Genomic DNA, 67,094 nt, shown 5'->3' with positions numbered 1-67,094 from the left:
AGACCAAGGCGAGTTTCATTTAACTTGGTAAAAAAGTCGAGCTATTTATGACTTGGACAAACTCAGTCTGAGTTTGATCATTTTTAAGACTTGACGAGTCTACAAGACTTTTGACCAAATTTTTTTATTTTTTTTTACTGAACTCGGTCAACTTGGCCGAGTCAAAGTCTAGTTTCCTAACTATGCTTTTGAGTGTTAATGCACGTGAATAATCTATTTCACTTTGTAGAGGTTTTTTTCGTATAGTTAATATCAATTTTGTTAGGTAATACTATAGTTGGAAAACCAGGTTTTCTGACTAGACTCATCTTCTAGAAAAAACTGGTGACTCAGTCTTGTCAAACCCGTTCAAAGTGAGTCACGTTTTTTTCTTATTTTTAAAGCAATAAATATGCATAAATTAATAAAAAGTCATTTATTAATATAGAAAAAAATATAGGAAAATCAGAAGAAAAAAAATAAGCAATTTCGTATCAATGCATTTGGAGTTTATACTATTGAACAATAGAAGAGAGTCGAGCAGTTGGAGGTTGGTTTCTTACTGTTTTAAACTCTAGAATTACTATTTTACAATTTTACTCAACTCAGTTTCTAAGTGAATCAGTTTTATGGTTTTTTGAAAAAATGACTAAACTTGCATAGTTTATCATGACTAGGGTAAAAATACTGAGTCTTATTTTACTCAAACCATTAAACTTGCCTAGTTTATCATGACTAGGGTAAAAATACTGAGTCTTATTTTACTCAAACCATTTATGATAGAATCTCGTCATTTTTTACCCTGGCTAAGTCTACATGACTCTTGACCAGATTTTCCAAATTTTTAACTTGACTCAAGCAACTTGCCCCAGTCAAAACATGATTTTGCAACTTTCGGCAATACACAAAAAACTGGAATAAAAAATAAAACCAGCAAACTCCCACAAGAAAGCCTTCAACCAGAATGAATCCACTGAACTTGAATATCCCGTTTCCTGAACAAATAGAGGTTCCAACCAGAATCGTTTCCTTTAAGCAAGATGCCCTTACAACGATCTCGAACAGCTTCCGAGACAATGCTGAGGTCAAAGCGATGAGAGGGGGAACAAAGCCTCCTAATATCTCTCCAAATATGACAGGTGAAACTACATTAAGAAAGAGGTGATCACGTGACTCAATTCCCCCCCACTAGAAGCTGCAAAATTGAAAAACTTGGATTCTATACCAATGTGTTGATCTGCCGTTGGGAGAACATCCACAATATTGCATCTCCAAAAAAATGAATGATTAGCACAGGATATTCCAACTGAACCACAACAATAACGTCCAGCCAACTCTGGGAAAACTCTACGAACCAAGTCCCAAGCAGACTTGGTTCAGTGGGATATTCCCATTGAAGCCCTCTTTGTAGGGGGTTGGTGATGAACTGAACAAGAGTGAGCATAGAACTCTCTCTCTCTCATCCATACCTGCAATCTCCACTTTTCTCTTTCTTCTTGCAAATATGGTAACAACAAAATAGAGAATAGCCCATGAAAAAAATTCAGATCTTAATAAATAGCTGGTAATTGGACCCTCAATTGCATTGTTTCCTATTTGTTGCAGTGGAAAAACTGCAATGGTGAATGTATGATTTGCGGAAGTCAGCAGACCTGCAAGATTTAAAGAGAAGACACCAGAGATGGTCGTAGACAGGCTTTCGGGGGGGGGGGGGGGAGGACTCTCCGATGCCTAAGTCAATTTTTCGACAACAGTATAGAATTGCAAAGTGAAATCACATAGGTTAGAGTTCGATCCATTCCTGCTCAAGTGAGGCTCTATTTATAGTGAAATACCTTGTGTTGTATGGCAGTGGTGACATTGGTGAGAGTCCCTCCTTGATTCATCGTCTTGCCCTAAGTTAATAGTTTCCTTTTTGTGAGATGGAATGGATATAGAGAATCCTCCATGCGCTAAGCTTCTATTCTCGGAGGTCGTCGGTTGATTCCATTTCCTATTCTGAGTAGGATATAATTGGGAAGTACCAGTCTTGGCGTTGGTTTCTATTTCAGGGGCTTATGACCTGGCACAAATGATCTACACGTCACTTTGTGAGTGGCTGGTTCACTTCACCCATATCAGAGGCGCTCCACTCCCTCATCTTAGATATGAGTTGTGGGAGTCTCTTCTTCAAGTCATCAACTGTAAGACACATATGTGCCATCCCAGTTCAAGTCTGTCCCGTGCACTATGTCCTGCCACGAGGCAGGAGCCGAAGGGACGATGGTTGTCTTGGGAACTCACGAAGCTTCTAAATGAAGCTGTTGGAACCTTTTGAATTTTTGGCCTTTGATATCAGTTTCTGTCACTTCCGCACGCTTTCACTGCTTCTTAGAGAGGCGAAGGGATATTAACACATAGTTACAATCCCGCAAAACCCGGGATTATCTTATCTAGGCCGTTGGCGAGAATGAATCTAAGTCATTGAATTGCCTATATGTCGAAACCTTAGGCTTTACTTTCGAGCCTTTTATTCATGCATTTCGTCTTGGTGGTTTTTCCATCCTGGTTCTCTTCTTCCCCGGAGGTCATAGTGAGAGGGTATCTAGCTCTAGTTTTAGCATTCTCCTTGAGTCGGGTTAACCAGTATGTGCTTCTCTTCCTTCCCTTTTCTAGGATGTCTGGCTTCGTAGATTCTATCTCCAATAGAGCATTGGCTAAGGATGACCCTAATTGTGTCTGGGGCAAGAGTTCGAAGAGTTCTAACTCTAATCCTAAGAAAAAAACTCTCTCCCTTTGTTTCTTCTGCTAGCAACCCCGAGGTCCAGGCAGTGAAGCTAAACCCAAACAAGTTAAGAGACGAAGTTGAAGAGGAAAAGCAAGGCGAAGAAGCAAGCTCCGCCTTCTGAGGTTATGATAGTTTCTAAGGAGTCTATTGATGGGGACTAAAATAAGAAGAGGAAGTATGTTCCAACACCAAGCTCTGGTTCTTCGTTTGCCTTGCTTAACAAGGGCAAAGGGCTTGCTGCGATGTAGGCAAAAAGCCTTCTACTGCCAATCCTCCCCTTCCTCAGAAGCTGAAGGGGATGTCAATAAAGGATGGGGCAAGGCCCAAGGCGCAAGCATTCCTGATTTTATGTCATGTCCACTCGATCTTGGTTGCCGCCATAATGTAGCTCCCTGGGTCGAGGTGATGATTCAGGACAGGCCATGGTAACCTCCACTGGGAGAGCTCTCTATCGGAATTTCTTTGTCCCTTCATGGGACATTCATGTTGATCAATCCACTCTTGAAACTGTCGAGGTTGCCTAGGAACTCTTTTTCAGGGGTTGTCTATAGAGAGATGTAGTGAATGTCTGGGAGCTTGACGACAAGCATCTCATCTCGAGGTATTTTTAGAGGACGGCTTCGGTGAGTTTTGTTTTGCTTTTGGTTCACTCGCCTTTTCTCTGCATTGGGCATTTCCTGAATTTTTGCTCTCTTAGGCCCTGGTCCGTAGCGCCGAAGCCTTGGACCAACTCGACTTTGTTACAAGCCGGTGCAGTGGGCTAGTAGTTGAAAAAAAGGAGATTTCAAGCTCAACTTGACGAGATGATGAATGCGGGAAAGGCTAAGATGACCGAGCTGCAGAAGGCTGGGGATGTGTTGCCGAAGGCAAATCGTCAATTAGAGGCTGAGATAAAAGGCTTAGATGAGGCCAAGGAAAGTACTGAGAGGAGAGTGTCTGAGGTGGAGGATCAACTATGAGCATTCCAAGCCAAGCTGAACAATTTTGAAACTGCTAAGGCTTTGGCGGTATCTAAAGTGGAAGCAAAAGCTAAGGAGGAGAGGGAAGCTGCGATCATACGGGTGATTTTCAACTTTAAGGCATCTCCCGAGTAAGAGGACAAGATGGAGGAAGCCGGCGAGGGTGCTTATATCGGTGGTCTGAAGAATGTAGTCCTCTATGTACTCGAGGTGGACCCTCACTTTAATTTCAAAGGCTTGGAGGGGTTTCCTTCCGACCTTAATGCTCTTCTGTCATTCTTCTTTCTTAAGATGCTTGTTGTTTTTGTTCTAGTGGTTCTAGGTCCTAACTCTCTCCTGTGGGGTCAGTTCCTTTGTTGTAGGTAGGGGTGCCTTTGGTTTGTAAATGTTTTTGTTTTTTTCTCTTCTCTTCCAATAAATTTGATGTACCGATAATAAATAAATAAATCTAATCCTCTTACCCTCTCCAATTTTCTTGTAGGATATGGATTCTTACCCCTACCCTTCAACCTAAAGATGGTAAATCCATTGTCACCCTAATTACAATCTCGGTTTTGTTAAAATAATTCAAATTGATATTGGTTATTTAAAAAAAAAAAATAACATTACTTATTAGACTATAATTATTCAAAGTTATTGGATAATATTGAGATCTTCTCAAACTAGGAAACCTGTTTCATATTTTATGTTTCATAACTTCTGTAATCCCTTGTAATCCTCTCCTATTAGGAAACTCCATCACATGTATATGTGATATAACTTTAATTTTCTATTCTATTTGTAATTCCTTAGCTAGGGCTGTACATGTATATATTCACTCTCACATTGAGAGATACAATCAATGATATTTCACTATTCCTAACATGGTACAGAGCCACAAGCTCCCCTTCTCCTTCTTCTGAATTTTTTTTCGGCCCTAGCCTTCCCTTCCTTCATCGGTTCTTCTTTGTGCCATGGCAACTGGTGAGGGCACCATAACCGCTACCTCCCCCTCTCTCTCTTCTTCCTCCACCACCTCTCTTTTCCACGCCCATCACTTTGTTTCTCTTAAATTAACTCCTAAGAATTATCTCTTTTGGAGGAAATAGATCACAACCTATTTGACAGGGCAACGACTGTTCTCCTACGTCGACAGCTCCAGCCCTTGCCCCTCTGATCCAGATGCGGCTTCCAATTGGATTGCGCAAGATGCCACCATCACTAGCCTTCTCCTTGCCTCTCTCTCTGATGAGGTTCACCCGATCGTTCTCAAATAGGATACGTCTCTTGATATTTGGACTGCTTTGCAAAGTGCATTTGGATCTGCCTCTTCAACATGCCTTATGGCCCTCAATATGAATCTCCAAAATCTCCAACAGGGGGCCGAAGAAAGTGTCACTACATATCTCCAACGTGCCAAGATTATTGTTGATGAACTTGCTGCGGCAGGGAAACCCCTTGCACCTGCAGACTTTAATGTTTATGTTCTATGCTCCCTGCGCTCTGATCTGCAAGATGTTGTATCGCCCATTCTTAATCGCTTGGAGCTGCCTTCTTTTTCTGAATTAAGTGGACTGCTGTTGAGTCATGAATGTATTCGAGCATTTCAGAAGCTACGCCTCACGGAGGTGCCTGTGTCTAGCCCACCCTCTGCCAACACTGTGAACAGATTTGACTCGGCTGCGGTCCCTTCTGGCCGTGGCAGTGGCCAGGGTGGCCGTGGAGGTCGCGGTGGCCGTGGAACCCATGGCCGTGGAGGGCGTTTTCCTTATCAGCCAAGGGGGAACATGTACTGTACCTATTGTCATCGTACAAATCACACTGCACCCTTTTGCTTCTACTATAACCCCACACCTTCCCCCTACCCCCAACCCACCATCCAATACTTTCCCACATAACCCTCCCCCACACTGGCAGCACATTACACCAGTCCGCCTCTCCTCCCTACCCCATCTTACCCTCCCATACCCCATCTTACCCTCCCACATACCACCCGTCCATTGCCCTGACCTGGTACCCTGATACCGATGCCACCCATCATGTGACCCCGGATCTACTGTCATTGTCTTCTTACGACCAGTACAATGGTTCAGATCAACTCCATGTCGGCAATGGTAAGGGCCTTTCCATATCACATATTGGTCATTACACATTACCCTACTTTTCTTCTTCCCGTTCCTTTCATCTAAATAATATTTTGCATGTTCCTGATATTTCTAAATCTCTTCTTTCTGTTCAACAGTTTACACATGATAATAACGTATTTTTTGAATTTCACCCTGGTTATTTTCTTGTCAAGGATCACATCTCCAAGACAACTCTACTCTCCGGACCGAGTAATGGTGGGCTATATACTTTGTCGTCACATTCTGCTTCCTCTCCTCAAGTTCTTGTTGCTGAACGAACTTCTATAGATGGATGGCATCATCGACTTGGTCATCCCCATGAGTCCCTTCTTCATTTTATTTTGAAAGAAAATAATCTCCTGTGTCAGTCTACATGGTTGCAGTCTGTCTGTCCTGCTTGTCAGTTAGGAAAGTCTAGTTGTTTTTCACTGCATGAAACTCATTCCCGTAGTATTTTTCCATTGGATTTAATTCATAGTGATGTATGGGGGCCTTCTCCTACAGTGTGGTTTCAAGGTCACAAGTATTTTGTAATCTTTGTTGATGATAGTACTAATTTCATTTGGTTTTATCCTCTATTGAATAAGTCTGATGTGTTTAATGCTTTTCAAAATTTCCTATCTCTAGTGGAAAGACAATTCTCCCGTAAAATAAAGGCTATTCAAACAGATTGGGGTGGGGAATACCGTTCTCTCCCTCAATATTTTCAACGCCTTGGTATTGCACATGGATCTCATGTCCACACACCCATGAACAGTAGGGGTTTGTTAAGAGGCGCCATCGTCACATTGTTGAAACTGGCCTCTCTCTTCTTGCTCACTCTTCGGTTCCCATGCACTATTGGAGTTTTCTTTTGATCCTGCAGTGTTCTTAATTAACCGCATGCCTTCCAAAACATCCAACAGGGTTACTTCATATCAAGTTCTTCACCATCAATCTCCTGATTATTCTTTTCTACGCATTTTTGGTTGTCTCTGTTTTCCATATCTCCGTCCATACAATCGTCACAAGATGGACTTTCGTTCCACTCCTTGTGTCTTTCTTGGCTACAGTCCTTCTCAGGTGGGTTATCGGTGTATAGACATCTCTTGTGATCGCCTATATATAGCACGCCACGTTTGGTTTGATGAGAGCTCCTTTCCATTTGCGATGGCTTTTGCAAAACCCTCACTCACCCCTACTTTGGTACCTCCTCCTTCCCCATGGGATTCAATGTCACACCCTAAACCACCCCCTAGGAGGATTGGGTAGGTGACCCGAATTGCGTAACGACAATCCGCCAAATCCCATGGATCTAGAAGCAGTGCTTACGATCATGGAACCATATCCACATCTTAACCATAAGTAAGATCAAAGTAATGCAGGACGTCTACAATTCAAAAGTAAATGGAAGCATAGCAATACGGGAAATGATGATAATATATACATATAAAATTTTGTTTGATACATCCCCCGGGCACACACAACCCACAACAAAGAAACAAAAGCTGATAAGCACATACAAAAATATATACAGGCCCAGCATTCTCAGCCCCAAAAAGAAAAACAAAGGTAAAAGCTTCACAACCAAGTCAGAACGGGGATAACTCTAGAAAAACCCAAAAGGAGTCCCCAAGTCAAAAAGCTATCATGAACACTCTTAAATGGTCTTCATCAATAACAACCGAATACGTGTGCAGGATCGGTATGACCTCCATCGGGGTCGACACCAACATCGTCATAACAACCAAAACTCTCCTCCTCGAGATAGCCCGCCATACCACAGCAGCATCCACCTGTAGGATCATCTAAGAAGAGCACTGCATAACAGAGTGTGAGCCCCACTGAGCTCGTGAGCAAATAACATCAATCATGCATGCATATGCAATCACAATTCATAAGTTATATGATTCTACATGATATGTAAGTCCAGATTTTTATTGTTAGCCACCTATCATTGCAACTAAGTCGGGTCTATGCCACTACAATCCCCAATACATGTATCCCTGGTGCGGGCTTCTAACCCCTTCTCGCGATACACCCATTGAGTTGTCGGAGAAGACTGGTCAGCCCCCGCATTCATTCACCAAGGTCGGCCCGACCAGCCCTCTGTGATTAACCTGAGGAGACAACCGTTCTTCCCTCATTTTCTTTTCTGGCTTATAGCCCATATGCACCATTCTGGTGTTCTTTTATTCTTTTTTTTTTTCACTCCCTGATAATTGCCCCACAGGTATCCAACACCTTAACCCCTGTTGGCAAGGGTTCATGGCACGGGTGATGAAACTCTAGCCCCATGTCTACATGGCATCGTATGAGTCAAGTGGTGTCAACCGTATCCCATAATACGGGCTACCACAGGCCCCATTTCCAAGCCGAGTATGACATCTAATCTAACAATCACAATCATCATATAGAATTCATAGTGTTGATCAACAACAGATACTATGAAGTGATTTGAGTAACTTGAATTATAAGTATATAACAAAACAACCATGATTCAATTATTAATAGCCGGCATTAGATCATGATTACATTTGCACATACGATAGTATCATTCACTCACCAGTACTTGGCTCTAGGTACTCAGTCACAAATTCAGTTCCAGCAGTTATCTGATTGTTGTCCCCGAGCACAGGATCAAGTCCTAGATGTAAATCAAAAGTTGCCATGTTAAGTTATCAGTCTGTCATTAGAAGTCCTAGGGTTACCCTAATCTTACTGGGTTGACCCGGGGTTCAATTGGCTCACTCTTGGAATCACTGAGCCTTACATCGAGCATTAGGTCATGTTCCAGTGCATGGGCCAGTGTTAGGGCACAGGGGCAAATTGGTCATTTGTCAATGTTAGCATCTGCCACTAGGTCAGAACATGGTCATAGTGCTGTCCATAGCATGTCTGTGCTGTAGGACCAAGCACAACAGTGATACAATCACCTGCGGGACCCATAAGGGTTTTGAATCATTTCCAAATAAGGACAGATATGAGGAAGGGCTTTTTGGTAATTTCCAACCTTCCCACAGTGTCCAGGGGGTATGTGGGTGAAATCCCCCAGGTCTGTCCATCATTCCAGCCAAATTCCCTTCACTAGGGGTTGGCTCAAACATCGCCCAGTGCATTGCCCAATGCCTATAGACTTGATCCTCTACATGTTTAGGGCTTTAGGTAGCCCCAATGATGGTCTACATCATGGTCCAATTGGTTTCTCCATCAGGGTTCCAGTCAGGCTAACTATGGTTGCCCAAGTAACCCAGATGAATAGTGTTTAGGGTTTTGGTTAGGCTTGGATTTCAGTTCCAGCCTTGTATATGGCTGAAAATACATGAATCAAGAGGGCTCAAGGCTGCCTCCATCTAGGGTTAGGGCTGTGCAGCCTTGGCCAGCACCCAGGGTTCCAAACCACAGATCAATAGGGCCATCTGGCAGTGCAGGTGGGCATAGCCAGATTTCGGCCATAGAAACAACACATCTAAATGCTAAAAATGTATAAAGATCTCAGATCTTCCATACACAAGGTCTGCATGGTAGATCTGGACCAACACTGGGCAAACCCTAGATATTCTAGGCTGCCCAGGGAGCAAAACATAGTAAAAACAAGAGAGGGATAGGGAGTAGCAGCATATATGAGTATTTTATACCTGCACAAGGCTGGGAGAACTAGGATCCAAGCTGGTTGCAGGGCTGCAGCAGGTCGTCCTCCCTTCTTCTTCCTTCTTCCCTCTTCTTCTCCTTTTTCCTCTCTTTCTCTCCTTCGGATTCAGCAGAGAACAAGAGCTCTAAATGAGCTCAGGTCATGCCTATTTATAGGCCCAAGACCACTACGGTCTATTTGGCCAAAAGTCCCCTTTTTAAAAATCAATTTTTAACTTGATTTTGATTGATTCTGGGCTTACTGGTGGGGTCCACAGTGAACTGAGGTCATGAGGTGGCCCCTCAGACTCCCCTCTATCAGTGGAGGGTGCCCATGGTCATGTTGGGTGGTCCCCACAATTAAAATAGTCATAAATAATCAAAATCAGCCACTGGGCGATGTCATTGGGCCTTGCTACATCTCCCAGTGCCATCGTCCAGAGAATTCCAGCAAGCTGAAATTCAATGGGGCTTGCACAGGGGTTTAACCCTTGGTCAGGGTATTGTCTCCACATACCACCTAGGGACTTTTACATGATTTTTCAGAGGTAGGTCCCACCATTATAAGGAGGACAGAGATTACCTGGGATCCAAACCATATATCAAGCTGTGAGCTGCACAGTTGCAGGGGTCTGCTATCCATCTTCTGACAGGTATATAGGGAAACCTGTTCAAAGTATTCCCATTGATCTCATTGAGTGGTGTGATGTTCCACAGTGATCCTGGTTTCCTGGATAGGGGTTCCTGCCCTTAAATCAAGAATCCAACCAGTTAGGAGCAAGGTTTGACATTCAATCCCTACACGGGTTACCCCTATATGGGCTACCCCAGCCCCTCCCTTACCATTGCCAAACCCATCTCCCCCTCCATCCCCACCCCTTGATAACTCACCTACACCCGTGGCTTCCCTACTAGTCCGGTCCCCAACACCTAATCGGTCCCCTTCCTTATCTCCCCCTGGCCCTACCCGGCCTCTAAGTGATTTTTACACGCATTTACCTATAGTAAACCCTCCTTCCCCACCCTCCCCTTATCCCCCTCCTCACTGTACCCACACCATGGTCCTTCGAAATCGCCTAAATACTAGATCCCAACCTTAAGCCTTGATCGCTACCACCCCTCCCACCGAAGAACCCACCTGCTTTTCCCAAGCTAGAAAATTTCCTGAGTGGCGACATGCCATATCAGAGGAATTTAATGCCCTTCTCAAAAATGGTACATGGTCACTTGTTCCCCCCTCCCCTCATATAAATCTTGTTGGTTGCAAATGGGTTTACAGGATAAAGCGCAAAGCAGACGGGAGTCTAGAATGTTATAAGGCCCGATTGGTTGCGAAGGGCTTTCATCCAAAACCTTCAGCCCTGTTGTGAAGCCCGCAACCATTCGGTCTACCCTTGCTCTTGCTGTATCACAGGGTTGGCCCCTCCTCCAACTGGATGTGCAAAATGCATTCCTACATGGAATGCTCTCCGAGGATGTTTACATGGCTCAACCCCCAAGTTTTAAAGACCCTTCTCACCCAAACTATGTCTGCAAGCTTCACCGTTCACTATATGGCCTCAAGCAGGCCCAATGGGCGTGGTTCTAGTGCCTTTCACAGTATCTGATTCATCTGGGCTTTGTCGCTTCCAAGACCAATCCATTATTGTTCCTATATCGGTCAGGTTCGGTGATTATTTATTTGCTTATTTATGTGGATGATATTATTGTTATCAGTAACACTGCATCTCAGGTCACAGCACTGTTACAGCAACTGGCGAATGAGTTTTCTATTAAGGACCTGGGTCCTCTTCATTTTTTTCTTGGCATTGAGACAGTCCAGCATTCCAAGGGCCTTCTCTTATCTCAATCATGTTATATTCATGACTTGCTTCAATGTGCTGGTATGACTGAGTGCAAACCAATTCTCACTCCTATGGCAGTCTCTTCCTTTTCTTCAGATTCAAGGGGTGCACTATTTGATGATCCCAAACGCTATCGCTCAATAGTTGGGGCACTGCAGTACATTACACTCACACACCTTGATGTGGCCTTTGCCGTTAACTGGGTGTGTCAGTTTATGCACTCTCCTACAGTGCATCATTGGTCCTTGGTCAAATACATTTTGCATTATCTTAAACACACCAGCACTCATGGTTTGCTACTTGAGCGATCTCTGAATCTCACACTTTAGGCCTTCTCAGATGCCGATTGGGCAGGTAACGACTCGGATCGCCGGTCGACTGGTGGTTATGCAATTTTTCTTGGGCCCAACTTGATCTCATGGCAATCTCGGAAACAAAAAAACCATTGCTCGATCCTCTACTGAGTCAGAATACAAGGCTCTCGCAGATGCAATGGCTGAATTAATTTGGTTGGAATCCTTGTTTCGAGAATTGGGCTTCCCGCTCCATAGCTCCCCTATTTTATGGTGTGACAATATTGGAGCTATGTATTTTTCAGTCAATCCTGTGTTCCATGCCCACACTAAACACATAGAGATTGACTTTCACTTTGTGCGGGAACGCGTCGCCAATCGACAACTTCAGGTGCAGTTTATTTCCACCACAGACTAGGTAGCAGATGTTCTTACTAAGGCCCTGTCTACAACTCGGTTTCAATTCTTGCGGGACAAGCTAAAGGTCCGCTCCGCTGGCCCTTCATCTTGAGGGGGTGTATTGGATAATATTGAGATCTTCTCAAACTAGGAAACCTGTTTCATATTTTATGTTCCATATCTTATGTAATCCCTTGATTTTATGTAAGCCCTTGTAATCCTCTCCTATTAGGAAAATCCATCACATGTGATATTACTTTCCTATTCTATTTGTAATTCCTTAGCTAGGGCTGTACATGTATATATTCACTCTCACATTGAGAGATACAATCAATGATATTTCACTATTCCTAACAAAAGGCTACCTCTAGAGAGAGAGAGAACCCCCTAAGCTTTGCACATATATTTTTGGCATCCTTCAAGGTTTCGCCATCAGATACTAAACCCGATTCGGTTCGATTTAACCCGGTTCACCTTTGTATTGAACTTTTATACATTTTAGTTTAATATTGTCACATGCGATATAAACTTTTTGAGCATTATGTGTTCGTAAGTTTTACTTAAAATGGCAGTCACGACTAGAGTTTGGGCTGGGCACCCTTATCATATGGTCGTCGCATTGGGTATGCCTAGACATGTGATGTCAGGGTACGAATGCGAGCGCTCATATGTTTGATGTGTGCATTGACGCAGAATCTACTTTGTCGATTCCCTCATGTATTACGACCAGATGTAGGAAGGGATAGACATGTGTCACCGACACCCTTTGCCTGAGGGAACCCTGTCGCTGCAAAGTGCAACCACATTCTTTGGTTCATCAATGACTGAGACTCAAGCGTGTCAAAGCCGGTGTTCTGGGAATGTGTGAACACTTTGTGAGTGAAAGAGTTATCCAACATGGTCACCATTGCCCGATTAGGGGAACACCAAGATTGAGACTGTTTGTGTATAGTCGAATTAGAATCTGGATCCAGTGCCGTTTTGGAAATGGTTTTGCAAAAATCTATTTTACATAATATGATAGAGTATATATAATTATTTGAACAAAGTGTTTTATCAAGTTTTGTGGGACTCGATCAGATGCACAGACGCTCTTATATGGACATGTACTATGGATTGGGGTTTGACAGTACATGTGTACATGCCCTAGATTCCATAGTGATGGTGTTGATTAGTGGGGGGTTGTATATGATAATTTGTTATCATATAGGGAGTTATTTGGAATTTGCTATTTTAATTGGTTTTTTATTTAATTAATGGATATGGTGCTAATTGTAATTATCCATAAATATTAGATAAAGTAACTAATTAATACTTTCTCTATTAGATTCTACTTCTTCACCTTTTTGAAGCACTTTGAGTTTAAACAGAACTGCCAAACAAAGAGAGAGAGAGAGAGTCTGACTCTCACTAGAGCTTTATTAAATCCATCTAGGATTTAATTAAACCCTATTACTATAAATAGGGGACCAAAACGCAGAGGGGGAACAAGCTCTCCACGTTTTCTGGCTTCCCCCTCTTGGAGTGTTTTGGTCTCTCTCTCCCTCCTGTGGTCTCTCTCCTTCTTCTTCTAGTTTCTCTCATCTGTGTTTGAGAGTTAGGGTTTAAGAAACCCTAGATCTGTGCTGAAGAATTTGAGAGCATCTGGGATTGGCTAGAAGAACCTTGGTAGCACCATTGGAGGTTCAGATCTGTTTACTTGGAGCGCTCACTAGAGGAATAACCATTGTCTATTGGAGAAGCAACACTTATGGCTCATCAGGTTAGAAATTTTTGATTGATTCCTTCAGTTATTAATTATTAAATATTCATGGGATGCGAAAGAAACTCAAATCGATTTATTTCCACTGCGTATTCGAGTATGGGATGGATCCCTCTTGCCATGTGATGGATTAGAGATGTTTTTCTTCGTCCCATTTGTGTTCCATAATTGCATGGGACACATGAGGGAAGGAGAAACCCTAACAGGGATGCACTGGGGTTCCCATAGGCAACCATGGGAAACCTTAAAATTAAAATGGAGTATCCATGGGACACCATGGGCTGACCCAGGGCGTGCAATACCCTAATTGATTTATAATTGGTTTCCCTAGGGAACCATGGTTTGATCCCTGAACCGTAGTTTGATCTACATTGCACGTATATTTTTGGCATCCTTCAAGGTTTTGCCATCAGCTACTAAAGCAGACATTGATCAAATACTTGATAAAAATGGCAATTAACTTAGCAAGAGATCCATCCAAGAAAATGGATGTGTGGAAAGGGTCCTTGAGGATTGAGACCTCCCAACATCCATCACCATTGTAAGGGATAAAAGCAAAGACCCATAAACATTAGATTCCCCCCCCCTCCCCATCCCCTTCACCTTCCCCTTCCCCTTCCCTAATATTTCTTTATTTAATATCATCTAATGTGGATGATAGCCAAAGTCACACAATTGAGTCTCTACTCTCAAGTGTGACTGTTTGAGTGGTAAGGCTAAGAGCCTGTGCATGTGCCTCTCAACAACTCCATAAACACATTACGCGGTTCTGGGCCACCCCCACCACTCCATTTCTTCTATAAATACTCCCCCTCTCTTCTCCTCCCATCTCATGAATGAGCGACTCAAGCCCTTTCATGGCTACTCACAGGGTTCCTAGTGTCCTCTTCTTTGCTTTTGTGGGCTTAAGCATATGCTTTGCTGCTAGGGTCCTCCTCACTTTTGAGGAAGGAGCTGGTTCTGGCTATGGCATTGGCCATGGCATTGGTGGTGGCTCTGGGTAAGGAGGAGGAGTTTCAGGAGGCTACGGTGGTGGTGGTGGTGGTGGAACTGGCTATGGAGAAGTAGGGGACCATGGTGCTATGGGATATGGTGGTGGAGGTGGAAGCGGCATTGGTGGTGGTACTGGCTATGGAGCTGGTGGAGAACATGGAGGTGGCTATGGAGGTGGTGGTGGTAGTGGTGGCGGCAGTGGTGGTGCTGCCTATGGAGCTGGAGGAGAGTATTATAAGGGTATTTATGTAATATCCCTTCATATGTTCTAATATAATCCTACTTGTATTAATGCCCAGGCTATGAAGGGTAATCTAGTAATTAGCCCATCTGACCTAAACCCTAGTTTCCCTATATATACTAGCTGGAGGCAGCAGTCTGGGTATTCCAAACTAGATACCCAGGGTGTAATGCTTTAAGCAACCTTGTGCTTAAACCCTAAACCCTAACAATCTTAAAGCATTAGGATTTTTGTTTCTCTACGATAAAGATCGGCTTTGGATTTCGGATTCACGTTAGGCTTCGTCACAATTCTGGTTTTCTGATTGGCTTTGAAGTTTTACTCGATCGGTTTTTGGTTATTAGATTCATGAAACTGATTTATGGTTACTATTTTCTTTTTCGTCAACAGCACCGATCAAAGCTTCTACTTTACACGGAATCACGCTTCTGTTCAATTCTTATTTGATCGATATTTGGATTATACTATTCTGTGAAAGAGACAAATCATGGTGTTCCTTTTTTGATTTGATTGTTGATTGAAAAAAAAAAAAAATCAAAAGGACAAGTGTTGTAGTATTGGCAGAATCATTATTCAAAGCACTTATTTGATTAGAGAAAGTCAAAAGCAACTTTTGTGAAGGTTTTTGATTCGTTGGATTGAAAAAAAAGAAAAGAAGATCCTCTACGAACTCTCCTTTCACTGTTTTGACTTCAAGTGGCCTGTCCGTGAGTAGTACAGCTTATCTTTTCAATTCCCTTTTCATTCTCTTGGCTTCGGTCAGCTATCCGTGACCAGCAACCATCATCAGTTGCCAACGATCACATCGGCAGCCGTCATCAAACAACAGCCAGTGATCTGTGCCTGCAAGCACTAGGGTGCACATCACGATTGTCGAAACCGCTGCATCGTCGCTATCTTTTCCTCCATCGAATACATCCAGTGTTCTCCATTTCAGGTGTGACTGTTCCTTGAGCATTTATTTTTTATTTGATTTTTTTGCTTGGGTATATAAACAAATCACTTAACAATGGAGAAACACGCTGTTCCAATTGAGATGATCAAATTGGAAAGCTTTAGTGGCTCTGAGTTCAGTTCTTGGAAAAGGAGGACTCAGTTTGGAATGAAGTACCTCAATATTTTCTACACTGTAGTAAATAAATTTTCTGATTGTACGGACCTAACTGAAGCCCAATGGATAACTGATGAGGACTTTTGCAAAGACCACCTATTGAACTGCTTATCAGATAGGCTGGCAGAGACCTATAGTAAATATGACACTACAAAAGAGATTTGGGAAAACCTAGAAGCCCAATTCAAAAACGAGGAGGACCTATAAAAAACTCACTTGGTTGACAAGTTTATGGACTTCAAGTTTGAAGAAGACAAGGAAATACTTCCACAAGTAATAGACTTTGAGAACTTGAGAACAAAACTAAACCAAGAAAGCATCCCTGTTGTTGATGCATTCTTAGTGGGTGTAATTATTTTTAAGTTACCCTCTACCTGGCATTCCTTTAAAACTGAGATGCATAGGAAGAAAACACAAGTGGGGCTTAGATGATCTCAAACGGTTCATTAGAATCGAAGATGAGAACAGAACCAAGAATAACTTGGAGATGGTAAAACAACAACATGCATCTGCCAATTTAGTTTTACAATCCAAGAAAAATCCTAGGTAGTCTAAGCCACCTAAGAAAGAACCCCAATAGTTGGAGGCCAAAAATACTAACTTTAAAAAGAAGGGCAAGTGCCGCAACTGTGAAAAGTGGGGTCACTATGCATCTAAGTGTAGGGGTCCTAAGAAAGGGAACACTGACACACCACTGAAGGAAGTTCACATGCTGGTGGATAAAACTGAGCCTACTAACTTTGTTGCCATGGTTGGCAAGGGTAAGGGGTTGGCCAGTACATCTTTAAATTGGTGGTTAGACTCTAGAGCGACTTGTCATATTTGTAATAGCAAGACCCTGCTCACTGATGTTGTTTAAGTAGCAGAGACTGTCACTGTTGCAAATGGAGACGTCGTGGATGTGATTCAACAAGGGACGGCGAACTTGGTCCTATCATCAGGTAAAATATTAATTTTGAAAAATGTTAAAGTTTTTCCTGGTTTTGAAAAGAATTTAATTTCAATTGCAATCTTACTTGATGCTGGCATGTCTATTACTTTATTAGTGGTAGAGTAACATTATCTGTTAACTCATTTTATTTTGGATGTGCTTATAATTTGAATGGTATGTTTAGGTTGAGTTTAGCTAATGAGACAGTAAACCAGATTAACCATACTTCACTTGATCCCAAAATAATATACTATAGATTAGGACATGTGAATTATAGGAAAATGCTTAAATTAGCTAAAACCCATAATTTACCATTAGACACTTCAATTAGATTTAACAGATGTGAAGTATTGTGCTCAAACCAAAATAACTAGAAAACCTTTCAGACCGGTTTCTAGGAGCACTCAGCTTCTTGAACTTATACATTCTGACATTTGTGACTTTAAAAGCTACACAACTAGAGGAGGTCGAAAGTATTTGATAACTTTTATAGACGGTTTTTTCAAATATTGTCATTTATACCTATTGAAATCTAAAGATGAAGCATTTGAAAATTTTAAAATTTTTAAGAATAGGGTAGAAAATCAGTTGAACTTAAAAATTAAAAGATTTAGAAGTGATAGGGGAGGAGAATACAAATTGACAGAGTTCAAGGAATTTTGTGCCTCTGCAGGCATAATCCTTGAAACTACTGCTCCTTACTCACCTCAATCAAATGGCATAGCTGAAAGAAAGAACAAGACGTTAACAGAGATGTTAAACTCCATGTTATTGATAGCTGGCATGCCCTCTTGCTATTAGGGAGAAGCAGTGTTGACTGCAAATCACATTCTAAATAGACTTCCACATTCAAAACTGATTTCTACACCTTATGAACTATGGCATAACCATCCCTGTAGATATGACACTCTTAAGGTTTGGGGTTGTATAGCTTATGTTAGGATACATGATCCTAGAAGACCTAAGGTGGGGACTAAAACAAACACTTGCGTGTATCTAGGTTGTGCAGAAGACAGTGCTGCAGATCGATTTTTGGATCTATCAACCAATGTGGTGATAGAATCTAGGGATGCCACATTCTTTGAAGATAAATTCCTCAGAGATAAAGGCCTGACCTTGCCTGGTTTGACTGAAATGGTTACATAATCACCTTTAGAATCTAAACCAATTGTCTCTGATACTACTCCCACAATGCTCCCTGATTCAGAACCTAGAAGAGTATCTACTAGAGATAGAGTACCCAAAGATTTTGGTGAGGGTTTTCTGACCTACCATTTAGAGGTTGATTCATCTACCTATAAGGAAGCGATGAGATCTAGGGACTCATTGCTATGGAAAGAAGCCACTGACGAGGAAATTAGTTCTTTAATGCAGAATGAGACCTGGCACCTTGTTGATCTGCCTAAAGGGGCCAAGACAATAGGGTGTAAGTGGGTACTGAAGAAGAAACTTAATCCGGATGGGTCTATAGCCAGGTATAAAGCATGATTAGTAGCTAAGGGCTATAAACAGGTGAGAGGGATAGATTATTTTGACATCTACTCCCCGATCTACCATTTGGCAACGATAAGGATTCTTCTTGCCATAGCATCTATTGAGCACTATGTTGTGCATCAAATGGATGTAAAAACGGCTTTCCTTAATGGAGACCTAACAGAAGAAATCTACATGAACCAACCTGAAGGGTTTGTCATGGAAGGTTCTGAAAAAAGAGTTTGTAAATTAAACAAATCTCTCTATGGTCTTAAACAAACACCTAAATTGTGGCATGAGAAGTTTGACAAGACAGTAAAGAGCCTTGGTTTTCAAACCAGTAACTCGGATAAGTGCCTTTATTTTTTGTCTGAGTCAAACAAGGTTGCGATTATTTGCTTGTATGTAGATGACATGTTAATTCTAGGTTCTGATCTCTCTATAGTGAGAGACATTAAAGAAACCTTGTCCAAAGAATTCGACATGAAAGATCTTGGGGTGGTAGACACCATTCTTGGAATGAGAGTAAGCTTCAATGAGCAAAGGATCACCCTTAGTCAGTCTCATTACATTGAGAGGCTACTTTCTAGTTGGGGATACAGTGATTGTAAACCGATTGAGACACCCTATGACTATAACAAACGGTTGAAACCTAACACAGACGATACCGTGAATCAGTTAGAATATTCTAAACTGATTGGTAGTCTCATGTATGTAATGAGTTGCACTAGGCCAGACATAGCATTTACGGTAGGCATGCTGAGTTGTTTCACTAGTAATCCTGGACAAGAGCATTGGGATGCCCTGACGAGGCTGATGAGATACCTTAAGGGTACTCTTGGTTATGCTCTATGTTATACTGGACATCCTCCAAACTTTGAAAGGATATTCTGATGCATCTTAGTGCTCAGATCTGGGAGACAGCAGATCCACTAGTGCTTATGTATTTACACTAGGAGGAGCAACTGTAGCATGAAAATCCAAGAGACAGACTGGTATTGCTCTGTCTTCTATGGAATCATAACTTTATGTTCTAGCTTCTGCAGGAGATGAAGCAGAGTGGATAAAGGATCTGATCATGGATATTCCATTAAGGAGTTTCAAGTTAAACTCTATATCTATATTCTATGATAATCAAGCAACAAAGACGATAGTGAATAACTCACTCTTTAATGGTAAGAGGAGATATATTAGGCTGAAACAGGCCATGTTGAATTATTGAACAGAACAAGGGATTATCACTTTGATTGATGTGAGATCGAAGGATAATACGACAGATGCCCTTACAAAGGGATTGAACAAAGATCGAACATTCAAACCTACGGGGGAGATGGGGTTAAAGACCATTTAGTCAGGTTTTAACCTAACCCAGTATTATTTTGAATTATTTGATCTCATCTAGCTTTGGTAAGCATTCGGGACAGTTTACATGTTTCAGATAACTTAGTTAGGTTACTAAGTATGGGGGTTTGTGAAACCATTCCAAACTTGATGGTGTAGCAAATTTTCATGTGAAGTCTCCTTTCTTTGTTATTCCACAAAGGAATATGGAAAATGTCTGATATGTTTCAATGATATTGTGCTAGTCTTTATGTCATTCCAAATTTGATGACATGTCTTTCATAGTATGGTGTATCATTCCAAATTTGATGCTACAACATAAATCTATGACTGATATGACGAACACAGTATTCCAAATGAAAACATGGTAAGGTCCTTATGATAGAGACTATATAGGATCGAGTTCTTGTAAAGAAACTTGATGATGATGCTTATTATTTTTTGATTTGCCTTCAGCCATATATGAAATGTACTAAGTTCTTATTGTTGAACTAGATACTATTGTGCAAATGATTGAATTCATATTATCTTCTGAAATTCATATTTGACAAATTACAGAGAATGGTGAAGATGGAGGAGAACGGTTGAACCTGGATCTCGATGAGGATGACTTACTTGATGAGTAAAGTCACATGGATTGCAAAGACTTTTCCTTGGGATTATTTCTTTTGGTTTAGCCACTTGCATGTGGAACCTCAGATTTATTGTTGGGTTTAGCTTTAATCTAAAACCCTAGTTTTATTTCTTGAAGTTTACTTTTTAATTATTTGATTTATTGGATTATTGTTATTCAATTTATTTAATTTATATTAATTCGATTACTGATTGAACAATGGTTTCTATACATGTGTGGTGGATATATGTAGAATATAGGAGGAGATTGTAAGGGTATTTATGTAATATCCCTTCATATGTTCTAATATAATCCTACTTGTATTAATGCCCAGGTTGTGAAGGGTAATCTAGTAATTAGCCCATCTGACATAAACCCTAGTTTTCCTAAATATACTAGCTGGAGGCAGCAGTCTGGGTATTCCAAACTAGACACCCAGGCTGTAATGCTTTAAGCAACCTTGTGCTTAAACCCTAAACCCTAACAAGTATGGTGGTGGCCTTGGAAGCGGCGGCGGTGGTGCTGGTGGTGGTGCAGGAGGAGAACATGGTGGCGGTGGTGGTCATGGTGGTGGAGCTGGATATCGTGCTGGTGGGGAACATGGTGGTGGCTATGGTGGCAGTGAAGGAGCTGGTGGCGGTGCTGGCTATGGTGCTGGAGGTGAACACGGAGGAGGCTATGGTGGTGGTGGTGGTAGCGGAGGAGGAGGTGGTGCGGGCTATGCTGCAGGAGCTGGAGAAGCAGGCTATGGTAGTGGCGGTGGTGAAGGAGGCGGTGCTAGCTATGCAGCTGGTGGAGAACATAGCAGTGGATATGGAGGTGGCAGCCGTGGCGGTGGTGGTGCTGGTACCGGAGGAGGTTACGGTGGCTACAGGCCATGAAAATACCATAAGATCGTCCAAGAAAGTGCTCTCTTTGTGTCATAATATAGAATAACTGAAGTATTATAATTTTTTTTTTTGTTGGTTAGTTATTATAATAATTGTTATCAGGTGAAGTTGAATAAGATGTTCAAGTTTATATTTATTTTCATTTTGCATTAAGTTTATACAGCCTCCAAGCTCTTGCATGGACAGTATAATCGAAGAAGATAATGGCTTTGTGTTGCGTCTCTAATTAAGAAATGGTTTATATAGTTCTGTGTACTTTTAAGTGGTTTGGCAGTGCTTTGGGCCTTTTTATTCCTAACGGTTGTCAGCTATCGATTTCTCAATGAATCAAGAGTTGGGATTCTGTTTCAAGGATTTTTCTCCTCTCAAGTTCCCGATCTTTAAGTTCTTGTAAGTAACTAAGCACCCCCTTAGAATGTCGACAGCTGTCTTTCTCTAATTCAATGGTAAGGCAGAATGAACCACCTTACCCCTACCCGAGAGGAGTGTTAGAGGAGAGAGAAGAGGGTTGAATTTGAACTATGGTTAAGTCTAGGAATCAATTTTTACCGTCGGATTAGAGAAAGACAGCTATCGACATTCTAGGGGGTACTTACAAGAACTTACAGATGGGGGAACCTGAGACGAGAAAAATCCCTGTTTCAAGAATCCGACTCCTCTACTTCCGCGCCTGCACAGTACTGCCATGTGCCCCCACACACAAGTGCAGCAGAAAGTACCATCTTACCCCCACTAGGGCAAGGCGCTCAGGCGGGGGTAAGGTGGTACATTCTGCCTTGCTTGTGTTTGGGGCACACACGACAATAGGGGCAAGCAGAAGTAGAGGAGTCGCATTGTTATTTCAAATGACCAAAAAGGCTCGTAGGACTATGGCTATACATGCATCCTTTATCTACTGGTCACTATGGAAGGCATGGAATGATAAGGTATTTGGTCGCCGAGATTGGTCACCTGAAGAGGTTATACATCTATCCACTCGGCTTTCTACGAATTCCAAAGTGCCAAATCTCAAAAGTGTCACAGCACTAGTCCATCTCCTTAGAATCACCTTCTACTTTGAAGTGATGTACTGGTATGATCAAGATTAATTGTGATGCAAGTATGATCCCAAACTCATCGAATGGTGGTTTAGGTATTAGCTGTCATGACTTTAACAGTAGTCTCCTACATGCTGTCTCAATTCCATCCACTTTTATCGAGGTTACAACTAGGGAGGCCTTTGCTATTCGATCATCTCGGTTGGAGGCTATATTAGAGGTTTTTGAGAAGGTGATTCTGGAGTCTGACAATAGAGAAGTTATCTCCTATTTGCAGAAAGGAATTACTTCTTCACCCCTCAGTTTGAGGGCTGTTTTGGAGGACATTATACACCTCTCAAGTTATTTTATTTCTTGTTGTTTTAATTATGTTCCAAGGGAGATTAACAACGTGGTTGACTCCCTGGCAAGGAAGGCCCTATCGGTGATGGGTACGATGGTTTGGCCTATTTCTGATCCATGGCTTTGTGATCTTTGTAATCTTGAGCCATGAGCTCTAATGTTATCCCTAATAAATTCTTTCTTATAAAAAAAAAATTTGTACTTTTAAGTGTTAATGCACATGAATAATCTATTTCTCCTTATAGGGTCTTTCTTTTCATGTAGTTAATATCAATTTTATTAGGCAATACTATAGTTGGAGAACCAGAGAACCAGGTTTTCTGACTAGATTCATCTTCTAGAAAAACATGGTGACTCAGTCTTGTTAAACCCGTTCAAAGTCAATCACGTTTTTTTCTTATTTTTAATGCAATAAATATGTACAAATTAATAAAAAGTTAGATACTTAATACAAAAAAAAATATATAAAAAAAAAGGTTCTTTTTTTCAAATGCCCCTGTCAAATTGCCCATACGTACAAATGAACCCCTAGTTTCCAAACTTTGTGAAACTCTAGTCCAATCTGTTAGTCTAGGACATTAGACGTTAGTTTCAGGGAATCTAATGATCAAAATGCCCTTATGATAAAAACCCACCAAAATTAAAGAGTAAATTAACCAAATTGTCCTCATCTTCCCCAAATCTTTTAGGGTTTGAAATTGAAAATCAAATAAAACATAAAATCATCCAAAAAAGAGGGGAAAATTGCTCCTAGGGTTTTAAGGTTTAAAACCATCCTTTGTAGAAGAGAGATTTGGTTTCAAATGAGGATATCTCTCTCAGGAAGAGTTCGATGATGGTGAGATTTGAGGGTAAGATTTCCAACCCTCAGACCTCTAGATTCGATTTGACAAACACCCGGCCTAGCAGCCTGAAATCAAGTAGAAATTTTTTGAATCATGGTTTGGCGGAAGAGAGAGATTCAGACCTATTTGCAGACTTTAATCTCACAGCAAGGGTTTAGGTTGCCCTAGAGTAGTGTTCTAACCCCAGAATTTCTAGCCGAGAGGACTGAATATGAAGGAGATTGATATACTCTTTTTCAGCCTAGTGACGTTAACAGTATCGAGAATAGAGGTAAACAAAATAATGAAAGAAAGAAGGAAGAATAAGGAATCAAGAAGAATAAGGAATCAAGAAGAATAAAATGAGAGAAGAAAAATTGCCCCTAAGATGGGGAAAGAGATTAGCAGAAGGCAGATAGTAATAGTCAACCAATTCGGATGAGCGGAATACGCAAGTAACTCACAAGGTGAGGTAAATTCTAAATTTCATTAGATATTCAATTGTGTTCAATCTCCATCAGTGGTTTGAAGAAAGAAGGGTTAAACCTTAAAACCCTAGGAGCAATTTTCCCCTCTTTTTTGGATGATTTTATGTTTTATTCGATTTTTAATTTCAAACTCTAAACAATTTGGAGAAGATGAGGGCAACTTTATGCTTTAATTTTGGTGGGTTTTATCATAAGGGCATTTTGATCATTAGATTCCCTAAAAGTAACGTCTAATGTCCCAGACGAACGGACTGGACTAGAGTATCACAAAAAGTTTGGAAACTAGGGGTGCATTTGTACGTATGAGCAATTTGAACGGGACATTTGAGAAAAAAAACCCTACAAAAAAAATCAAGGAATCACATATCAACGCATTTTGAGTTTATACATACTATTGAATAATAGAAGAGATTCGAGGAGTTGGAGACTTCTTACTGTTTTAAAATATGGATTTACTCTATTACAATATTACTCAACTCAATTTCTAAGTGATTCAATTTTATGGTTTTTTAAAAAACGACTAAACTCACCTAATTTGTCATGACTAGGGTAAAATATTGAGTCTTATTTGACTCGGACGATTTATGATCGAGTCTCGTCATTTTTTACCCTAGCTGAGTCTATACGACTCTTGACAAGTCGGGTCAACCAGTAAGAGCTTCTCTTCTTTCCCTTTTTTCTAGGATGTTTGGATCTTATGTCTCCAATGGAGCATTGGCTAAGGATGACCGTAATCATGTCTGGGGCATGAGTTTGGAGACTTCTGACTTTGATCATAAGAAAACCCCCTCTCCCTCCGTTTCTAATGCTAGTCAAACCTAGTTGTCTAGATCGTGTCAACTTTTATCCAAGCAGTATAACTAAGCAAGCATAGTATCTAGATCCAGTTGGTAAGCCTAATTGACCTAGTAAAATGGTTCACACAGAAAAGATCGATCATTGGTCGACAGTTGTTGGGTGCTTAAAACCTTCCCAACCTGTAAATTTGGCACTTTCCCGAAAACTCTGAAATGACTAATGCAATATCCATTAGAGTCAATTATGGTTCCTAGACGCTAATATAGGTGGTGACTAAAAGATATACAAAGTTTAAATTGTGCATGTTTCTAATTTATGATCTCATAACGGTTCTCGAAATGTGAACCAAGTGAGGGAAGAAATACTTGCTTTAGGTCTTTGCCTGATTATCTCCCTTTCCAACTAGACACTTACAAGTACTCCAAAAGAAACAAGTAAGATAAGGCACAATGGCCCCTAAAGAGGAGAACAGGAGTGAGCAAAGGTTGGATGATCATGTCCCCTCAATTGGGATATGTGTTGTGCCATTGAGTCCAAAATTGCTAGGATATTCGACGAGAGAAGGAAGGAAACATCCCTATACCCCACAAAGTGAATATTTTAGATATCTAGCTTAATCAAAAGTAAAGAAGATGATATTCACAAAGAATTAAAATAGGATGGATGGAATGGAGGGGTGCATCCAGAGTATTGTGTGATCAGTGTATTCCTTTAAAACTAGAAGGAAAATTTGATAGGGCAGTCTAAGACCGGCTATGATGTATGGTATTGAATGATGGGCAGTTAAGAAGCATCATACAGATAAAATTATTGTAGTGGAAATGAGGATGTTGAGATGGATACGAGACAAAATTAGGAAGGATAAAATAAGGAATGATCATAATAGAGCTGATTTGGGAGTAGCTCCAATACATGGTAAGCTAAGAGAATCGTTTGGGGTGGCATGACCATGTTCAATGGAGGCCTTTGGATAATCTAGAATGGAGGATTGATTTAATTAAAATTAAAGAAAATAAAAGAGGCAGGGGTAGACCTAAAATGACCTTAGTAGAAGTGGGGAGGAAAGACATGCATAGCCTAGGCCTTGTATCAAGTATGACCTCGAATACAGTTGATTGGAGGGCAAGGATCCATGTAGCCGACCCCATTTAATTGGGATAAGGCTCAGTTGTTGTCGTTATTTTCACTACTCAAATTTGGGGTGACATTCTCAAGCTCTGTTCTCCTTCAAGAAGTCCAGGATCTAGTTCCATCCTTGAAGCTATTTTTGGGTTGTGAAGACCTTCAAAGGGGATGTTATTGGTGGCATAGGCAAGCTTGCTTCTTTTAGCACCATTCCTTATATTTGGATGGAGTGGAATTTTTGTATCTTTTGAAGCAAGACTAGAACCCATTCATCAATCGTCAAGGTCATTCGTGTTAACGTTGAAGATCACTGCAAGGTGAATCCCAGGGGCCTAGAAGTTCTAAAAATCAATTCCTTATTCAGAACTGGGGGATCACCTGTTACACCCGCTCCCTAAATATATCCTAATACCTCGGATCAAATTAGACTTTTACCAACGGGTAATGCCGCTGTGGCAATGATCAACACCCGTGACCTTGAACTTTAAATTTTATTATAAGTGTACCCTCGAAGTCATGAAAGTACAGGTCAAAGCCCCGCAACTTTCCTTAAGGTTTGGGCTCTGACAGTAGCAATGGAGTCACGAACGGACTCACTAGACTGATTCCATTCGTGGATCAGTCCGTACTGTCTCTTGCCCTTTTGAAGTATTTTCGTGTGGAACCCATGTCCCCATGTCCCGGACACCATAACCAGACCTTTAGACAAGATGGACTCCCACCCTTACCATCAATTGGTTAGTTGGGCCATGAAAGTGGGTCCACAAGACATAATTTAAATAATTAATGGATTCGTCTACTAAGCTTGAGCCAAACAAACCCTAAAACCAATTGCCTTATAGCACTTAGGGCAGACCCAAACATGTCCTAACTAAATAGACTAATTAGGTGGTAACCTTGGCCAAACAGGCCCTAAGGCCCATTTAAACCCAAAGGACTATCTTGTGTCGTAGAGACACTTAGGAAAATAAGCCCTAAGGCCTCTTTTGGTCCTTAGAAGATAAGGCTTAGCCTCATATTCTCCCATCTCTCCCCCTCCAAGCCAAACCGTGGAGGAGAAGAGACAAGGAAGCAGAAGAAGAAGAAGTAGGAAGAGAAATGGGAGGGGAAGGGAAGAAGATGGAAGGCATGCCAAAGGGGTTTGGCTGCCCTACCTCTTCTCCTCCTGTTGTTCGATCAAGGCTTGAAGAAAAGAAGAAAAAGGGAAGAAGGAGGAAGAAGATGGTGGATCTTCAAGGCTAGCTAGGGCTGGGATTGGAGCTCCACTCATCAAGGTAAGCTCTATCTCTTGGTACCTCCCTCTTGTCCATTTACATTCTTGATTTGAAGTAGATTCCTTGAGTTTGAGCTAACCTAAGGTTCCATTTGGGACTCAAGGTGAGGCTTAGCCCTTAAATGGGGCTCTAATGGTGAAGACCAAGCCTTAGTGAAGGCTTTCTATCAATTGCTATGCAGCCATTGTTGCTGATTCCTTGGTTTTAAACCACCAAACCCTACCCTTGGATTTGCCACCGCATGGGCCATGTGCTGAATGATCACATATGGAAGGCATGTCTGCTGACCAGTGTAAAGAGAGTACACCAATGCTGCTGCCATTAAAGGCGGCTGAGTGCTGTGTCCTTTGGAGGGAGCCAAGTTGGTCTTGGCAATAAAGGTGAGAACCAGCTGAGAAGGAGGAAACCTTGTAAGATCTTCATTTTCATCGGACTTGTTATTGGTGAGTGTCTTGAACAACTTTTGACTGTCTGTCGGGGATAAACATCTGTTAGGATTGCGGTCTGGTGCATATTAAAAGACCCTATTCCCTTCTGCAGAGATGTCCAGAAGTGTCTCTAACTCCACCTCATTGAAGGCAATAGTGACCCCCCTTTACAAAAGAGGTCAACCTAACACCTTCTCCATCCTCTTGGACTAGCACCAAATTAGAATAAAACTCCCTAACCAATGTAGGATAGTAAAAACCGGGGTGAGTCAACATGCTACTCCACTTCGGCCTGCCAAATCTGATGCCCACCTTGAAGGCAAGCAATTTCTCCACCACCATATCCCTCTCCACCAAAATCTTTCTGTCATGAAGGTGCGCTTGGAAATTCCCTCGGTCTCCGCCGATATAAACCTCTCTACATTGTAGGCAATAGGGGGAGCTGACACTATGGCTAAATCACTTCGCCTTCGAGAAGCCATAGGTAATTCCTACACACAAGAGATCACCAAGAGGACAACAATAAATAAGCCAAACTGGAATAAATAAGATATGATTGACAAGTACAAATATAAATACAAATGCCTATGTTGTATGGAAATTATTAGATGAGAAGGATTACACAATAAGAAGATAAGACATGATTACCATTGAAATATGATTACATTGGGAAAAGAGACAAGATTTATATATATATATAATCCATATAAAATTCCTAGAGCATAGGCATGAAGGAATGAAATCAATAGGGACAATTTATACTTTTGGCTACCCTACATCCCCAAATCAAATATCAAACAAGTAAATGGAGTTGATGAGAACCCCAACAAGAGACAAAGATTGATTATCATAGAGAAAAAAAAGGGAAGGGGATGAATTTCAAAGATTGTACTAACAACCACACGAACAAGTGAGCATGCTTCAGGATGTGTCAATGGAATGATTTTCTATGAAATTTTAGGGCATATAATGGGTTAGTCATGCCTTTGAGGCTTTTCCCGAAGTAGTGAGGATTTGAGAATTTTATCCCAACCAATACCTAGAAACAACTGAAGAAATTCAACTAGGCATGGTAAACTTGGCAATTAATCTCTAGATTTCCTTGAGAAGAATTTTAAATTCAGTAAAAGACACAATAAGCATACAAAAATCTACTAAAATAGTGCCATTGATCTATTAGGGAAAGAATCAATCAAAAACCCTAGTCTCAATCGATTTTGGCATAATTCCGGTATTATATGGTTATGAGGATGCAATCTAAGGCAACATACACACAAAAATTTGAAATAGTTATCCCTAATCGATGGGAAGAGGAAGAAAATGAAAAGACAACCGAAAAATCCTAGAAATGGAAAGGAAGAGAGAATGGAAGGGAGAAATAGGGAGAGAATCTTACCTTGAGTCCGAGGAGAAAGATCTTAGGGTCTTGGCTCACCAAAATCACCAAAGAAGAGCAAGGAATGCTCGAACGAAAGTCCCTTGGAGAGTTTTTGCCCTACGGTTGTGTTCTTCCCTTTTGGAGCCAAAATGAGTTTGAAAAACTCATGGCTCTATTTTTATAAAATTCTACGAACGGATGCACGAACGGATCCACTATCGTGATTCCATCTGTGAATCCACCTAGCACAAAATTGAAAATTTTTGTTCCTAGAACTGTACGGAACATCGAATGGATCCACCATCATGAGTCCGTCCGTAGTTCCGTTCGTCTCGGTATTTTTACCAAACCAAGCTTTCTGAGAACTGACGAACGAACGGATTCATGCTACATAATTTGTCCGTTATTCCATCCTACCTATTTTGCGATGGAGCCACGAACGGACTCACAGCAATGATTCCGTCCGTTTTCTTTTAGGAATTTGAGCCCAAATTTTTAAGACCTTTTGGCCACACCTATATGTGATGATTATGTGTCTATACCCTAGTTTTACACCCATGTTGTTTGGCCCATTCGTGGTTATTACTTGATCTAATTATAAGTTATGGGGTCTAAATATTAGGGCCTACATCAGTCGGGCTGGCCAGTAGACAATGGTGACAAACAGTATTAGAGCTATGGCTTTTACCCTACTTAAAAGAGGAATGAGTGTCTTGGGGGTGAGAATCCTTATGCTTCATGATTAAATGAAAAAATATTTCGTTAAGAAACCTAGACCTATACGGTGTAGAAACCTTGGATGGGATGTATAGGATCCAGACTCGTTGTCAGACAAGAGGGAAAAGAAATACTAGGCTGGTTTCGAATAGCCTAGTTTAAGTGATCAATAGAGACCTTGTCTAAATGAAGGTCACTCATGACACCTCACAGGTTAGTGACAACTCTACTTGGAATTTTGCTTGGTCCATCCAAATTTTTATTTAGACCCATAGATGGAGTCTCAAGTCATGTTTAGACTTTCCAAGTGACTTAGTATACCATACCTAAGACTTGCCTACCCTTATGAGTTAACCTTGATGACGGATATATTCTTAGGGATATGAATGTAATTATTGAACTCATACTTAAGTATATGTGTGAATTTAAAATAAAATAAATATATCCCTTAAATCTTAAAGTATGTGGCTAGAGTATTCTCTGGCACTACAAATGTAACCTTGCCTCGACCTTACTATGTTAGCTAGTTTGAGCCCCGATCTCGGTCCAGTTGATTGGGGGTTAGTGGGTAATGAACTTGATAATAACTGGGTAGGTTAATTATTAGGACCTGCTTAAAAGAAATAGCTTAGACCGAAACTGGAAAAAAAAGAAGAAAGATTGTTTGGCTCTCGGAAGAGGACCATTGTAGGCTTTCTCTGATGGATTGACCGAGTTGTAAATTATGAGGTGGCGAAGGATGAAACTAAAGGATTTAACAAGACCTTCTCCAACAACAAATATGAATGGGGTAATGGGTCACCAAATGCGTTCCCTCCGTACTGGGAGTGAATAATAGGAGATTCAATCAATACTCCAAGTCATGCTAAAGTTGGGTTAGGTAATGAAAAGATCCGAAGCGAAGGTATTCAAAATATGAACCCTATGTTAGGGACTAGGTAAGGTTAAATCTTGTAACTTAATGATGACCAGAGTGTAATACTGACCTGATCTGGAAGATCAAGGTACCTATTGTTCTATATAACTTAACCTAGTGTTTGAGGCCCTATGTTTCCTGGGATATTGTAATCATCGACTCTTAACCCAATTGAGCCCAGGGGTTACTGTAAACCGCACCCCCCTGCGGTAAGGCGACCCTGCAAGGAAGAGGAATTGTAAGTCTTGACTTACTGTGCCGTGTAGGCACTGCCCCACCTTGACCGGACCCTTGACTTACTCCATGTAGTGGGTGACTAGAGGTGTTGTTATTTAACAGTCCTCACCCATTGAGACCCTTAGGCGCATCAAATTTTGGGGACAAAATTTTTATAAGGTTAGGGGAATGTTACCCCTGCATCTGAAATATATCCTAATACCTCAGGTCAAATTAAACTTTTACCAACGGGTCATGCCATGGTGGCAATGGTCAACACCTATGACCTTGAACTTTAAATTTTATTATAAGTGTCCCCTCGAAGTCCTGAAAGTACAGGTCAAAGCCCCGTAACTTTCCTTGAGGTTTGGGCCCTTAAAGTATTTTCATGTGGGACCCACGTCCCCGTGTCCTAGACACCATAACCAGACCTTCGGACAAGATGGACTCCTACCCTTATCATCAATTGGTTAGTTGGGCAATGAAAGTGGGCCCACAAGACATAATTTAAATAATTAATGGATTCTTCTACTTAGCTTAAGTCAAACAATCCCTAAAACTAATATGTCTTATAGGAATTAGGGCAGACCCAAACATGTCCTAACTAAATAGACTAATTAGGTGGTGACCTTGGCCAAACAGGCCCTAAGGCCCATTTAAACCCAAAGGACCATCTTGTGTCTTAAAGATACTTAGGCAAATAAGCCATAAGGCCTCTTTTGATCCTTAAAATATAAGGCTTAGCCTCATATTCTCCCATCTCTCCCCCTCCAAGCCAGACCGTGGAGGAGAAGAGACAAGGAAGAAGAAGAAGAAGAAGTAGGAAGAGAAATGGGAGGGGAAGGGAAGAAGATGGAAGGCATGACAAAGGGGCTGTCCTACCTCTCCTCCTCCTGTTGTTCGATCAAGGCTTGAAGAAAAGAAGAAAAAGGGAAGAAGGAGGAAGAAGATGGTGGATCTTCAAGGTTGGCTAGGGCTGGGATTGGAGCTCCACTCACCAAGGTAAGCTCTATCTCTTAGTACCTCCCTTTTATCCATTTACATTCTTGATTTGAAGTAGATTCCTTGAGTTTGAGCTAACCTAGGGTTCCATTTGGGACTTAAGGTGAGGCTTAGCCCTTAAATGGGGCTCTAATGGTGAAGACTAAGCCTTAGTGAAGGCTTTCTATCAATTGCTATACAGCCATTGTTGCTAATTCCTTGGTTTTAAACCACCAAACCCTACCCTTGGACCAAATGGAGCCAAACCCTTATGTGACCTTGGATCCATGAGGTAAGCCTAGGTTCTAGTGACCCTAGGGAGACCTAGGACACCCGTCCATGAGCCTGAGTGCCATGTGAGCTCCAAGTTCCAAGCTGGAGGGGAAACCCCTAAGAAATCTCGAAAAAAACTCAGACGGATGCACAAACGGAGTCATCGTCATGGTTTCGTCCATAAGTCCGTCCAGTGTATCCTAGTGAAAGAATTTGAATGGATGCAGGAACGGATTTACTCTGTTGCCTCTTTCCGTGGTTCAGTTCCCTCTTGGGAATGTCTTAGGGATCGAACGGATGCAGGGACGGATGCATAAGGTGCTTCCGTCCATAGTTCCGTTCGCTCTTTGGTATGTCTCAGGATTCGAACGGATGCAGGAATGGATCCAGATGGAAGTTCTATCCGTGGATCCATCCCTCGTGTTTTGACCTTTTGGCCTGAATGGAGTCAAGGACGGACTCACCCTGTTGCTTCCGTCCGTGATTCCATCCGTACTGTCTTGGTTGAAACTTAATTTTAACTTTGGGGGCATAACATGGGACCCCTCTATCCATCTTTTAACGATTGTTCTTGCATTCTTAGGCTACCCAACTCGATGAATAGAAGGTGCACCGGTGAGATTCATGTCTATCACGTCGGGTGACACCCGATTTCGGTGAGTGGGTTTTGGGTGATTTGTTTAGGCTTGGATATATATCATTATCATGCTATTATATGAATTATAAGCATCTTGTGCATTGCATTATTTATCTCGAAGGTGAACTACTATGAATTTGGTGTGATAATGTTCTCACTATTGTAATGGGATACAGTGTCGGGTGTACCGGTATCGAAGCCCCTGAATTAATCATGAAACTTGTTAACTGTCATTCTGATTTGTATGCCCCGTGCCGTGCTGGTGCTCAGGTACTAGATGGAATGGGATGTTGATGCACCCAGAATACCTCTTGGGATGATAGGACTTGTATGTAGTATATCTGCAACTAGGATTCTTATTTCCCTATGCTACGAACCTTACCAACAGGGGTTTATGTGTTGGATAGTCTGAGCACCTGTTGCCTGTAGGGGAGAGAGGCCAGGTCAGGGGTAGTGATGGCGATCGGGTTCTGCCACTAGGTGGTCTGATGGCTTCTACTGGCGTAGGCTCCCTCGTGATAACTATGGTTTCATTGTGGCGATAAGTTAAGTGACCCATAGTGTCTCCCGAGTTATCACAGTAGCATACACTTGACTTAGAATTTGTGTGCTAGGTGGAAAATGAATCTAACATTTACATGCATCATGAATTATTTGAAATTGCGTGTTTGTGTGTATGTGCATTCCCCTTTGCTCTCTCACTAGCTTGTGTAGCTAATCCCGTTGCGCAACCCCTTTTAGTTGATATGCAGGTAATCTCTTCATATGCACTTATGGATGCGAATCAAGTGGAGCCGGTGGATGGGACTTGGATGTCGATGTACAACCAAGAATGGTGCCCTACTGGCATGATTTAACTATTTATTTCTATATTCATTTTCATTCATGTAGAAACTTCATGTATAAGAATATAGAGATAAATGGATGGTTACAGGATATTGTAATTGTATTATGTGTTATCACTAGAGAATCAATGCTTTATATTTGTATGATTTAAATGAATTTCGCTTTCGCTAACTCTGTAATTTGATGACTTATTCTATTGGATACGTCCTTTGGTGTTATCGTGAATTGATAACCGGGTGGACTGTGGCTTGGGACATTGTATCTGTGATCTTGATAGTATTGGGATGACACCTGTCGTCCCAGTCACCCCCTTTATTGTAAAATATCTTTCATCAGGATTGGGGCGTGACATCACCCCTCTTTGATCCACTATTTGGGTTTTTTGTTTTGTGGTTGTTGTGTGTCATGCTTCTTTCTTGAGACAATTGTTATTTTCGTTCTAGTGGTTGTAGTCCCTAGTCGCTCCTTTGGAGTCTATCCCTTTGTTGCAAGTAGGGGTATCTTTGGTTTGTACAAAGTTTTTTTTTTCTTCCCTTCCAATAAATTTCATTTACCGAGAAGAAATAAATAAATCTAATCTCTTACCCTCTCCAATTTTCTTGTAGGATATGAATTCTTACCTCAACATCTTTATCTTTCCACCTCACCATCTTTATCAATCCACCTCAATATTCCTTATGTAAAAATTCCCATTGTTGTATCTTCCATATACGTAGGAGATAACTTAGAAAAGATAATTGTATATATTTCACCATTGAGATTTACAATACAAGGAAATCAATCCATTTTGGACTCTCCAAAACTAACATTGTATCAAAGCCCTGAACCCCCATCGGATGATCCTACACCTCCCAACCCATCACTCCCTTCTCATACCCAATGTACCCATCAATCCCCTCACTACCTCCAAGACTGCCACTGCTTGTCTACTACGTCACTCATGTCTTCCACGACTACAGGTTCATCCACACCCCATTCATTGAGCACCTACCTTGCATATGATAGTTTTACCCCCTCCACCATAAGGCATTTCTCACATCTATCACTATTGAAAATGAAGCTACCACATTTGCCCAAGCTATGCAACACCAGGAATGGAGGGATGCTATGCAAGCAAACAATCAAGCCTTGTCTCATAATCACTCATGGTCCATTGTTCCTCTTCCACTTGGGAAGAAACCCATCAGTTCAAAGTGGGTCTATAAGATTAAGTGTCGCTTGAAAGGCACTATTGAGCGTTATAAGGCATGGCTTGTAGGCAAGGGGTACACCCAAATTGAAGGGATGGATTGTTATGATATTTATGCACCTATGGCCAAACTTGTTACTATCCGCATTCACCTTGCCTTGGCAAGTGCTAAGGGATGGCCCCTTCATCAGATGGATGTCAATAAATCATTTTTACATAGGGATCTCGATGAGGATATCTATATGACCCCTCCACCAGGATATCACAGAAAGAGGACGTTTGTCTGTCGTCTACATAAGTCCTTATATGGCCTTAAATAGGCCTCTCGCTATTCCAAGTTTGCTATAGCTTTATATGCTTATGGTTTTCATCACTCCCATGCGGATCATTCCCTTTTCATATTACACCATGGTCCCGCCATAGTATTCATCCTCTTATATATTGATGATGTAGTTATCACTGGATCCGATACATGATGTTCAAAATATGCTTCACTGTCAATTTCATATCAAGGACCTCAGACAACTGAAATATTTTTTGGGAATCGAGGTTGCTCGGTCCAAACAAGGCTTATACCTTTGTCAACGTAAATATGTTCTCGACATCTGAGATGATTTTGGTTACACTAGGGTGCGACTTACTAATGCGCCCATGGAGCTCAATTTGAAGCTGTCTAATGACTGACATGGGTGATGTTCTCCAGGATCCATCCCCTTATTGGCGCCTTGTGGGACGCTTAATTTATCTCAACATGACCCGCCCTGATATATTTCATGCCGTCAATATTTTGATCCAGTTTATGCACCAACCATGGTAACCCCACATGGATGATGTTCATCAATTGTTACGCTATCTTAAGTCAACTCCGGGCCAGGGACTTTCCTATCCCGTCAATTCTACATTAGACTTTTGTGCCTACTGTGAATCGGATTGGGCTAGTTGTCCGATGACTCGACGCTCCATAACTGGTTATTGTATACTATTGGGTTCTAGCCTTATCTCTTGAAAGACAAAGAAGCAACACCATTTCACGTTCATTAGCCGAGGCTGAATATCGCGCTATGGCGGTTGTTACTTGAGAGCTGGTCTAGTTGATATATCTTTTGCGTGATACTAACTTGCCATTTTGAACCTTGATTCTGTTGTATTGAGATAACCAGGCTGCCCTCCACATTGCTGCCAATCCGGTTTTTTACGAGCGAACAAAACACATCGAGATCGATTGTCATCTCGTTCATGAAAAACACCAATAAGGGCTCATTCAACCCTCCAAGTTCGCATCTCACTTCCAGCTGGGCGATGTCTTCACCAAGGCCTTCAGTCAAAAACAATTTTAGTTTCTGACATTCAAGTTTGGTGTTCGAGATCTCCACGCACCAACTTGAGGGGGAGTCTTATTATCTTTATCTTTCTATCTCACCATCTTTATCAATCTACGTCAACATTCCTTTTGTATACATTCTCATTGTTGTATCTTCCATATACATACGTAGGAGATAACTTAGGAAATATAATTTTATATATTTCACCATTGAGATTTGCAATACAAGAAAATCAATCCATTTTGGATGCTCCAAAACTAACAGGTTATTTAAAAAAAAAAAAAAAAAAGCATTGGTTATTAGACTATAAGTATTCAAAGGCTACGTAGAGAGAGAGAACCCCTAAGCTTTGCACGTATATTTTTGGCTTCCTTCAAGGTTTCCCCATCAGCTACTAAAGCAGACTTTGATCAAATACTTTATAAAAATGGCAATTAACTTACCATGAGATCCATCCAAGTAAATGGCGGTGTGGAAAGGGTCCTTGAGAATTGAGACTTCCCAACAGCCATAACCTTTTTTTTATTTATTTTATAAGCCCAACAGCCATAACCATTGCAAGGGATAAAAGCAAAGGCCCATACACATTAGATTTCATCTCAAGTACCCCACCTCCCCCCGAATTTTACTCCTCTCCATTTCTTAATCTATAATTTCTTGTAATTTCCCCTTTACCTGTGCGACACATGGCATTGTATAATCTAATGGTTTGTATTTAAAGATCGACTAACTTTTAACCCGAGTTGGTGTAACCCAACCTAAACCTAACCCATGGGTTAACCTAACTTAATTAAAATCGACTCTTCAGATTGGGGGGAATTCAGATTTTAAAGTTGCGCCATTGTTCGCCGTTGCCGAGAGGAGACAGGGCATCAACAGTGTTTGGAGACACCAATTGAAGCATCTAGTTCGCGCCTTTGTTCACCATTGCCGGAGAAGAGACAAGGCCGCAGCGGCATTTGGAGACACCAATTGGAGCACCATTGAAGCTTCCGATACCATCTGCGACCAGGGTAGGTTCTCTGTTTCTTCTTATTTCCTCATTTCTTTTAGGGTTCTAGTTCTCAAGTGTCTTCAACCTAAACCTACCCCATGGTTACACCAAACCATTTTGAAAAAAATGATTCTTCAGATTGGGGGATATCAGTTTTTTCTCTTTGCGCCTTTGTTCGCCGTTGCCGGAGAGGAGACAGGGTGTCAGCGACGTACTTCGAGACACCAACCGAAGCACCATTGAAGCAATCGGTAACTTGAGTTTCCCTTACAATATGTCGTGTTGTGAGGGACAAATTTGTGGAGAACATCTAATGCATCAAGTGTATGGTTTGGAATTTGAAATGGAATTGGCTGGTCTTGATCTTGATTCTGGCTGACTCTAGCAACACTCTTTTTTTAAGGTGTTTCCTTCCCTGTGTAAGCCTTGCTGAACTCTTCTTTTACTAAGGTGAATTACTAATTGGGCTAGGTTTGAGACTTTGAGTTGTGCTAATGTGAGTGTAAGCCTTGCTGAACTCTTCTTTTCCTCTGTGTTCTGCATGATGGAACCCTTGATTAGAAGCAACCTACTAGTCAATAAGATTCTTTTTTATAGTTAGGATGATTATGTTTTACTAACAACTTCACTACCAATGACAATGACAAACCAGTCACTTACACTTTATAAACCATGGATTTTGTTGCAGTGATAGCTTCCTTGCGAGCTTGAAAGAACATGAGCAATTCATCTCTGCATGAGCGTTTAGATTTTTTTTTTGGGACGTAGTTTTGGATTTTTTTCAAGTCTTTTATTGGTCAATTAAGTAGCTAGGTTGATTAATGTTGGTTTAGGTATGCTAGGAGTCATATATTGAGAATCTATATTCACAAATGCTAGGAGTTATATGTTGGTTTCCTCAGCATCCATCTTTCTTATTTCAGTTGGGACTTTCAGTCTATATAGAAGATTGTAAATCCCTGAAATTGATACTAATTGCTTAGGACCACCCTTCCTCCCAAATCAGAATCTCCTAAGACTAATCCATTTCTAAAACTAGTTCAACAAACGCTAAAGGTTCGTAATTGATGTTACCCACCAAATGCACACTGAACAACTAGGATTCTTGATCGTGGACAACTAGTCATATTTCTTTCTTTAGTCTTGTATAGAGCAATAAGTACAATCCACGACTGGTCTAGTTCTTTATAAATGCTTCCATCTCTTGTTTAATTGTTTCATTGACATCTTCTTTCATTCATTTCAAGTAGATAGACTCTAACATGTGTTTGTGTAGATTAGTCTTTAGCTCAAAAAGGGAGAGCACTTGGGTAAGTATTACCCAGGAGGTGGTGGTTCGAATCCACCAAGGCTAAATTGAGGGGGGAGGGGGGAGGGGGGAGGGGGGGGGGGGAGTCCCAATCTACTTTATTTGGATTCATGTTTAGATTGCTTCCAATGATGCCCATAATTATAATGACAGCATATTCTTAGTCCCTATAGTACTGCTGTTCTAAACCAGGTAAATTGAAATGGTAAGTACTGGAGCGGAAACCAGCCTCTGCTTGAGCTCCTGGAAGCTCTTTTCACAGCTATCAGACCACTCGAACTTTACTCCCTTTTGGGTCAGTCGTGTCATAGGAGCGGAGAGCCTTGAGAAGTTCTCAATAAATCTCCTGTAATAGCCAGCTAGTCCCAGGAAACTGCGAATGTCTGCTACACTCTTGGGTGTCGCCCAGTCAACTACAGACTTCACCTTGCCAGGGTCAACCTCTATACCCTTGCCAGAAACAAGGTGTCCCAGAAATGCCACCTGTTGTAGCCAAAACTCACACTTACTGAATTTGGCGTACAACTGCTTCTCCCTCAAGCGTTGCAATACTAGGCGAAGATGGTCTGCATGCTCCACCTCGCTCTTGGAATAGACCAAGATGTCATCAATGAAGACAATGACATACTTGTCTAGAACATCGTGGAACACCCGGTTCATCAACTCCATAAAGGCGACCGGGGCATTGGTCAACTCGAAGGACATGACCAAGAACTCATAATGACCATAGCGGGATCTAAATGTTGTCTTGCTGATATCACTATTTCTGATCTTCAACTGATGGTACCCTGACCGGAGATCAATTTTTGAGAACACCCTGGCACCCTGTAATTGATCGAATAGGTCATCGCTCCTAGGTAAAGGATACCGGTTCTTGATTGTCAATTTGTTGAGCTCACGGTAGTCGATGTACAGATGCATACTACCATCCTTCTTTTTCACAAACAACACAGGTGCTCCCCAAGGAGATACACTGGGTCTAATGAAACCCTTCTTCAACAGATCATTCAACTGCTCTTGTAGCTCCTTCAACTCAATTAGGGCCATCCTGTAAGGTGCTTTGGATACTGGGGCTGCACCAGGAATTAGATCTATCATGAACTCTGTCTCGCGATCTGGTGGCAACCGTGTTAGATCCTCAGGAAAGACATCTTGAAAGTCTTTCACCACACACAACTCTTCCAAAGGCCTGACTTTGGCTTCAGTGTCTATCACAGATGCCAGATAACACTGACATCCCTCTGATAAAAGCTTTTGTACTTGGAGGGCAGAAATGATAACTTTCTTGGGTCTCTCCCGCCTAGTACCCATAAACACAAACTCTTCACCTTCAGCTGGTTTGAACAGAACCTTCCTCTCTGAACAGATTAGACTGGCCTTGTGAGTTGATAGCCAATCCATTCCCAAAATCACATCAAAGTCCTTCATATCTAGCAGTACTAAACTTGCTTCGAGTCCACGACCACACACACATACCGAGCAAGGATCATAAACCGAGTCAAGTTCAACCTTGCTACCCGTTGGTGTACTGACTATCAATTTCTGGGCCATTAGCTTTGGTTCAATGGACATCTTCTTAGCAAAACTAGGGGACACAAAAGAATGTGATGCCCGAGTCAAACAAAACATAAGCAGGCTGAGAGCAAACAAGAACCACACCTGACAAGCAACAGACAACCAATCATAGAAACAAAAGCTATAAATATGCACATCTTAAGAGTAGAGTGCATTACCTGTAATAACACTAGGATCGGCCTGGGCCTCTTCATTTGTCACAGAATACACCCGACCTTGAGATCTGTGGCCTGGAGTAGGAAGAAGAGAATGCACCACTGCCTTGGCTTGGGGTGCCTTTTATGTAGCTGCACTTGGAGGACCTATCATCCGAGGATGAGGACAGTCTCAAACCATATGCCCAGACTCCTTGCAATTGTAACATATAAGAGTCTGGGAACCATAGTGAGGAGTTGATGTAGGCCTGGGTGCTTGCACCGCATCTGTCCTCCAGGACTGGACCGAAAAAGCAGTAATGTAGGATCCTCTCTTTTGGAATTTTGTGGATCCCTTAGGTTCATGAGAGGTCATGGGCCTTTTACCAGCCTGAATGGCCCTGTAGTTCTCTCTCTGCTGGTCCTCAATCACCTTAGCGGCCTGGACCATCTCAGCATAAGTAGGGTACTTGTGTAGCACCACAGAAGTACTAATGCTAGGTCTAAGCCCCTTCTCAAACTTCCTAGCCTTCACATCCTCGGCCTTCATGTGCACCGGGGCGAAGTAAAACAGCTCCTCAAAAGTTTGTTGGTACTTAAGGACCAATTTGGATCCTTGAAAGAAGCTCATAAACTTAGACTCCTTCTTGTCACGGAAGTTCTGAGGGAAGAAATTTTTGAAGAAGACTTCTTTGAATTGAGCCCAAGTTGCCTCTGGGTGAGTTGCCCAAAAATGGTCTTTAGAGGAGAGCCACCAAGCATCAGAATCACCCCGGAGCTGGTAGGTAGCACACCGGATCTTGTCCGTGTCATTGCACTGTATCACTTTAAAGATCCTCTCAAGATCCCTTATAAATGTTGCCGAAAAAAGGAATCATGGGCCATCTTGTAGAAGGTTGGAGGGCGATGTTTCTGAAATCTTTCCGATAGCCTAGCAGCATCTACCCAAGCCGGAGCCACTGGAGTGGGAGGTAGAGTAGGTGCTGGCACCTCTTGTGTCAAAGGAATGCCGGCAATAGTTTGAGCCAGAGGAACACTAGGTACGGCAGAACCCACAGGGGCAGGTGGGGGAGGATTGGCTTGCACAGGAGGAGGCACTGGCTGCCTTTCCCTAACAAAGTCTTGGAACATAGCAGTCATATTTTGCATAAATTGGCGCTGCTCTTGTTGCGCCTCCCTATGCTCTCGTTCCATGGATTGCAACCTATTGCTCAACAAAGCGGCGACATCCGCATTATTATTAACTGGCGGTGCTACCGGTAAAACCGTATTCGAAGCCTCACCGGCCTCCTCCCTAGCAGGGGAACGGTTGGCATTTGACCGTGTATTAACCATGGTTCACACTTGGTTACAGTCAACACCCACAGTTATAGGCACAATAGCAATATTAAGCAAACCAACCAAAAATTGATTTACAAGGGTAAACACAGGCTACACGAGGGGTAAGGGAAGCAATAATGAGGGTAATAAGCATTAGAAACAAGTCGGTTAAGCAAAACAGGGTCAAAAACTCTTTCTGGCCGGGGCGGTTTTAGGTGTGGTTTCACTAAGCTGCAACCACAGGTAAATCCGAGCTTCACAAAACCAAAATTTGGTTTCAGGAAAACCACGGATTCACAGTCGGATTCATAATTTTGCAACCGAGTGTAAAACCGCATGGCCCAAAAATTAGAATCTCTAACTCGAAATTTTTTTTTTTTTTTTTTTTTTTTTAAACCCATTTCCTATTTCTAAAACACACCCTACGCTCTGGAGAAACCCAAAACCGCGATCATTCTTGCTCCATTTCCCTTCTTGGTGGATTTTTGGCACTCCAAATCACCCCTCAACAGATCCAATCGAGTTCAGGTATGGTTTCTTCCCCCTCTATCGATCCATCTCTTTCTCCCTTCGACTTCTCTTATGGAGAAACCCCAAAAATCAATTTCAGGTTTACAAGGCTTGGGGTTTTTGTTTTCTCCTTGCTAAATAGATGGGTTATTGTCCATTCTCTATTCGTTTCCCACCATATGCAATCTAGGTGAGGTATTTCCCCCAATTTTGCACCTTCATCATGGGTTTGGGTTGGATTTTGGAGAAATCCTAAAACCCTAACCGAAAATTTTATTTTCTTTTTTTTTTTGCCCAAATCAAGTTCGGTTTTGCTAGGTAGGCTTTATGTATATAAATTTGGGTTGTCTCAAGCCATAACTAATTTACTTCTTGCATTTGGAACTTCAAGAATCACATCTGAAATTTTCTTTTAGAGATTCAAGCATGCCTCATGATCGAATGCATCCCTTGCTTGTTTGTATTTAACATTTCATAAGAGGGCTTAATCCCTACATAACATGGCCATGAATAGTTGTCCCCTATGATTTAAACTCCAAGCACCATATCTGAAATTTCTTTTCTTTGAAGTTCTAAGCATGATTCACTACCAATTAGCTCCATACATTGCTTGAACTAGCTATTTGGTATAAAACCTCATGTTCTAGGTATAATATGGCCATGTATTTATATTGTTTACTATGCCATTCAACTTCCAAACCCAAATCTGAAAATTTCTTCTTTTGATTTCTTAGCATATTTTCTTATCAAATCAGTTCAATTCTTGTTTGAACTAATTGTTTGCATAATATAATGCTCTCCAAGCATAATGTGGCCATGTACATTTATTCTCTATGATTGCATCTACATGGTGGCCATGCATTCCCCTTTTTCCTAACTCCTTAGACCATTCACAACAAAAATTTTCTAGTAAAATTCCCTACTGTAATTTGGTTAATCTGTTGTAGGAATCAAGGTCTAGGTTCTAATTCCTTATCTCTTTTCATTGTATATCTTCTTAGGCCTTAATATCCAAGCATTGACTTGATATGTTTCTATATTCTTGGCCTTTCTTGGTTACAGGTTAGGGCAATCAATGGCTCCTCGAACAAGGCGTACACGGGCCAAACAAGCTACCCCAGCTGTTTTGGATGCACTATGGTTTCAAGACCTAGAGAAACAAGAGATGTACCAAGACTACTTTTGCTTTAAGAGTATTTTGGAGGGAAGGGATGTAGTATTGGAAGACCTCAAGGCCTTCAAAGTAGGGCCGAGATTTGAAGCACTGGGGTGGTCTAACCTCCTCAACCTTCCAGAACCATTTTATCCCAAGCTAATTCGTCACTTCTACTCCAACTTGCACACCGAGAACCTAGGCACACGAGACTACCGAATCATCTCATATGTCAAGGGAGTCACTATTTCCTTCATAGGGGCACAGTTGGCAGGCATCCTCAATGTAGCTATTTGGGGAGAGAAGACCTACTGCGCACCATGGAAGAATCCCTACTCTTTTCTCAGGAGAGAAGCATACAGGGAATTATACAGGGAGCTTACACATGGGACATTCGAGAAGAAGGTGCCTGAGACTTCTTTTGCTAAGTCTCCAAGGATATTGAGCCGAATTGTGCAGCACAACATCGTGCCTATAGTAGGTCACCGCACCATGCCTTCCATCTTTGTAGGCTATGTGGCATATCACCTCTACAAAGGCATTCCAATCTGCCTACCCCTACATTATCATGCGGACCATGGATCATGCGGGGCAAAATCCCAGGAAGAACTTAGATTTACCCTATGGGAGGCTGCTCACCACTATATTCCAGCATTTTGGAGTTGACTTGAGTGAGGAGGATCAAGACTTAACTGAAGATCCACCTCTAGATCGTAATGCAGTGGCGAGGATGCGGATTGTGATGGATGCATATAGTGATAGGAAGCCAATGGCCCCAGCAGAGGGTTACGGGCCTGAGCCTCAGGTACAGGAGCCTCCTCCTTAGCCGGCTAAACATGCGGCCTCTTCATCTGGCACTGCTCCTAGTGGGTCTGACATCGACAGGATTCTTGCAGCTTTAGGCCAGCTGAGCACCAGCATGGCTCAGGGCTTTGAAGGAGTGAACACTAGGCTTGATGCATCAGATAGACGCATGGAGAGCTTCGAGCAGCAGATGCAGGACTTGCACTACTACCTCCATGATGAGGGCACAGAGGATGAGCCCAGCAGTGATGATGAGATGGAGCAGTAGACCTCCTGTCCATTCCCACCATGCTCTCTATTGGACTCTTGGCTATTTGTCTTACCATTTAGCATTTTTAGCTCTTTCTTGGTTGTAAGAAATTGAAGTCTATAGTTCGGCTGAAATTTTGTAATTCCTCCCTTGGCTTATGGAAAAATGTATTAACAGCTGAAACTGAGGAATATATATATATATATATGCCTTTTCCTTATTCTGTTGTGCCTATTATTTGCTATTGTCTTCGGCTTTCTTCCTAAACTAGTCTTCTCCCTAGCATTCACACACATTCCAATTATGCATTGTTGGAAGCTTTTAACTTAGTAACCTATTGTGTAGAGTAAATCACAAATCCGCTAGACTGTGGCTGGTGCAGAGCATCTCGCTCTGATACCACGCTGTCACGCCCCTATTCCAGACAAGAAATATAATATAATATAAAGGGTGACTAGGATGACGCGTGTCATCCTACTAAACCGCCCGGATCACTGACATAGTGTCCCAACGCACAGTCATAACTAATATTAACACAATATAATATTAGAATGCGAAAAAAAGAATATTACATTCCAAAGATCAGTAGTATTGCGAAAGCGTATAAATCAAATAGTTACAAGATGTTCAAAGTCTAGATGATAAATACAGTAGTTAGTTATATTTTCAATGACCATCTAATAACTATCAAAAGGGTATAACAGTAAATATTTCAACATAGGTCTAAGCCCCAAAAGTAAATCAAAAAGGGACCAAATCCCAAATATCCTCACGGCCCGTAGGCACAATCATCACAGGGATACCCGTCGCCATGTTCCTCAAACACGGCTTCCGGCTCCTCCTCACCAATCTCATCGTATCTCGAGGGCTGAACTCCGAGTCCCGCGAGGTATCCGTCACCTGCATCATAATCTAAAAAGTGTGCGCACGAGGGGGTTAGCTCCACTGAGCCAGTAAGGGGATGGGGATGCACAAACACGTAAATCACATAGTCCAATGATGCATGCACATGTTAAGTCCATTTTTCCACCTAACAAACAACTAAGTCAATGGTATATGCTACTGTGACAACTTGGGAGACACTGTGGGTCAGTTAACTTATCGCCACAACGAAACCTCAATTGTCACCTGGGACCTACGCCGATCGAAGCCTCCAAGACCACTCAGTGGCAGACCCCTGATAACCAATACTACCATGACTGGCCTCTCCCACCTCCACAGAATCCGGTGTACTGATTACCCAACACCTAAACCCCTGTTGATAAGGGTCGTAGCATAAGGGTGTGAAATCCTAGCCGCAGATATACTACATGCAAGTCCTATCGTCCCGAGAGATAATCTGGGCGCATCAACTTTTCATCTGGTTTAGTGCCCGATTACCAGCACGGCACGGCACATACAGTTCAACATGACATTCAACATGATGACTTCATAAAATATATATAGTATCCGGGGTTCCGGCACCGAGACCCATCAAAGTAAAGCATTTCCAACCAACATCATAACAATCATATAAAAAATATGCAATATGCACAAGCATGCTTAATAATTATAATGATTACATAATATATAATACAATAATAATATCAAGCCCAAACAACCAAACCCACTCACAATGTATATGCCAAGCACCAAGATTATAAGTTGTCGCCTCGATCAAGCAATAAGCCACAAGATGGATATATTAACCTAAACAAAGAGTAAAATAAGGTTAAACGAACAAAGGGAAAGGATCCCCAAAAGGTCTCCCATAACCACTTAAGTACAAGATTTCAGAAACAGAGTGGTTGCAGGAGTGGTTTCATGCCCAATTCTGCAACCACAGGTAAATCCTAGGAAACCAGGGGCTCAGGACAGTCTCAATCAAGGGCGGTTGTAGGTGTGGTTTCTCAGGAAATGAAACCGCCCATAAATCCGAGCTTTCCAGGGGCCTTCTCAGGGAGGTAATTTCAGGGTGGTTTCTTGTAGGTCTGAAACCACATGTAAATCCTCACACCTGCAGGTCCAAAATCCAAAGGATCACCCTCCAAGGGTTCCATTTTCAAGTGATTTAAAGCATAGGAACATCAAGGAAATTCCATCCTAAGCTCATGAGGGTCCTAAGACCTCTCTAGGTCCATTCAATCACAATAGGTTCAAGAGAAGGAACCGAGAAGAACCTAACCTAAGCATAATAGGGTCCAAACCTTAAATCTCTCAAATGGAATGAGACTACTAACATTAGAGCTCATAATGGAGTGAAATAACTCCACCATAGCCTAGGCTTTAAGGTTCCATCGAATTCTTAGGTTCTAAGAGAGCTCTAGGTCAAATCTCTCCCATTACCCAACCCCTTTTAAAGCCCAAAATAGAAGAAGGAAGAAGCTTCACTGGCTTACCTACCCCCAAGATGAGAGAGCTCCATGATTTATGGCTCCAAGAGATGGGGTCTCAACCTTCCACCAAGCTTCTCCACCTTCCTCCTCCTCTTTCTCTACTCTTTCTCTCCTCCATGATTTAGGTTAGATGGGAGAAGTGATTGAGAATTGAATGCTTTCTCCCCCTTTGGCTTATTTATAGAAAGTGGGTCTTGGGTCTCTTAAGCCAAATGGGTCAAGAGCTAAATGGGTTGACCCATTTGTTCTATATGGGTAAGTGAATGGAATAACCCATCCTTAGGTCAATAGGGCTAAATGGGCCTTTAGTGAAATGGGCCATACAAGTTAAATGGCTTCTTTAGTTAAATGGGCCTGCCCACAACTTTAATTAGGAAAAAGCCCACTTTAAGATGGGTTCATATGAGATGGGTATAAGTCCCCAATGTACTCCCAAAGGTAAGTGGGACCCGAACTTAAAATGTTTCCTTCTGTCATGAAATAGCTCGAGCTGTTCAAGCCTTGACCCGTACTTCGAGGTCACCAAGAAAAGAATAAATAACAAAACTTGAGGGCTAGAACTTACTTTTCCCCCTGTCATGGTTTATCACCCATGACCCCGAATAGCTTCGCCACGGCAATGCCAAGCTCATCACTGAACGAATTATCCAACTGAGGCAACGGTCCAGGATGCTCTCTCCTAAACTCCTCGCTTCCCGGGCTGGTACTTGGAGGATAGTCAATGAAGTCGCCGTCAACAAACTTTCCCCACTGGCGGTTGAGGAATCTTTCCTCCACAGGCAAACCCGTACTGTGGTCAACGATTTTGTAACTAGGTTTGACCATCATGGAGAACAGGTCACCAGCATACATGGCAGCGGTATCTACATGTCACGAGAAGAAATAATATTTAATTACATCCCGGGGTACGGGTATAACATAGAGGATTTATGGTGACATTTGGCGGCTGCTTCTTCTGAAGTTCAATTTTGCCCTCATCAATCAAGTCCTGGATTGCATGCTTAAGAGCTAGGCATCTATCTGTATGATGGCCTTGTTGGTCGTGGTAATGACAGTACAGATTGGGCTTATACCAGGTAGGTGGATTGTTCAAATCCATAGGCCTAGGAGGAACTGAATTGATCATTCCCTGCTTCTTGAGCTTGGTGAATAACAACGAGGGTGTCATTCCTTCAAAGTTGAAATTCCTCCTGGATGCTTCAGATTTAGTTTGGATCACAAGAGGGGTAGATCCTGCGGCTACCACCTGGACTTCTGCCGCCTGGCTGCTTGTTCCTACAGTATTTCCTCCTTTGGCTCTTGGGCTTTTCCTTGCCGAATAGCTTCCTGATGCTTCACAGGTCATACCCTGATTCTGCCTTTCTTTAAAGATCTTATCTTCAATCTTCTTCCCAATTGTCATAAGAGCATCAAATGTCTTGATGTGCTGGTAGTATATCTTCTCACGGTACTCCCCGTATAGATTTTCTAACAATATCTCGACCTGCTCCTCCTCAGTAGGGTGGTTCCACATTTTTACGGCTTCTCCTTGAACCGCATGATGTAGTTTGAGAACTCTTCACTTGGTTCTTGCCTCAAGGTTTCCAATTCTCTTTGAATAATATCCATCTCGGTGTTGTATGAATATTGCTTAGTGAAGGCTTTAACCACAGAGGCCCCTGACTGGGTTTGAGTGTGATCAAGCTGGGTTAACCACCTCAAAGTAGATCCGGCCAAAGAATACAAGAACGCCCGTCCCATTTGGTTTTCAGAAAGTCCCCATGATCTAGCAATGGTGGAAAAAATCTTGAGATGAGCCCTAGGATCTCCCGATCCGTCGAACTTATCCAATTTCCATTTGAAATCTTCGGGGATTTTCCCTTCGGGAAAGAACACCAGGTCTTCTTCATCTTTTTCTTTGACTTTGCCCTTGACAACCACTTCCAACTCGGCTACTTTTTCTCTCATTTTCTTCTCCCTTTTAGTCTTAGGAGGGTCCATAGGGTGGCTATCTTCCCCTTCTTCTATTGGTATGATGATTGGAATCTTGAGGGTTGCGGGGTTAGTTTTTCGGACTTCGTGCTCTGCTGGTCCAGCTATGGATCCACCCTTAGATAGTTCATTGACCGATTGAACTAGTTGTGCCATGAGTTGCCGCATTTCGGCCATGTCTACTTGCAGCCTATCCACTCGATCTACGACATGAATTTCAGACAAGTGATCCTCCGGAGGATTCATGTTACTCACAAGTGATATCTCAGAAGATGAACTAGAAGAATGAGAAGGAATCAGGGATCTTGAGGAGAATGGTGGGCTGGCTCGAGTCAAACTTCCATCGCGTCGGACCCAGATGGATAAAGACGGAATCGTGCTTCTACGAAAGAGAGAAGAATACCTAGTTTAGACCCTAAGAAGGCTAAAGAAGAATTTTATTTTATTTATTTATTTATTTTTATTTTTTCCTTTTGAGTTTTTTATGATTTTTTTTTTGGTATTTTATAACATTTGTTTCATATTATTTTATTATTTTATTCGACTCAAGTAATCGGAGTGGTCATCAGAGTTTCAGCAGACTCCTTCTGAGACCAGACTTCGAATGCCGTCGTTGCCCAAGCATTTTCGAACACAACAACAAAAAACAAACAAAAGAAAGATCCTAGTTACCGGGTTATTGATGATTATGTCTGGAGTCAAGATGAGATGCCTTCTTTTTTTCTCGAGGGACATGTAAGGTTCCATTATATGGAAGTGGACTTCCATTTTTATTTGAGGGACCATCGTGGGACTATGGAATTCCTTATCTTTGGTGGCATCTCATATCAAAACCAGGTTAATCATCAAATGACCCTAAACTCGGTCTTTCTTACAGCTAACAAAGGTTAGTATGTGTCATACCCTAATCATATGTGGTCTATTTTCCTACATGATGTATGTAATGGGTAGGCTTCCATAGGACAGAACAAGGCCACCCTTAACAGAACCGATATACCTATCGCCCGTGGTCGCGAATTGTAGGCACGTGGTTCTTTTGATATACCTAGAGAATAGGTCACACAAACTCAGAGTAATCGAGCTAGTGCCTTTTTTGAGTGGCAAAGCCCTCCACAGCACACTAGTGAATACCCTCGCTGGTGATTCTAAACTCGTACAGTAAATATCAAGGGCTGTAGCTTCGCCGCGAATTACCCATGACTACTCATGGGGTCCAACGACTAACTACGGGGGTAAGAGGAGTTCCCATGCAGTGTGTGTGTGCAAGAAAGTGGTACAAGAAGCGGCTATCATCCGATCTCAGAGTACTTAGTATGACGTGCCTCACCTCCCCGGGGGTGAAGGCACGATAGGGAGTACCCTCGCCGTTTGATTTCACTTCGAGCACTATGCATGATGCGGTTAGTACACACAAGGGTTAGCCAGACAAACATATTATGGTATTTATTTATTCATTTATTTATTTTTTTGTATTTTGTTTTGTATTTTTTTTTATTATATTCTTTTATTATTATTTTTTTTTCTTTTTTTTCTTTTATAAAATTTTAGAGAGAACATTCTGTCATTTATTGATAGCACCTATTTAGAGAGTTTGACCTCGGGTGGACATTTGTCCACCACATCCCTAGTGAAGTCGCCACTGTAAGTACCGCGGTCCCTCGGGACGAGGGTTTCCTCCTCGGCCCTTTGTGGTATATTGGCGACATAGGGTTTTGGGAGATACATGTGTGTGTGTGTGTGTATGGATGTGGATAACATTGTCAATGTATAATATCGATAAATAGGGGATTGGGATCATGCATTAAAATATGTTAACATAATGAGAAGTCGCCACCTAGGGTTAGGGCTTAGGACCCATTAAGTGTAGCCCTACCCGTGGTGAGCGGAATCGGGCTACGTGACTCCATATGGTCCGACCAAAGGTTCGGGTAAGGGGTCAGGTTATGAGTGTGGGAAGGTGTTAGGCACCCACCTCGCCCGGCCGAAGCCGGTCTCTCTATGTTAGATGCTACATAAGGACGAATGTTCTCTCTCTCTTATTACGGGGATGGGGGATATTATGAACTACATTCAGATGCTATGAATTGAACTAAAAGCATAATAAACTACATTATATATATGAAAAATGCGGGCTAAAACGGTAAAATATGAAAGGACTACATTGGATCAACAAAAATACAATAATTATACCTCTATGGTTGTATGCCCCTGGCTCAGGGGAGATAAACGAATGGATCGACGCTGCTTCTTTCTCGACAGAGTAACGGCTCTTTCGAGTGATTTGGAAAAGAGTAAACAGACAGAATAACGTCTGTAACAAAGGAGTTTTGATGGTTATCCGTGCACAGACGGGATACCAACGCCAAGGAGCCAAAGTGCTCTATACCCAGAGGGACAATCGAAGGATCTGTCCGCCACAAGAAAACTTCAAGCACTCACACACTCATGAGAGAAGGAGGAGAAATGAGGGTGAAAAGGGAGAAAAAGAGGCTAAGAATCACTTGGGGAGGGTCTCTTTACCCAAAATTCCTTGGGAAATGTGGGAGGGGACCCTCCTATTTAGAGGGAGGGACCTTTTCTCTCTCCTGACCGGATAAGTCCTCCACGGCACCGTGGAGATGTCTACGGCGCCGTGGGGGACTTTTCCACGGCGCCGTGGGTGACGTCAGTAGGCTGATGTCACACCCCCTCATGGCGCCGTGGAAATCCGGTACACATCCCCACGATATCGTGGGAAGGTGCCCACGGTGCCGTGGGAAGGCTTCCACGGCGCCGTGGGAAGAGTCCACGGCGCCGTGGGAGCGCAGTGCTATTTTTCCTTGTTTTTGGGCCTAAAATGGACCATTTTGTGCTCAACATGGTTCTTGGTCTTATGGGTCAGGTATCTTTGGGTCTGAAAAGAGGGAGAGTGCGTCGTCCATCGTCCATGTCCCGTTGTCATCATTGCCAATTAGGGGGTGACAAAAAATCAGTGTCTACAAATATCTATCAATCGGATGGTTTTAAGAAAAAAGGGTTAAACCTTAAAACCCTAGGAGCAATTTTCCCCTCTTTTTTGGATGATTTTATGTTTTATTCGATTTTTAATTTCTAACCCTAAACAATTTGGGGAAGATGAGGGCAATTTGGTCACTTTACTCTTTAATTTTGGTGGGTTTTATCATAAGGGTATTTTGGTCATTAGATTCCCTAAAACTAACGTCTAACGTCCCAGACTAATGGACTAGACTAGAGTGTCAGAAAGTTTCGAAACTATGGGTGCATTTGTAAAATTTCAGGGGTGCATTTGTACGTATGGGCAATTTGAACGGGACATTTGGAAGAAAAAAAAACCCTACAAAAAAAATGAAGGAATCATGTGTCAACGCATTTTGAGTTTATACGTACTATTGAATAATAGAAGAGATTCGAGGAGTTGGAGGCTTCTTACTATTTTAAAATACGGATTTACTATGATACGATTTTACTCAACTCAGTTTCTAAGTGAATCAGTTTTATGATTTTTTTAAAAACGACTAAACTCACCTAATTTGTTATGACTAGGGTAAAAATATTGAGTCTTATTTGACTCGGACGATTTATGATCGAGTCTCGTCATTTTTTATTCTAGCTGAGTCTATACGACTCTTGACCAGGTTTTTTCAAAATTTTGACTTGACTTTGGCGACTGTGCCTAGTCAAAACCCGATTTTCCAACCATGGCCATATACAAAAAACCCGAATAAAAAATAAAACCAGCAAACTCCCAAAGAAAGCCTTCAACTAGAATGGATCTACTGAACTTGAATAACCCATTTCCCGAACAAATAGAGGTTCCAACCTCTGTTCGTTAAAAATGGGAATGAAAAAAAAAAAAACGATGTTCAATACGGACGTGTTTTAAATGTCTCAAAATTTAAACGGAACGGTAAAAAAAAGGGTCAAACATTTGGAAAATGCCAAAAAAAGGAAAATGGACAGTACGGGATTTGAACATTTTAATTTGAAAAATATGATACTAAAAAAAGGGCAATATATACACAAATAGAAGGAAAAAAATTAAGTTAATTAACACTCAGATTGATTTGGAACATAATTTCAATTCATTTTTCTCGGTGAATAATGAATTTCTTATAATGGATGTTGGGTTAGTGCTCAAATTAGCATGTAACTGACTTGCATGCACGCTATTGTAGATAGTTTAATGTAATATTTATGTGATACATTCCCTGATTTAAAGTACATACTAATACTTTGATTCTCAAATTAAATGGAGTATTGGTGTCTATTGTTGAAAATTCCATCTCAATTAGAACACATGTAGCTTTATTGATTTTGTGTGAAACAATGGACAAGTAAAATGATTTTAATCCCACATTGATGAGATCCAGAATGGAGAGGGCAAGGGTGGGCTTTAAAAGGTGAAGTGTGTTATAATAATGTAAAAGAAAGTTGATAGCTATCATTTTCAAGAAAGCTGTCATTTTCAAAAAAGTTGTCTGTTTTTAATCTGGATGGTTAGTTGTAGTTTTTTCAACTATTTAATACTTTTTTTTTCCAAGTTATCATTTTTTAACTTAAAAAAACACCGAGCGTGTTTTAAACCTGTTTTAATCAGATAGTCTTGTTGCACCTGTTTTTTGCCGACTCTTCGGCAACAAGACGGGAGCCCGCGTTTAAAACCGTAAAATACAGTACTATCGTATTATATGCGTTTTAAACACGAATTAACTAACTAGGGTCCCAACCAGTTTAATCGTTTCCTTTAAGCGAGATGCCCCTACAATCTCGAATAGCTTCCGAGACAATGCTGAGGTCAAAGCGACGAGAGGGGGAACAAAGCCTCCTAATATCTCTCCAAATATGAGTGTGAAACTACATGCAAAAAAGAGGTGATTAAATGACTCCATTCCCCCCAGCAGAAGCTGCAAAATGGGAAAAGTTGGATTTTATACCCAATGTGTTGATCTGCCGTTGGGAGAACATCTACAATGTGCATCACCAAAAAATGAATGGTTAACATTGGATATTCCCATTGAACCACACCATTGAAGTCCACCCAACTCTGGGAGAACTCTACGAACCAAGTCCCAAGCAGACTTGGTTTAGTGGCATATTCCCATTGAAGCCCTCTTTGTAGGGCGTTGGTAATGAACTGAACAAGAGTGAGTATGGAACTCTCTCTCTCTCTCTCTCTCTCTCTCTCTCTCTCTCTCATCCATACCTTCAATTTTCACTTTTCTCTTTCTTCTTGCAAATATAGTAATAGCAAATAGAGAACCCTCGTTGATTCATCATCTTGCCCAAGTTAATAGTTTCCTTTTGTAAGACGGAGTGGACATAGAGAATCCTCCTTGCGCTAAGCTTCTATTCTCGGAGGTCATGGGATGGTTCCCTTTCCTATTCTAAGTAGGATATAATTGGCAAGTACCAGTCTCGGTGCTGGTTTCTATTTCAGGAGTTCATGACCTGGCAAGAATGGTCTACGTGTCACTCTGTGAGTAGCTGGTTTGTTTCACCCGTATCAGAGGCCTCCCACTCCCTCAACTCAGATATGAGTTGCGAGAGTCTCTTTTGCAAGTTGTCAAGTGTAAGACTCGTATGTCCAATCGCAGGAAAGGGTTGTTCCGTGCACTTTGTCTTGCCATGAGTCAGGAGCCGAAGGGGTGACGGCTGTCTTTGGAACTCGTGAAGCTTCTAAATGAAGCCGTTAGAGCCTTCCAAATTCCTAGCCCTCGATATTTGTGCATGTCACTTATGCTTCCAGTGCTTCTCGAGGAGGCAAAGTGGTCTTGACATGTCATCATAATCCCATAAAACCCGGGATTATCTTATCTAGGCCCTTCGGTAGAATGCATCTAGGCCGTTGAATCACCTATATATCAAAACTTTTCGCTCGCCTTACTTTCGAGCCTTTTATTCTTGTATTTCGTCTTGGCAGTTTTTCCTTCTTGGTTCTATTCTTCCCCAGAGGTCGTAGTGACAGGGTATCTTGCTCTGCTTTCAGCATTCTCCTTTAGTCGGGTCAACCAGTAAGAGCTTCTCTTCCTTCCCTTTTTTCCAGGATGTTTGGATCTTATGTCTCCAATGGAGCATTGACTAAGGATGACCCTAATCATGTCTGGGGCATGAGTTCGGAGACTTCTGACTCTGATCTTAAGAAAACCCCCTCTCCCTCCGTTTCTTCTGCTAGTCAAACCTAGCTGTCTAGATCGTGTCAACTTTTATCCAAGCAGTATAACTAAGCAAGCATAGTATCTAGGTCTAGTTAGTAAGCCTAATTGACCTAGTAAAATGGTTCACACAGAAAAGATCGGTCATCGGTCGGCAGTTGTTGGGTGCTTCAAATCTTCCCAACCTGTAAATTTGGCACTTTTCCGAAAACTCTTAAATGACTAATGCAATATCCACTAGAGTCAATTATGGTTCCTAGACGTTAATATAGGTGGTGACTCTAAAAGATATACAAAGTTTAAATTGTGCATGTTTCTAATTTATGATCTCATAATGGTTCTCAAAATGTGAACCGAGTGAGGGAAGAAATACTTGCTTGTAGGTCTTTGCCTGATTACCTCCCTTTCCAACTAGAAACTTACAAGGACTCCAAAAGAGGCAAGTCAGATAAGACACAATGGTTCCTGAAGAGGAGAACAAGAGTGAGGAAAGGTCAGATGATCATGTCCCCTCAATTGGGATATGTGTTGTGCCATTGAGTCCAAAATTGCTAGGATTTTCGACGAGAGAAGGAAGAAAACATCCCTATACCCCATAAAGTGAGTATTTTAGATATCTAGCCTAATCAAAAGTAAAGAAGATGATATTCACAAAGAATTAAAATAGGATGGATGAAATGGAGGGGTGCATCCAAAGTATTATGTGATCGGTGTATTCCTTTAAAACTAGAAGGAAATTTTTATAGGGCAGTCATACGACCGTCTATGATGTATGGTATGGAATGATGGGCAGTTAAGAAGCATCATATAGATAAAATCATTGTAGTGGAGATGAGGATGTTGAGATGGATGCGTGACAAAATTAGGAAAGATATAATAAGGAATGATCATAATAGAGCTAATTTGGGAGTAGCTCCAATACTTGGTAAGCTAAGAGAATTGTTTGAGGTGGCATGACCATGTCCAACGGAGGCCTTTGGATGTTCCAATATGAAGGATTGATTTAATTCAAATTGAAGGAAATAAAAGAGGCAGGGGTAGACCTAAAATGATCTTAGTAGAAGTGGGGAGGAAAGACATGCATAGCCTAAGTCTTGTATCAAGTATGACCTCGAATACAGTTGATTGGAGGGCAAGGATCCATGTAGCCGACCCCATTTAAATGGGATAAGGTTGAGTTGTTATTTTCACTACTCAAATTTGGGGTGACATTCTCAAGCTTTGTTCTCCTTCAAGAAGTCCTGGATCTAGTTCCATTCTTGAAGCTATTTTTGGGTTGTGAAGACCTTCAAAGGGGATGTTATTGGTGGCATAGGCAAGCTTCCTTTTTTTTAGCACCATTCCTTATATTTGGATGGAGTATAATTTTTGTATCTTTTGAAGCAAGACTAGAACCCGTTCATCAATCGTCAAGGCCATTCATGCTAACATGGAAGATCACTGCAAGGTAGATCCCAGGGTCCCAGAAGTTCTAAAAATCAATTCCTTGTTCAAAACTGCAGGGTCACCCCTCGTTGATCCACTATTTGGGTTTTCTGTTTTGTGGTTGTTGTGCATTGTGCGTTTTGCTTCTTTCTTAAGACGATTGTTATTTTCTTTCCAGTGGTTCTAGTCCCTAGTCGCTCCTTTGGGGTCTATCCCTTTGTTGCAAGTACAATTTTTTTTCTCTTCCCTTCCAATAAATTTCATTTGCTGATAAGAAATAAATAAATCTAATCCTCTTACCCTCTCCAATTTTCTTGTAGGATATGAATTCTTACCTCTACCCTTCAACCTAAAGATGGTAAATCCATTTTCACCCTAATTACAACCTCGGTTGTGTTAAAATAATTCATATTGACATTGGTTATCTTATCATCTTTATCTTTCCACCTCACCATCTTTATCAATCCACCTCAATATTCCTTATGTATAAATTCCCATTGTTGTATCTTCTATATACGTAGGCGATAACTTATAAGAGATAATTGTATATATTTCACCATTGAGATTTGCAATACAAGGAAATCAATCCATTTTTTATTCTCCAAAACTAACATTGTATCAGAGCCCGGAACCACCATCGGCTGATCCTACACCTCCCAACCCATCACCCCCTTCTCGTACCCAATGTACCCGTCAACCCCCTCGCTACCTCCAAGACTGCCACTGCTTGTCTACTACGTCGCTCATGTCTTCCACGACTGCAGGTTCATCCACACCCCATTCATTGGGCACCCACCTTGCATATGATATTTTTACCCCCTCCACCATAAGGCATTTCTCACATCTATCACTATTGAAAATGAAGCTGCCACATTCACCCAAGCCGTGCAACACTAGGAATGGAGGGATGCAATGCAAGCAAAAAATCAAGCTTTGTCTCACAATCACTCATGGTCCATTATTCCTCTTCCGCCTGGGAAGAAACCCATCAGTTCAAAGTGGGTCTACAAGATTAAGTGTCGCTCGAAAGGCACTATTGAGCTTTATAAGGCACGGCTTGTAGGCAAGGGGTGCACCCAAATTGAATAGGTGGATTATCATGATACTTATGCACCTGTGGACAAACTTGTTACTATCCGCGTTCACCTTGCCTCCACGAGTGCTAAGGGATGGCCCCTTCATCAGATGGATATCAATAATGCATTTTTACATAGGGATCTTGATGAAGATATCTATATGACCCCTCCTCCAGGATATCATAGAAAGGGGTAGACATTTGTCTATCGTCTACATATGTCCTTATATGGCCTTAAACAGGCCTCGCTAATGATATTCCAAGTTGTCTACAGCTTATGCTTATGGTTTTCATCACTCCCATGCGGATCATTCCCTTTTCGTATTACACCACGGTCCCGCCATAGTATTCATCCTCTTATATATCGATGATATAGTTATCACTGGATCCGAAACATGATGTTCAAAGTATGCTTCACCATCAATTTCATATCAAGGACCTTAGACAACTGAAATATTTTTTGGGAATCGAGGTTGCTCTGTCCAAACAAGGCTTATACCTTTGTCAACGTAAATATGTGCTCGACATCTTAGATGATTTTGGTTACATTGGGGTGTGCCCTGCTGATGCGCTCGTGGAGCTCAATTTGAAGCTATACAATGACATGGGTGATGTTCTCCAGGATCCATCCCCTTATTGGCGCCTTGTGGGATGCTTAATTTATCTCAATATGACCCGCCCTGATATATTTCATGCCGTCAATATTTTAATCCATTTTATGCACCAACCACGGCAACCCCACATGGATGATGTTCATTAATTGTTACGCTATCTTAAGTCAACTCCGGGCCGGGGGCTTTTCTGTCCCGCCAATTCCACATTAGACTTTCGTGCCTATTGTGACTTGGATTGGGCTAGTTGTCCCATGACTTGATGCTCCACAACTGGTTATTGTATACTATTGGGTTCTAGCCTTATCTCTTGGAAGATAAAGAAGCAACACCATTTCACGTTCATTAGTCGAGGCTGAATATCGTGCTATATATGGCAGTTGCTACTTGAGAGCTGGTCTAGTTGACATATCTTTTACGTGATATTGACTTTCCATTTCGAACCTCGATTCCATTGTATTGAGATAACCAGGCTGCCCTCCTCATTGCTGCCAATCCGATTTTTAACGAGCAAACAAAACACATCGAGATAGATTGTCTGTAAGATATTTTTCTAATTTCTTATTGGTTGGCCCAATTGACCAAGTATTCCAATGTTTATGTTAGTTACACTTTGGATGCTTAGTTTCCTATTTGTTAGGGATTAATACATTATGGGATAAACCACTCTCCTACTATCCGTTAATATCTAGTCGTTATGGGAGGCTAGATATTAATTATTTAATAGGGAGACTTAGGTCCCCTCTCTACCTCACTACGTATACTCATCCCCATTGACGAGTGAGCATATGGCTAAGGCAAGGGTGAGAAACCTAGCTCCATTAAAGTCTTAAGAAAGGAACGTCAAGCAACGACATCAATGGCTTTAGGCAGCCCCGCTGAAATTAATGTATCATTGGTGAACAGTACTTAGTCTCTTACACGTTTATATTTGTGATTCATGAATGCTATGCAAGATCCTGTTTACATGTGTGTATAGAAGGGAATTAATCCCTACACTTGGCATCAAAGCCAGGTTTCTGCCTTATGCCTTCTTGATTCCATTATGGTGTTCTTAGTATGGTTTACCCGTACAGACTTGCAAAATTTTTATTAAAAAATAAAAAATTTCTGGGCAGCCAAGGCTACCATAACCGTGATATATATGTTTTTTTTTTTTTCCTGGACAGCCAACATAGCCTTGAAGATCTGTGGATTTAGTAAAAAAAAAAATTTCTAGGCAGCCAAGGCTGCCATAACCGTGATGACCTTTGGATTAAAAAAAAAAAAAACCTGCAAGTCTAACCGAATGAAGAAGTAAAGGAAAAAAAAATTTATTCTATTTTTGGGTTGTTTTTTCGGGGATTGGACACCCGCATAAAGGCTACCGGAGTCATACCGTCCTTCGCCAGAGTTTTTGGAGGCCGAAGCACCTTGGGTGAGGCCGCAAACGATGGCTGAAAACTCGGCCAGGAACCTTGTGTTTCTGTTCGTGAAACCTTGAGGTTGAAGATGGGGATATGGCTGTAATTGTTTTATTTGTTTTTGGACTCTTTAGTCCATTAAGCTATTAATTCATTAAAGAATAAGTAAATAAACATGGATTATTGGATTGGGGCTATCTAATGTTTTTTAAAATCTTTTGGGCTTCTGCTTTTATTTCTTTAAGTTTAGAGCCCGTATTGGGCCTTAGCCCTGCCCAATAACCCATTTACGTATAACTTATTGAAAGGCATTAGTTTGGTTCAGTAAGAATCGAGCCGACCGAACCAAATCAATTGAATTGAACCGACCTGAGTTGGTCTAGCCGGTTCACTGGTTTGGGTTTTGGGTTACCCATGTACCGACCCGGTAACCCGTACTTTTGACCCGTCGGGTTGCCGGCCAATCACCCGGATTTTGGTTACCGCCGACGGGAATTTTTTTAAGTTGACCAACGAAACAAAAAAAAAACAGAAACAGAAATAAGAGAATTGGTTTGTATTTATTTTTTATTTTGATTCATATTTATGATTTTTGTTTGGCTTAAAGGTCGTGGGACGTGCGTGAAAATAAGCTGGAAAGGCGTTGTTGAAATCTGACCTTCCATTTAAAATGGTTACTTTTGAGCCATCGATTATGCCTTGAGCATTAATGTGTTAGTCTGACAGCCTGACAGATGATTTGTAGTTCCAGTTTTTTGTATACGAGGTCAAATTGGTCAATTACACCGTTTAAGTTGTTTAGTGACGTCATATAACGTAATGGCGGGAAAGGGTAAAACAGGGTTTTACATCATCTTCCCTTAGTTTTTCATTATTCACGTTCACTTCCCTTAGTTTTCATTATTCACCTTGACGCACGTACCCGACATCTCCTTTCTTCTCCATTTTTACCGATTGTTCTACTCTGCCATCTTGTTTGTAGGCGCAGACCATCGGGCATCTGATTTTCTGTCCATATTTTCGTCGTTATACCCCTGCATCTTAGATTCATGAGCACTGGCATTTCCTTTGCCATCCATTTTGACATTCTTCACCACTGACAAGGTTCTCAATCAACACATTTCAGAGGTTAGTATGGTGTACCCTTGCTCCTTGCTAGTTTGGCATATTAATGAACTTCATTCCGTCAGTTCATTTTGAGCTTTATTTCTGCAGTTGATTTTCTTCTTCCCATTTGTAGACGTTCATACCAGAACCCATCATTTTTTTTGCTAAAGATCAGCAATGTATATTAATGATAAAATAAAGTTACCCAAATCACAAAATAAGAACACCCACAAATTAAGAACACCCTGTATTGAGATTGAGGGCCACACCCCAACATTGGTTAGAATCTGTAATATGGGCGTTTCAGAGCTTCCCATACAGTCGAATGGGCTATAAAATTCGGGACCGAGACCCAAATTCGTGACTCTTTACGGATTGCTGCCTTCTTGGCTAACGCATCAGCTATTGTATTGATTTCTCGGTAGCAATGTGTTATACACCATTGAATGGAATCAAGATAAGCTGCAGTCGCCCACCACTGTTGCATATAGTCCCAAGGCAACTTGGCTGAAAGAATAGACAAGACCACTAATGTCGAATCACATTCCACCCATAGATAGCCAATCTGAAGATCCTTCGCTACCTTAATCCCCTCAAAGAATGCTGCTAATTCCACATTAAAGTTTGTCCCCACTCCTTGGTAGGTCGCGAAACTTCTGATTACAGTGCCGAGATGATCCCGAAAGGTTCCCCTAGCTCCTGAAGACCCTGGATTTCGTAGGGATGATCCATCTATATTTAGTTTGATCCAACCCGGTGGAGGATGCCGCCACCATACCTCCATGATTGAATTTCCCTGTGGTATAGAGATCACAACATGGAATCTTCTTGCCAATACCAGGTCTTGTACTAATTTGACTTGTACCCCTTTGATGCGAGAGCAATCCAAAATCTCTCTTAGACAGTGCTTCACCACATGCATCGGCGTGCCTCTGAGATTGTCATACCTTCTTCTATTGCGTTCATACCAGAGCTGCTGACAAACCACAATTAGAAGCACCCCCAATATAGTTGTTAAGCGTACCGACTTGCTTTTCCTCCTCCACCAAGAGAAGAGCAGCTCCATGGATGGAAAGGCAGGGCAAAATTCATTGAAGTATGATAGCGGCTCAGTCCAGACCTGCCTCGTTCAATTATTCAATGAAGAGGTGTGTACATGACTCACCAGACCTCATCGTTGAAATGGCTTAAAACTCAGTTCATTTTGAGCTTTATTCCGGCAGTTGATTTTCTTCTTTCCAATTTTAGACGTTTATAGTAGAACTCATCCTTTTTTTTTGTTCAATAAAGTTGTTGAAATGGCTTAAAATTCAATTTAGCTTATATAAGTTACAACTTCAATCTGTTCTGTATACTGTACTGATTCATTTGAGTTGATTGAATGTCAAAATACTGATACATAGAAGTGCATAGTAATCATTGTTTGCAGGGGGTTTGAAATGGAAGGCAATGGTTTATCTGAAGTCGAATTATCCATAGTGCTTCCGGTCTTAGAAAATAATGTTTTGGACCCTCATGTGGCAATAATGGAAAGGGGAAACAGTTCAAGAGATCAACATGCTACTGGAGAGACAGTTGTACGCGGCAAGAAAAGGATGGGGATTGACAGTTCATCCGAAGAAGATGAAAAGGATATGGATGATTGGTCTATCAGTTCTGGAGAGCAAGGGTCTGATTTTATGGATAGTGATGGGAGCGATGATAGCAGTGCATCTTCTGGGTGTAATGTTGATGTTGGTGGTGTTGAGGTATTGAGGAGTAAGGATCCCCAAGAAATGAAGTTGAATGAAGATGACAATAGCAATGTTACAAGTTCAATCCCGGTATTGGAACCATGTCTTGGCATGGAATTTGAATCCGAGGATGATGCATATAACTTTTATAATGGTTATGGAAAAGAGATGAGATTTTTAGTTCGGAAATTCAGGGTGGAGCGGTCAAGAGTGGGTAATCGTGTACTTGCTAGATCATATGTGTGTTCACAACAAGGTGAGAAATGGTGTAAAGATAAGAGGAGAAAGGGAATGGATTACAAACCTCGTGCAACAAAAAAATGCAACTGTGGTGCAGTAATGAGGATCAAGTTCAGGAATAGGAAGTGGGTGGTTGATCTTTTGGAAAAAGAACACAACCACCCACATGTGGATCCTAGCCAATCTTTTAGACTTCGGTCACACTAGAAAATGACAGATGCTACAATGCAACTAATTAGCAAACTGCATAAATGTGGGATTAAACAGAGCGACATCATTTCAATTGAATCGGAGTTTGCTGGTGGCGAGCAGAATGGTAGTGTCAGCGAGGAGCGTTGCCGGAATATTTTTAGAACGAAGCATAGGAAAACCTTAGGTGTAGATTGTCAGTTAGTGGTGAACTATTTGAAGAGCAAAGGAATTTCAGATGCAAAGTTTTTTTATGCAATTAGTATGGACGCGGAGCAGCGATTGACAGGGCTTTTTTGGGTGGATGGTCGTTCAAGGGAACAGTATAAAAATTTTGGAGATGTGATTGTGTTTGACACAACCTACAAGAAAAATAAATACAAGTTTCCATTTGCTCCATTTACGGGTGTTAATCATCACATGCAATGCACACTCTTCGGTTGTGGGTTAATAGCCAATGAAACTAAGGAATCATTCATATGGCTGTTTCAGTCGTGGCTTAAAGCAATGGACAATGTCCAACCAAAGTCTATATTGACCGACGAGGACCCGGCTATGATGAGAGCAATTAGACATGTTTTCCCATCTTTTGTACATCGTCTCTGTGGTTGGCATTTGGAGAAGCATAGGACCAGTCACATGGGGCCCTTATACAAGAAATACCCCGAACTGAAGAACGCATATTATAATTGCATACATGATTTGAAAACAATTACAGAGTTTGAGCAAAAATGGGACGGAATGATTGAGAGATTCAATTTGCAAGACCATAAATGGTAGAGGAGACAATTCAAACGAAGGAAGCATTGGGTTCCATGTTACTTTCCTGACATATTTTTTGCTGGTATGAGCACAACCCAGAGAGGTGAGTCAATGAACAAGTACTTCAAAGGCTTCTTCATTCCATCTACTCCAATTTGTGAATTTATTACACAATATGATGAGGCTATTAAGAAAAGAAGAGAAAAGGAAGCGAACGCAGACATCAAATGCATGACTTCCTTACCATGTTTGCATACGGTTCATACTCAAAAGTATCTACCTCAGCAGACTGACCCTTGTCATTATTGCTTCCTACTTGAACTGAATGCTGTTGTTCAGGGGCCGTTGTCGAGTCTGAAGAGTTGGTCAATGACTCTGAAATCCTGCTCTCGCGATCGGGAGATGAATCTTCGGATATGGTGTGGTTTTACGCTCTACCCTTCCTTTTTGCCATACTCAGTCGTCAGAAACAAAGGAGACGGTCGAACGATGTATTTGCAATCAGTGGGGGGAGATGGAGATTTGAATGAGACCTAAGTTGCTTCAGTAGGGTAAAATTAAACATTAAAAAATAAAGGAAATTTATTTTTATATTTTTTCTAAACAAATAAAGGGATTTAAAACACAAAAAATAAACAACAATATCCTATCCGGTGTTGTGGACGGGTAAACAACCCGTATAATATTCAACACCAGCAACAACCAAAAGAACTGTACCTACTTAATTCCAAAACGTTGACACAAATGCCCCTATATGAGCTCACTTAAACATCATTGTTTACATTGAATGAAATATTCCCTTAATTCATTTAGCATAAAACAATACATTGCAATATTCCCTTAATTGATTATATGGTCATACACGGTCACATTCCCTTTTTACACCTTAGTTTGAAACCTTATATGCATTGTCCTTGTATAACACATTGATTATTTGGTAAGAATTAAATTGAGTAAGATTCATTGAAACAATGAAACACATACTTATCAGATTTAAAACACGTGACAGTATCAAGAGGAGAGTATGACACTCCCAAACTGAATTTTTTTTTTTTTCGTTAAAAGGAATTTTATTGATACGAACAGTCTTTACAAATAGTAGCATCTCCAGCACACAGTTGCAAAAGCCACTGAGAGGTACATGGCAGTACAATCGGAGACTGAACCGATAAGGCCGCCCTGGCCAAGGAATCCGCCACATAATTGGAGGCTCTTGGAACAAAACAAAAAGTACATGATTCAAATTTTTTGCAGATAGCAAAATATCATGGCAAATACTACGAATTTCCTTCTCCAGCTATGAATCTGCAGTTAGTTGGTGGATCAATGTTTTACAATTCAATTCCAGTGTGACATGGGTAGCTCCAATTGTTACCGCATGTAATAGTCCAGATTGAATATAAATTGCTTCACCAATTCGAGCTGATTCACAACGGATGCAAGAAGAATAGTCTGACATTGGAGAGCCAGACTCATTTCTAAGGATAAAGCCTATGCCACCCCGTTTTGTTTTATTATTACAAGCAACATCGTAGTTGATTGTAATGAAATTCGGGGAAGGAGGATTCCATTTGGATGTAGGGTATGTTTGAAAAGTTGAGGAGCCATCCTTTGCTTTTGGGTGAGTTTGTCTAGTAGCATATAATGATTCCTAATTTTTTTTTTCAAAAATAATATAGTATTCAACATGATAGGCAGAACACTTGAAAATTCCAACTGTATAGGTGATTGGACCAAAAAAATTTAAAAAGAAGGCCTGTAAAAAGTGTTAGATCATTTACCACGACCATACTTGTTGTTCTGCGCTTCCCAAATCATAGAACCAGAGTCAATTTGATAGTAATCATGATACACTTGAATAAAGAGATGTGTCAATATACGAAATATGCACTCTTCGTCTGCATCCTCCCATGCAATCCTCTCCGCCTCAAGTCCAACATCATCACTTTCGTTCGGTTTAGGTACTATGAAAGGAAACAGTACCCCAGCTTGATACAAAGCGAACAGCATCATAAGTTTTCAACATTCGAAATTTTAACCGTTGAAGGGCTCAATTTTTTCAAACAAAGATTCAATCCTCCTTTCCTCCGGCGATAGAGGAAGAGGAGTGAAATCACTAATGGAGGGGTCAGGTGGATGTGCCCCATAGGTGGGAATGTCAGGCATGTCTTACACCTATTTCAACACCCTAACCTTGTTAGAAAATAGGACCCATTGTAGGCAATCAGTATAAGACATCACAGAATATGCTTGTAAATAAATAGTACTAAGCATCTGTTAAGTGCTGGAGAGAAAATTATTTTTGTTTTAGAAGGTAATGAGACTTTCTCAATGTGCAAATTAGTCTGAAGTACTAAAGTATTATTCAATAAAGTGAGATTCATGCATATAAGAAAAAAAGATAAATGTGTTAATGGTGTCTTTGGTGTCCTTCACCATTGGTTGTAAATCTTATGAGGTTTGATTTGGGAAATAAGATCTTGAATTAGTCAAACATATAAATTGAAAATAGGGGAGTATAGGCTCGATATGTACAACTTTACAACTTTAGAACCAGAATGCAAATGGAGCTGAAATTCCAGATGAGTGGAGATGCTAACGGGTCCCAAGTGTGGCTGAAATCTAAAATTAGGCCCACAACCCTATGCATGAGCGATGGACCGAGAGCGGTTCTGAAGCTTAATATTTTCTGTTTAAACAGAAAATTTTCTCTACAGTCCAAATATAGTTAAAGATCTACCAAACAATTACTTTATTTTCGAATTTCTTCTATAAATGGTTGGGGTCGACTAATCCAGAGGTTATCTACATTCAAATACATCCACAAATCTTTAATCCTACAAAAATAAAAATAAAAAATTGGTAGAGACCAACTAAGCGTAGAAGAGTTAACAACCCCCTAATTGTGTTGATATTGGGACAAAAGGACGAGTTCAAGAATATTGGATAAAATTGAAAAGAGATTGAAAAAGATTCATTCATATACCGGTCAGATTAAGGTTCTGTTGACTGGAGAATATAATAATTTTATGGGGAAACCTAATTTAAGTAAATAGTACATGTTAGTTAAAGGCCTGAAAATTTGGGTTGAATAATCCTGAAGTTTTCAAAGTAACACAATAGTGTATCCTTTTGAGTGTGTTAATTAGATCAACCATGAAGGGGAAAACTTGTATGTACAGGCTTTTCAATCAACTTGCTGAATGAACCCACTACCCATTTAATAGTAAGTGCGTTGGTGGTGGTGTTATCCTACATTTGGGATTGGAGTTAGCAACGACAGCAAGAGGAGCACAATCCAAATTGTGAACATATTACAGACAAACACCAGTAAACAGGATAGTCTACAAGGAGAAAAGGATGACTAAAAATATCAAATATCCTCCAAATAGAAGGAAGTAGAGAACAAAAACAGATATACAAAGAATAAAAACATCTTTCAGTGTGCAATAACTCCAATAAAAAAATGGCCAACAGAGAAAACAGTCCAAACCGAAAAACGACCGTAAGCAATATTAGGAACTTGGGTCTCATCCTCAAGAGCTAGCCGTTAAGAAGAGGGTGCCCAAGTACCTATTAACCCACCCACATCCCCTTTCATATCCGATGTGGGACTATTTTTTCAGCTTTATGCGTGGATATCCCAACAAGCAACACTTCATCGAAACTCTAAACTATTCTGAAATTAATTAAAACTACGGGTCCCTACATCCATTACATGTACGATAATTAATTATTAACATCCAAAATGAACGTAGTGGTGAACAAAAATATTCTTCTTCAATCAAACAGAGAAGACCAGAAATACATTAACTAAATGAAATTCTATTGATTAGAAGAGTCAAGAAGAAGAAGGAGGAGATGAACCTCTACGTTTTCCTCTTATACACTACAAGGAGGA

The 67,094-nt window shown here is 41.2% G+C and overlaps 2 protein-coding genes across 2 annotated transcripts; both read left to right on the top strand.

The window, feature by feature from the left end:
- Positions 1-14,451: 14,451 nt before the first annotated feature.
- On the top strand, positions 14,452-15,905 carry LOC122665568 (glycine-rich cell wall structural protein 1.8-like). Its single transcript, XM_043861723.1, has 3 exons — positions 14,452-14,712; positions 14,767-14,950; positions 15,715-15,905. Exons 1-3 carry the CDS (start codon positions 14,554-14,556, stop codon positions 15,903-15,905), a joined length of 534 nt encoding a protein of 177 aa, XP_043717658.1. The 5' UTR covers positions 14,452-14,553.
- Positions 15,906-62,452: 46,547 nt separating this feature from the next.
- LOC122665567 (protein FAR1-RELATED SEQUENCE 5-like) lies at positions 62,453-63,211 on the top strand. Its single transcript, XM_043861722.1, has one exon. It carries the CDS (start codon positions 62,453-62,455, stop codon positions 63,209-63,211), a length of 759 nt encoding a protein of 252 aa, XP_043717657.1.
- Positions 63,212-67,094: the final 3,883 nt, after the last annotated feature.

The sequence above is a fragment of the Telopea speciosissima genome, chromosome 6, assembly GCF_018873765.1.
Source record: "Telopea speciosissima isolate NSW1024214 ecotype Mountain lineage chromosome 6, Tspe_v1, whole genome shotgun sequence".
Lineage (NCBI taxonomy): Eukaryota > Viridiplantae > Streptophyta > Magnoliopsida > Proteales > Proteaceae > Telopea > Telopea speciosissima.
The sequence above is the reverse complement of the archived record's forward strand: the minus strand, read 5'-3'. Positions and strand labels throughout refer to the sequence as shown.

Excerpts from the sequence above, each read along its gene's own strand:
- LOC122665567 (XM_043861722.1), top strand. The coding sequence starts at position 62,453 with ATGACAGATGCTACAATGCAACTAATTAGCAAACTGCATAAATGTGGG.
- LOC122665568 (XM_043861723.1), top strand. The coding sequence starts at position 14,554 with ATGAGCGACTCAAGCCCTTTCATGGCTACTCACAGGGTTCCTAGTGTC. Across the intron at positions 14,713-14,766 it reads GCCATGGCATTGGTGGTGGC|ACTGGCTATGGAGAAGTAGG; the intron begins TCTGGGTAAGGA and ends GGTGGTGGTGGA. Across the intron at positions 14,951-15,714 it reads TGGAGGAGAGTATTATAAGG|CTATCCGTGACCAGCAACCA; the intron begins GTATTTATGTAA and ends GGCTTCGGTCAG.